The sequence below is a fragment of the Homarus americanus genome, unplaced genomic scaffold, assembly GCF_018991925.1.
Source record: "Homarus americanus isolate GMGI-L3 unplaced genomic scaffold, GMGI_Hamer_2.0 scaffold16712, whole genome shotgun sequence".
Taxonomy (NCBI): domain Eukaryota; kingdom Metazoa; phylum Arthropoda; class Malacostraca; order Decapoda; family Nephropidae; genus Homarus; species Homarus americanus.
The window spans coordinates 4,455,142-4,527,230 of record NW_024757794.1 but is presented as its reverse complement, the minus strand read 5'-3'; the positions used below and the strand labels follow the sequence as shown (position 1 = coordinate 4,527,230).

Genomic DNA, 72,089 nt, shown 5'->3' with positions numbered 1-72,089 from the left:
ACAAGTCATCGACCCACAACGGGCCCTGGGGTGCAAAACTTAGAGAAAAGAGGATTTTTATCTACACCGCGAAGATACCGGAAAACCAGCTTTTTGAAGTGAGACACTTTGTATTATGAAAGAAACACAGAGCATCTCACAGTTTGGCTGTGTGAGGAAAAAAACCCTACTGTAATGGGTTATTCTTGTGTGACTGACATTCACACAGGTGGGCACCGTGGGCAAGACTAGTGTACGAGCCCGGCGGTACACACGATGCCAGAACCAAGGAACATTGCCCGTTAAAGTACCTGTAAAAGAGTGAAGTAACGTACAACTCGTAACAAAAAGTGCGACAGCTTATTCCTGTTCATATCTAAACTTGAGAGATGACACACCCTCACTCTGATGATAACAGATGGCTGAGTTACCGGGGCGGAGCTGTAAACAAAAGCTTGACACTGAATCATCGCGGAAACGGAAATAGCGATAATGTCGGCACCTTAGAACTTAGATTAACACCTTTGTGAATTAACACTTTACCTCGTATTGAATTACATGTTAAAATAAGACTTTTCATGAATAGTTAAAATTCACATTACTGTAAACCCAATTTAACCAAACCTAAACTTAGCTATCTGAATTTGGTCACGTTGATTCGTCTCGGAAGTGTCCATATTTTTTATTACACCGTTTGTCAATAGTCTAATAAGAAATAAAATCCCAACCTACCATGATTAAGTTAGGTGAGGCAAGATAAGTTCGTGAAGCCTATACAGTAGCAGCATCATGACGGAGAAGATAACCGATCTCTTGTTGTCTTCCCGCTGGTATATCCATATTTGCTAGTAGCTCGGCTGCTTGGTGAAGAGGGCTTAAAATCAAAGGTATTTATTATTGGGCGGTTGATTATATTTTTTTCCATAAAGAATTATAATTATTGTTACAGATTTTAAATTTTATTACAAGGAGCCACGATGACAAATTTATAACAATACATATCCGTAATAAGCTTGAAGGATCTTTGTGGTGGGCATTACGCAGGAGAGTGTGTGTGTGTGTCCCCTGACGTTATTTTCAGCAACAAGTAATGCAATTTGTGCAGAATTATATCAATCATACTCATTATAATGTTCTTGGAAGTTAATTTAATTTTTCTGCAGGGCAGAACCATCGCATTTAACGTCCCCGTAAAACACGACAATTTTTTAATCCGGAACTGAAGATCAAGTTTCTTAAGGGCTAGAATGTTGGTTGGTGAGTGCTGCCGTAGGACTTGTTCACTTACTGCGTCGCTCACCGGAAGGACTTGACTTTCAGCATATACATTGATTTCTTCTTGTTGTAAGATTACCGGTTACCTGAGGGGTGTACCAGGAAGGGCAGCCACTTGGCGTGACCACCTTGTACCGCCCCAGGAGGAAGTGTGACACGTGCAATAGCTCATAAATTTCTCCAGCGCCACAGGTCAGGAGTGTGACTGGTAGTAAATTGCTTAATATCCACTGACGCCTAAGGTAATCTTCACTTGTCTATAATCACTGAGTAACTGGATTTTACTACGCGTCTTTTAGGGGATTAATTATAGCAGCGTGTATTAAGAGGGTAACTAGGTCATGTTAGATGATGTATGTTGCAGGAAATATCTGTGTCGCCTGCGAGTTGTTGGTTGGCTGAAACTTTTCTAACTGTACAGTCATGAGCTTCACCAGACGACGCTGTAAATCGTCCAAGTTGTGAATGTCAGAGTTTAAATTCATCCCAAACCGTGTAAACTATTTTTGTTTACCTAATATAACTACTTATAGAAAACTAAACACCTTTCAAGGTGTATTTTCATGTCAGTTTATTTTCACCTAACTGTTTTATTATGATGCCAATGATTATACAAAGTTGATATTAAGGTTAGTAAAAAAATATATATTCAAATTCAAACAATTGTTAAGCAACAACACGACAATGACAGGCAGTAGGTAGAAGGCGGCTATCAAACAGGGAGGTACTACCGCCTGGGAAGATATTGGAAGCATAATGTGTTGTCTAATGGTAGACCCTGCTGCCATATGGTATCACGAAAATTGTGACCAAGTCCCAGGTTGCTGAACTGACTTTCTGCCTCATTTACACACAATTGCAGGGTCTTAATTGTTTCTCTTACCATTGACAACACAACATACATATATTGTTTCTCACTCTTGATCTTTTTTTCATTTTTGTATTTTTTATAATTATTATTATTATTATTATTATTATTATTATTATTATTATTATTATTATTATTATTATTATTATTATTATTATTATTACATTTTCGCCTTCCAGGCCCCGATGTAGGTCAGTGACCTGTGTCCGGGTGGGCTAATCCCTGTAAAAAAAAATAGTTACAATGAAAAGGTAACAGTATCATGGTATGGTGCATCAACCTGTGTTTTATAAGGTTAAAATACAGAACTAACCACAGTTACATAGAGAGAAATTCATGCCACTTTAAGAAGAATTTGACGGTTGCCTTTCTGGGTCTCGCTCGGTTCTTTCCCGCCAGGCACCAGTAACTCTTACGGTCACTGTGGTTTTAGGAAATTGAGATTTGGAAACTGTAACTAGTACTTTTAACTTGACATTTTCAGTGATTTTCTTCAAGCGATGATACATTCTAAATCGGGAGAATATCAAGGCACACAACACTAACAGGTACTGTAATACTTAAGTGGAAGTATGTTATATATTTTTAAAGGTGATAAACTTTAAGTTGAAGGAATGTCAAGATACACCAGAAATAAAGGGGGGAGGGGTAACCTTAATATTCGTGAGACGTGAGCCGACACCAGGAAGGTTGACAGGTAATGGAGAAGGTGGTGGAGGAAGGAGGGAGTGCGCCTAGCCAGTTTGTGCGGTCGGAAGCCTGACATTTGACACCGGGCAATCTGTTACCGGAATTTTCATCCTGAGAATATTAATTTACCTCCTAGGGCCAGACTATTTTGTTTTTATCGTCAAGTGTGCAGGCGAGCGTTATTGGTCCACAGGTCACGCCAGGCCAGTCCAATATGATCCTTACACGACGCCCAGCTACGCAGTCCACAGTAACACGCTTTCTAGATTACAAATTCAATCGTTGTTTCATCCCTTAGGTAATTTGCGATAGAACTGTATGTGTCCGTTTCTTAATAGTACTTGTAAAAACCAATTATTTAAAAAAATCGAATCAATCTTTCGTTAGTTTCAGGTTATTTGGGTGTGTTGAAACGAACTCAGTTTATGTTCCTCTAAAATTGAAATGTTACCTTTTGTTGGTGAACGCTATCAAGAATTCAGGAGTAAGTAATAATATTTTTTCACAGTATGATGGCTAACAACATATAATAAAAGGACTGGGAGCTATTACATCGACCTGCAGCCAGATGATTTAAGATTTACGTTGGCCATTGAAAGTCAACAGTGAGACGCTTCCATACAGATCGTTTTATAAGTATCGTCATTCCTTTAGTGTTCTCAGTACTGTATCTTTAAAATTAATAATAATACAAGCAAGAATAATTTTGTGACAAGTAACCGCTGAAAAATGTGATAATAAAATTTTTGTAGAATAAAATATTATCAACAAAATGATGCTAGCACCCAAGAAGCGCTGAATAAGACGCCTAGCCGAGTTGGACTGCCCGTCGCTGCAGTGTCAGTCTGGCTCCAGGGTGTCTCACGTGACTCCTCCTGTTACCGTCTCGTGTAGTAAGGTAGTATTATTGAAGCACGAGACAATTCCAGGTATTTAATGTCTCGACGTGTAGCAGCAACTTATCTCCCACCAGCCAGAAGTCGTGATTAACTTGGTACATGCAACGATATCGAGGTGGCGCCAATATTGTCACCAGCGACAATTTACTGAGAGTACTTAGACACCACAAAAAATATTATATCATGACGTGCTGAGCCTTGTGACCCCCCCCCCCCTCAACCCTCTCATTATGTGCTTTGACTGACTCATCCTTTGATAGTCAGGGGTCGACTTCGCAAGTAAATACATGATTAAACAGGAGTAAACGCAATTTGTATCCTCTTAATGGGTGGTCGTGTCAGTGCGTCGTGGAGTAGAGGTTTGCATGACGGGAGAGTCGGCCTGGCTGGCTGGCTGGCTGGCTGGCGGGGTAATCTTGTGCTTCCTGGAACACACAGTCGTTCACCGGTGCAGCCAGCCAGAGTGACGTCACCGGCCCGTGTTATGAGGCCGGGGAATACAGTTGTGTGGCCACTGTTTTGGCTACACAGACACACAAACCTGGCTATTATGTGGTGAGCACCGCGGCCACCACCACCACCAGCCTCCAGGCCCTGGTGTGCCCTCCATTACGTCATCACACGTACATCCACCTCTGGCTCACCTCCACCCGGACCAGAGTCCAGATTCCTTACCTCCACCACTACCTCCTCTACCTCACCTACAGGAGCGACCAAAAGGCTCCTCAGTCTGTTCTTTCCACCTCCACGACACACACACACACACACACACACACACACACACACACACTAAAGCATTCGACCTAGTCGACCACAATATAATCATCAACAAAGCCATTGACCTCGGACTTCGGAGAAGTCTTATACCATGGCTTACAGACTTCCTCAGTGACCGACGCCAAGCTGTACGCTTCCGAGGGGCTGTCTCCACCTTTCAGTCACTCACCTGTGGCGTCCCCCAAGGCACCAAGATGGGACCACTCTGCTTCCTTATGCTCATCAATGATGCCCTAAGAGAAACCACTGCTCGCTGGAAATATGTCGACGACTCCACCATTGGGATCAGCGTCAACAATTCTGCTCCCGACTATACCGCCCTTCAGGATTTATTGAACAGTCTCCAAAACTGGGCCACCAACAACCATGTCACCATCAACCATACCAAGAGCATGGTTATGCACATCAACCTCTTCTCCGACATTGTCCCACCTCCTTCCATTACTTTAGGTCCGAACTCACTCCAGGTTGTAGATTCCACGAAGCTCCTCGGCGTCACCATAGACAACAAACTAAATTGGAAACCACACGTCAGTGAAGTTGTCAAATCCTACAGTTTCCGTCTCCACCTCCTCCGCCGACTCAAGTCTCTCGGAGTTCCGGCACCCGAGCTCCTCAGTGTTTACTCAACATTCATACTTCCCAAGCTCACCTATGCCTCCCCCACCTGGTCTTCCTCCCTAAATGCCACACAACGTAAACACCTAGAAAAAGTGCAAAAGAGGGCATGCAAGATCATTCTCTCCCCTTCCTACTCCACATATCAAGAAGCCCCCAACACACTAACCCTTTCGACTCTCACTGACCATCACCACGACCTCATCTGCAAATTTGGTAAGAAGCTTCTACACCATCCTCGACACCGGCTCCTACTACCACCTGAGATCCCTAGCCCGATAATTGCTGTTCGACACCACAACCGCATCCAGCCCATACGTGCACGAACTGATCGCTATAAGAACAGCCCAGTCCCAACCATTGTAAAAATTATCAATAACTTGTAATAGACCAGTGTATTCACTCCCAGTAAATACTACTTCTTGCACTGTCACTATGTTGAAATGCCCTGTAGTTTGAGCTTTTCCCCATCTGGTTATTATATATCTTATTTATATCACTTATGTTATTTGTATATTATTTGTAATTCGAAACCCATTCCCCAGATATGTAACTGTATATTTTCAGCCTTCTGGCTGCCAAGGTCTTTCAATAAACCGTTAATCATTATTATTATTATTATTATTACACACACACTACATTTACCTCACCTCTAAGTTACCCAATCCGTTCCTCTCTCTAGCTGTCATACACATAAACCATCTTCACCAAAGGCCCATTTATAAAGCCACGGTTCTAATCATCATCACAAAAGGACACAGTTCCGGGATGGGGTCGTCGCCGTCAGAGAGAGAGAGAGAGACATAGAGAGAGAGAGAGAGAGTAGGTATTAGGCATTTACCAAACAGGGAGGTACTACCGCCTGGGAAGATATTGGAAGCATAATGTGTTGTCTATGGTAGACCCTGCTGCTATATGGCATCACGAAAATTGTGACCAAGTCTTAGGTTGCTGATCTGACTTTCTGCCTCATTTACACACAATTGCAGAGTCTGAATTGTTTCTCTTACTTTGACAACACAACATACATACAGTATATTGTTTCTCACTTTTTATTTTTATTTTTTTGGATTATTATTATTATTATTATTATTATTATTATTATTATTATTATTATTATTATTATTATTATTATTATTATTATTACATTTTTGCCCCCAGGCCCTGATGTAAAAAAAACAATGATTAAGGAGGTGCTAATTAATGTCTCAGGTGTTGTTGATATCCCCGTGTGCTTTAATAGCTCTCTTGGGTCTCCTGATCATTGAGGAGTCACTAAACCCCTTCAGCACGATGACAACTGTTAGACTCAAGGGATGAAGTCGTGCTCAAGGGATTTAGTCATACTCAGGGGATTAAGCCATCGTGCTCAAGGGATTAAGCCATCGCACTCAAGGGATTTAGTCATACTCAAGGGATTTAGTCATACTCAGGGGATTAAGCCATCGTGCTCAAGGGATTAAGCCATCGTGCTCAAGGGATTTAGTCATCATACTCGAGGGATTAAGCCATCGTGCTCAAGGGATTTAGTCATCATACTCGAGGGATTAAGCCATCGTGCTCAAGGGATTTAGTCATCATACTCGAGGGATTAAGCCATCGTGCTCAAGGGATTTAGTCATCATACTCAAGGGATTAAGCCATTGTGCGCAAGGGATTTAGTCATCATACTCGAGGGATTAAGCTATCGTGCTCAAGGGATTTAGTCATCATACTCAAGGGATTAAGTCACCATACTCAAGGGATTAAGCCATCGTACTCAAGGGGTGACGATGACTATTAGAGGTTAACAGGTACTACAATAAGGTCAGGGACATGGATTCTAAATTCATCCGTTACAGTTTTTATTTTACACTTTGATCACCTTTAGATTAGACGCTTAAGCTTATTTTACCAAAAGATTAAACACTCTAACGCTAATTTAACATAACCTTACCTTATCTAACATAACATAACCTTACCTTATCTAACATAACATAACCTTACCTTATCTAACATAACATAACCTTACCTTATCTAATATAACATAACCTTACTTTATCTAACATAACATAACCTTACTTTATCTAACATAACATAACCTTACCTTATCTAACATAACATAACCTTACCTTATCTAACATAACATAACCTTACCTTATCTAACATAACATAACCTTACCTTATCTAACATAACATAACCTTACCTTATCTAACATAACATAACCTTACCTTATCTAACATAACATAACCTTACCTTATCTAACATAACATAACCTTACCTTATCTAACATAACATAACCTTACCTTATCTAACATAACATAACCTTACCTTATCTAACATAACATAACCTTACCTTATCTAACATAACATAACCTTACCTTATCTAACATAACATAACCTTACCTTATCTAACATAACATAACCTTACCTTATCTAACATAACATAACCTTCCCCACATATCTAACATAACATAACCTTACCTTATCTAACATAACATAACCTTACCTTATCAACATAACAACCTTTACCTTATCTAGCATAACGCAACCTTACCTTATCTAACATATATAACCTTACCTTTATCTAACATAACATAACCTTACATATCTAACATAACATAACCTTATCTAACATAACATAACGTACATATCTAACATAACATAACCTTGCATATCTAACATAACAACCTTATATATCTAACATAATATATATACATATCTAACTATATATATAACCTTACATATCTAACATAAACATAACATATATTTAACTCTAACATAACATAACCTTACCTTATCTAACATAACATAACCTTACCTTATCTAACATAACATAACCTTACCTTATCTAACATAACATAACCTTACCTTATCTAACATAACATAACCTTACCTTATCTAACATAACATAACCTTACCTTATCTAACATAACATAACCCTACCTTATCTAACATAACATAACCTTACCTTATCTAACATAACATAACCTTACCCAATTTGACCTAACCTTATGTAACCTAATCTAACGAATAGTAACCTAACTTAACATATCCTTACTTAATTTGACTTAACCTAACCTAACCTAACCTAACCTAACCTAACCTAATTTGACTTAACCTAACCTAACCTAACCTAACCTAACCTAACCCTTCCCCAGGTTAATCGTCCGTCAGATGAAATAAGCTGGGGTGTCTAATCTTCAACCCAGCCATTTTTGTTAAGCATTTGGCGATGTTTGGATTAATCTAACCAAAATGGCGTCAGAATTACACCGAGACTGTACTGTTATAAGGGAAGAATTAACTTACGAGTGTTTTAAGAATCGAGACCAAGACTGGTGTATCTGGGGGCCCTTGTTGACTGAGAGGTTGAATAGGACCAAGTATTTAATGTGTTTTAGGTCATGATTTAAATAATATAAGAAAAAATAATCACCACTTTCCTAATATTTTAAACTTTACAAGTATTTTAAATCGATAAATTAGACATTACATTTTCTTAACTGACTTTACTGGATACATTTTGTCCTCCACACGTTATAATATTTCCTGTTTATTTTGACGTAACGTTATAGGACCAGCGGGCTGCGACGTTGGACAATCTTGCTGGCGTCTCAGGTCAATACAATAAAATCCACTTCTTATCACTTACTCAAATAGGTTATATGATGGTTATGAGTCTTAAGTAACAGATAGATAAACAGACATTAAGGGAAACCACCATACAAGTTCAGGTCTGTGGTGTATAATTTGACCCTGTGAAGATTTGATAGAGTCTTATTTTAATGATTCGATTGTCAGTGTTGTTGAGAGTTGTTAGGTGGAGTATTTTGTCTGTTATTCTTCTTCTGGTGAGATTTTGTCCAACTGGTAAGATTTGTAAGATTTTTCTTTGAGGGGATTTTTTTTTCCTGCTCCGTCCACATCTTGAGGTTGCTAGAGCTTCACGGCGCACCACCGACACTTATCACCGTCACACCGCACTCATTATGTTGTCCTCGGTCATGTATATACGCCGCCCTCCTCCTCCTCCCCCTGCTGCTGCGGGGAAGGACATCGACCCGACTCATGTAGGTAATATAGAAAGAAAGTCAAAGGTATCAAGAAAATATAAAGCGTTTGGGTGTGGTAATTTGAGCAAATTCCACTTGTACGCGGGTTTGTGTGTAAATTAGGTGCGTGATTGGTCTTTTCCTATTATGACGTCATAGAAATAAATATTGAGGCTCAGTTATGGTTGTGATGCTACGCGGCATAAAACAAACCTTTCTAGACGAAACGGGACCCAAGCTAGTGTAGTGTAGTGTAGGGCACGGAGGGGAAATGATCCCAGGTCTGAATCTTGATTGAGGAGGTACAGTATTGTGTGATTGATATCCGGCGTGAGTTTTATCCCACGTTCTCGAAGTCTTGTAAAACCCCAAGTGTGTCACAGATAGCCAGACAAATAGAGGGAGATTACACATATCCCCTCTGAGACTGTCTGTGATACTTGACGCTTGGCCAGGCAGCTGACGCCGTGGGCTGACTCGTAAATGTTCCCTGAAGGGGACCTCACCGTGGCTGTAGGCCATTCATTCTCTGCTTGTAAAAAAAGAAAGAAAGAAAGAATAGTGAAATGTATGACTTCTGTTAGGTATTTTTGGTTCACTCTTCAGGGAAGTGTTCGTGCCATGTCCTCCTGGCCAAAGTTTGCTAAATTTCTTGAATTTCGTCATATTTTGATTTCATACAACTTGTGTCTAGTCCGCTATTATACATAATGTGTCACGAGGACAGGCAACCACCCATTTGCTCGTCTTGTGATCCTCCTGCTTTTTCAGTACCAGGCTAATGGACTACTGCACGGAAGTGTTCGGAACAGGTGTTTTACCTCGAATCTTCCCCCACCAGGTAAACTAAGATGAGCCAAACATAGAACAGGTTTGATCACAAATAGAGCCAATTTATAATGTCTGAGGAAGAGATGCCGGAGATCACTGGACCAACTGCACTTAATAAACAACAGTGGGATAATAGTGAGAAATAGTTAGATTACTGTAATTCTCTTTTACAGTTCAGTAGAAAAAAAAATATGTCATTCAGATCAACAGTAGAATTAAATGTGTAATACTTTGTCAGGTCAACCGACTGCCAAGGACGATTATGAGGCTCCCAGACGGTCCGCTCCGTCTGGGAGTCTATTAATCGTCGTCCTCCCCAGAAGACCGGGCACAGGAAGATAACATATATTGAACATTTTTCCCACTAATACTCGATTCCTTCACTTATCTGTTTTTAGACACAGTTCCAGTATAGTAACATGCGAAGTTAACATACACGACATTTCTTATATATTTGTAAGCTCTGTCTTGCTCGTCTATTTATATACAAGTCCTCTGGAATTTTTAGAAACTGATGGGGGGGGGGGGATGTAAACACAGGGACAGGTCGGAGCTGTGATTGCTTGTGTCTCTCCTCTCTTTCCCAGAAGCGTGCGGGAAATTAGGGCGAAAGGGAGACCTTGACAGATGATGACGTCATGGCAGGTAAGGGTGGTTCAGAATACAGTGTTTCAATCATACTGCATACGAGTAGATTCTGTCAAATTGGTGGCGCCACACGACCTAACAATAGCAAGAAAAGCACCTCACTGTCTTCTTCCCACATAAGTCGTATACAGGGAGAGAGAGAGAGAGATAGATAGAGAGAGAGAGAGAGAGAGAACAAATAAAATTCTTAAGAAAAAGGAAAAGTAATTAATAATCATTTGAGATAAAATTTATTCGTGTAATTAAATTAGGAATCCGGGTGGTAGTAAATTACATTGAAACACATCTATAACACGCCTAGTTTATTAATTACGGATGGAATAACAGTAAGAGGAATGTAAGCACTACACTTGTAACATATAAAGTTAGATCTTTACACAGTGTTCAAGTGATCATTTCGTCACCTGCAGCTCGTGTCAGTGTGCAAATACAAAACTACTGGCTGGAGAGTAAACGAGTCTGATATTAAAAATAATATATATAATAAATACAGATGATAAAAATAATCACCCAGGGTACGAAAAGGTAAATGATAAACTGCAGTAAAAAAAGAACAAAGAACAAATGAAGAGAGTAGCACGGAAGCATAATGAGCATCACAAAAAAAGACACAGGTGTTGTTTAGAATTTGGCGGGAAGTGCACCGCGTGTTGGGTTATTGGCGGGAAAAGTGCAAAGCCCGCAGGAAGGTTGGTGGCGCACACCTGCACCCTTGTAATTTATTACCTGCTATACAGATCCACCCTTTACTCTCCCCCACATACCTCTCCCTCCAGCATCCTCCCTGCAGGCCTGCTAAACTACTACCATAGATAGATGGAGGTAAAATGAGTAACAATCGTAAAATGTATGAATAATGATAATAACATAATTATTTTAATGATCTCAGTAAAACAAACAGTAATTCGAAGATCATGGAGATCTTTATAATCTGAATAATTAGGGGGTCTTAGGACACGATTACAAGAGGCGATTTACTAGAACTAGCTCAGGAGGCGACCGTGAGCAGCCTTTGCAGGCCAGTACTAGCATACGACACGTGACGCTCTCGCACCCACAGTGGCGCCGCGCCGTTCAGATTTGTCTAAAATTGTTACAGGTCTATTCCTAGGGGCGGATCCAGGAATATCAATGGGTGGGGGAACATGGCAAGCACAGCGAGCCCACCCAGCTGTTTTTTTGTGGGGGGGGGAGGGGGGGGCTGTAGCCCCCCAAGAAATTTTGTTAAATCTGACCCATATGAGCATTTTGAAGCTATTTTGAAGCCATGTGCACATGATATTAGGAGATATTCCGAGGTCAATAGTATTTTTTTACTATTAAAAACTCCTGAGTACAATAATACATAAAAAAAAATTATAGGAATTTCTGATGAAAAGGGGGGGGGGGTGTCTAGACCACCAGGACCCCTCCTGAATCTGGCCCTGATTCCTCCAAATAAAAATTCAGTCTCAAGTAAGTTTTCGACCTTATAACCATTATATTTAGCCCTACTCAAACTACATGAGAATCGGCATGTGTTAATGACCCACACTTTTTGTTTGTGTTGATTTTTTGCATCCCCAGCCTAACCTGTATGTGTTCCTTGTGTTTTTAATTTTGGTTCGAAACACTTCACCTCTACATTTAACATTTAAGTTCCTTTAAAATGTCTCGCTCAGCAGCGACTCTTACACCTGGGTTTTTGTGTTCACAGGAGGTATGTTTCATTCATTCCTCTTTAACCCTTGTATTTGTATCGGTAGACCATTTATCTGTACTAGTCATAATGATTATTAAACATTAATATGAACCTGTCAACATAAAATATGTTGAAAGATACATTAACCAGCACTCCAGTGACTTGAAATTTGAGTGACTACCAACTTCCAAGCGAGTGAAAATCCACTAGTGTCTCTTAGCCCTAAGGTCACTGGCGCAGAGTAACGCGCCTCCTGTAGACTCGCTCAGTGCCCACAAGAGGAAGGACCTGATGACTAAGGGTTACTGTATAATGATAAGAAGGATTACTGTAAAATATTAGCAATAATAAAACAGAATAAATATTTTTCTTCAGTTTAGCCTATCATTATTATTATTATTATTATTATTATTATTAGTAGTAGTAGTAGTAGTAGTAGTATGATTATTATTATTATCATTATCATTATCATTGTTATTATTTGTAATAAGATACAAAGACGCATTGGGTATTCTTGTCGTAGGTATAATAATTACAGTATATACCCCACACCCCGGATTGTACATTTTGGAGAAATATATTTCCCTCGCTTTACCAGACTTTTAAAACTACCGTAATAGGAGACAGACATATCCCCAGCTATGTAAGGTAGAAGAAATATTTTTTGAGGAAATTTTGGGAAAAATTCACATCCAATTTCACGGTTGAACAGCACACGTAGAAAGTTATAATGAGTGAGTCTTTCACTTAATTCTGTGTCTTGCTATAGAGGCGTAACACATCCCTTACATATGATCATTATAATTCTAAGAATTTTGTGATATCAATTCAAACTATAAGGCTAACTATATACTATTGTCGCAGTGAAGGACATTTTTCTATAAAAGGAGTATAGGATATGTGAATTTAATTGTAAATATATGAATAAATACAATGACAGTATGAAATTCGTTGTCAGCATATATCATTTTTATTTATTTTTTATGTTAACAGGGGGGGGGAGGTAGTTGTGAAGCCCGGGGATGTGGGTGTCAGATCCAGTCACCACCACGGCGCGCTCGGCTCTTAGGGGTCGTTTTCATCCCCGCGTCTTCTATTCACCGTACATCAAGAGGAGTTTAGCCCCGAGCGTATAATCATTAAATAAATGGATAAACGACGCGAGTGAATTCGGTGAATGAGATTGAAATATATCTGCTGGGTTTCAATTAGAAAAATTCATTTGGTAAACTGCTGTGTGCAGCATTAAAGGCGTAGATAAACAGTTTTTATACATTTACTAGGCGATTTTAAAATGCTCACTGACATAAAGCTGGCACTAATGCACATTTACATGTTAAAATATTGAACATATGCATAGCTTCTAAATTCCCCTTCCCCCCCAAAAAAAAACCAACTTAATTTTGAAAGATAAAACATTTATTCTGAATTTGTGTGTTAATGAAGAACGGTGCCATTCATAGATCCGACCTTCAGATGACAATATGCAGCTGGAGCACGTGGCACGATAATAAAGAGAACGATAACAATGGTCAATGACAGTATAGAGTCTTTTAAAATGGGCTTAGTAGCGGTGGGTGGTGGCCTGGTGGGGGTGGCCTGTGGGTGGTGGGACGGCCGGTGGGTGGTTGGCGGGGAAGTGGACCAGCCCCTCACCTGCCCGACTTCCACTTCCTGTCTCCGCTGCCTCACCCACGATGCTCTCTCTTCACTTCGCCCTTCACATACATATAAAAACTCTCTCTGAATATTGAAAGTATGACCCTGAAGAGTAAATAATTGAAAAATATATCAGAATTTATGCTCAAGACATGTTGGTGATATTTGAAACCACGGGCTTTATAGAGTAACGGTACTCATCGCGCATCCGCCAACTCCTCTCCGCTTCCCACCTGCTTCCGAAGTGATGTTGTTTTCTTTTGCATCTCTGTCAGCCGAAACACGAATACTAAACTATGACCTTTCACCTGCTTGTATATAAAGGCGAACTTAGCGTACTGTGTTGAGGAACCAGGCCGATAATCCTCTCCCTCTCCCCCCATAACCGGAGGGATACTAATGAAAGCAACATGAATGGGTATTTAGGAGCGGGTGACCAGAGAAGGAGGAAATAAACATTGTCGCCATGATAGTGAGGTTTCCTGGCCATGGTATTGCTGTTGTCTCCTAGTTATGCTTCCCTCCCACACTCCCTCACTCCCACACATTACTACAACGTCTGAACCATGTCAACATTTCATTTATAAAAAAAAGTCTTAATTTACTACGTTTCCATACACAAATATACAAAAATCAACCAATGACGGAAGTAAATAAAGTAGCAGTACGTATATATAGAGGTAATTGGATCACATACCTGTGTAAGTGCGACAACACCTGGGCCGCCCTCCAGCTGTGTGTCAGACGGGGGAGGGGGTGGGGGTTATTGGAGGTCAAGCTCACCCAAACGCCCACATTCATGAATTTTCACACGATCTCAGTACTGCTTGTTGTTGTTGTCATCTTTATATAATTTTGTAGATTATGGTAGATTTATTATTATTATTATTATTATTATTATTATTAGTAGTAGTAGTAGTAGTAGTAGTAGTAGTAGTAGTAGTAGTAGTAGTAGCAGTGCCATAAAATATTCTATTGGACAAAACCCAAGAACCTAGATGATAAAATAAGCAGAATGTGACGATCAGGAAGTGGACAAAATGCCAGCACCCCAAGAGTCTCGTATGGACAATTATCACACCATCCCAAATTATTTCAGGTAGAATACCATGTTAAATTTGGGTGCTGGGCAACTGTACAGCCTCTTGCTCCAGATACCCTCACACCATCGCCAAACTAATGCATCCAGTACTACCTATAGTCAGTTAACACGAACTTGAAGTAGAGATTTCTGGAGAGTAACCTTAACCGGAATTTATCTGTGCTGTGTTAGAATAGTCTCTGTCTGTGACGTGTACAGTATGTGTGTGTGTGTCTGTCTGTCCACTTATATATGCATCTCAGTGCGTTGTGTCCACTGATATATGTACGTGTCTCCGTGTGTGTGTGTGTGTGTGTGTGTGTCCAGGTGTCCCCTTGGGTCGTCCGTGGACTGGAGTCGTCACCTGCTGTGTCCAGGAAATCGATTCAATATAAGCCTATCAGACCTCTAAACTGCTGTTGTGCTGTGTGGGCTGGGTGAGAGGACTGGAAGGACTGTGGGCTGGGTGAGAGGACTGGAAGGACTGTGGGCTGGGTGAGAGGACTGGAAGGACTGTGGGCTGGGTGAGAGGACTGGAAGGACTGTGGGCTGGGGATGAGGGGACTGGAAGGACTGTGTGTGTGAGGGTGAGAGGACTGGAAGGACTGTGGGCTGGGTGAGGACTGGAAGGACTGGGGCTGGGATGAGGGGACTGGAAGCTGGGATGGGGGGATTGTGGGCTGGGTGGGGGAGGGCTGGAGGACTGAGGGCTGGGATGGGGGACTGGGGGCAGGGATGGGGGATTGTGGGGTGGGATGGGGGGACTGGAAGCTGGGATGGGGGATTGGGAGCTGGGACTGGGATGGGGGGGGGGGACTGGGAGCTGGGAAAGGGGACTGGGGGCTGGGATGAGGGACTGGGGGCTGGGATGAGGGGACTGGAAGGGGGCAGGGGCTGGGTGGAGGACTGGAAGGACTGTGGGCTGGGATGGGGACTGGAAGGACTGTGGGCTGGGATGAGGGGACTGGAAGGGACTGTGGGCTGGGATGGGGGGACTGGGCTGGGATGAAGGGATTGTGCTGGGATGGGATGGGATGGGAGGCTGGGATGGGACTGGGGGCTGGACTGAGGGCAGGGACTGGGGGCTGGGACTGAAGCTGGGCTGGGGGATTGGGGTGGGATGAGAGGACTGGGAGCTGGGAAGGGGACTGAGGGCTGGGATGAGGGGACTGGAAGCTGGGCTGGGGGATTGGGGGTGGGATGGGAGGTCTGGGAGCTGGGATTGGGGGACTGGGAGCTGGGAAGAGGACTGGGAGCTGGGATAAGGGGACTGAGCTGGGATGGGGGACTGGGGGTTGGGATGGGGGACTTTGGGGTGGGATGAGAGGACTGGGGCTGGGATGGGACTGGGAGCTGGATAAGAGGACTGGGATAAGGGGACTGGGAGTGGGGTCAGGGGACTGGGGGATAAAGGGACTGGGGGCTGGGATGGGGACTGTGGGGTGGGATGGAGGACTGGGAGCTGGGATTGGGGAATGGGGGCTGGGATGAGGGACTTTAGCTGAGATTAGGGAACTGGGAGCGGAGATTAGGGGACTGGGAGCTGGGATGAAAGGACTGGGAGCTGGGATGAGGGAACTGGGGCTGAGATGAGGGGACTGAGACTGAGATGAGGAGACTGGAGGCTAAGATGAGGGGACTGGGGGCTGGGATGAGGGGACTGAAAGCTGGAATCAGAGGAGTGGGGGCTGGGATGAGGGGACTGAAAACTGGAGCGAGGGGACTGGGGGGGGATGGGGACTGAGGTCTGGGATGAGGGGACTGAGGTCTGGAATGAGGGGACTGGTGAGATTAGTGAGGATGAGGTGAAGCTGGTTGAAGGACTTAAGGTTGAGGGGTGGTAATCAGGTGTGCTGCACACACACACACACACACACACACACACACACACACACACACACACACCTTGAAGACATGAGAACACGTCCACACTGTCTCTAACGGCACTAATCACCATCGAGAAGAGAGACCCATGGCCTTAACTAGATGCTCTCTGTCACCTTTAGCTACAGTGTGAAGAAAATGAGATAGGTAGATATAGTATAAATATTTTTGCTGGCATTTAATTCGGCATGTACTGTAATTAAAAAAATGCAGGTATAGAGAGTGCAGGTATACAGTGTACCTACTTAGAGAGTGCAGGTATACAGTGTACCTACTTAGAGAGTGCAGGTATACAGTGTACCTACTTAGAGAGTGCAGGTATACAGTGTACCTACTTAGAGAGTGCAGGTATAAGGATCTACTTAGAGAGTGCAGGTATACAGTGTACCTACTTAGAGAGTGCAGGTATACAGTGTACCTACTTAGAGAGTGCAGGTATACAGTGTACCTACTTAGAGAGTGCAGGTATACAGGTACCTACTTAGAGAGTGCAGGTATACAGTGTACCTACTTAGAGAGTGCAGGTATACAGTGTACCCATTAGAGAGTGCAGGTATACAGTGTACCTACTTAGAGAGTGCAGGTATACAGTGTACCTACATAGAGAGTGCAGGTATACAGTGTACCTACATAGAGAGTGCAGGTATACAGTGTACCTACTTAGAGAGTGCAGGTATACAGTGTACCTATTTAGAGAGTGCAGGTATACAGTGTACCTACTTAGAGAGTGCAGGTATACAGTGTACCTACATAGAGAGTGCAGGTATACAGTGTACCTACATAGAGAGTGCAGGTATACAGTGTACCTACTTAGAGAGTGCAGGTATACAGTGTACCTACTTAGAGAGTGCAGGTATACAGTGTACCTACTTAGAGAGTGCAGGTATACAGTGTACCTACATAGAGAGTGCAGGTATACAGTGTACCTACTTAGAGAGTGCAGGTATACAGTGTACCTACTTAGAGAGTGCAGGTATACAGTGTACCTTACATAGAGAGTGCAGGTATACAGTGTACCTACATAGAGAGTGCAGGTATACAGTGCACCTACTCTAGAGAGCGCAAGCATACAGTGTACCTCAGCAGAGAGTGCAGTATACAGTACCTACTTAGAGAGTGCAGGTATACAGTGTACTATTTCTTAGAGAGTGCGCAGGCATAACAGTACCTACTTAGAGAGTGCAGGTATACAGTGTACTCATTTCTTAGGAGAGTGCAGGTATACAGTGTACCTACTAGAGAGTGCAGGTATACAGTGTACCTATTTAGAGAGTGCAGGTATACAGTGTACCTACTTACAGAGAGTGCAGGCATACAGTGTAACTACTGAGAGAGTGCAGGCATACAGTGTACCTACTAGAGAGTACAGGTATACAGTGTACTCATTTCTAGAGTGCAGGCATACAGTGTACCTACTTAGAGAGTGCAGGTATACAGTGTACTTATTTAGAGAGTGCAGGCATACAGTGTACCTACTAGAGAGTGCAGGTATACAGTGTACCTATTTCTTAGAGAGTGCAGGTATACAGCACCTACTTAGAGAAGCAGTACAGCATTAGGAGAGTGCAGGTATACAGTGTACCTACTTAGAGAGTGCAGGTATACAGTGTACCTATTTCTAGAGTGCAGGTATACAGTGTACCTACTTAGAGAGTGCAGGTATATGGCAAAATCTACTTAGAGAGTGCAGGCATACAGTGTACCTACTTAGAGAGTGCAGGTATACAGTGTACCTATTTAGAGAGTGCAGGTACAGTGTACCTACTTAGAGAGTGCAGGCATACAAAAATTTATTTAGGGAGAGTGCAGGTATACAGTGTACCTAATTTAGAGAGTGCAGGTATACAGTGTACCTACTTAGAGAGTGCAGGTATACAGTGTACCTACTTAGAGAGTACAGGTATGCCAGTGTACCTACTTAGAGAGTGCAGGTATACAGTGTACCTACTTAGAGAGTGCAGGTATACAGTGTACCTACTTAGAGAGTGCAGGTATACAGTGTACCTACTTAGAGAGTGCAGGTATACAGTGTACCTACTTAGAGAGTGCAGGTATACAGACAATATACCTCACCAATAGACAGTGCAAGCATCAAAATGGTAAACAGTAAAACAGTTCCACCGAGGATAGGCAATAAAGTCACCAAACGTTTAATTAATTAACTGAGTTTAGGGAAAACCTGACCACAAACATCTATCAGTGAAGTCAGTGAAGACATGATCATAAGCTGCCTTGATCGTAAGAGTGTTTGGGAATCTGGTCCATACTGGCCTAACTAACTTACAAGTGTACCTATTAACGTCTTATCTCTCTCTTATCACCTTAATGAGCATGTCCTCTTCATACTCTGGAATTTATTTTGGATGTCAGGTGTTAACCCTATACTTACTGATCCACTGTGGGGTCTGTGTAGGTGTGTGTGTGTGTGTGTGTGTGTGTGTGTGTGTGTCAGTGTATATATGTATGTACAGTATGTATGTATGTATGTAGGGACGTGGTGGGTTTAGGAGGTTCAGCCATCATATATTACCAGACCCTCAGCTGATCACAAACAACAGATGATCGCTAGTGTGTGTGTGTGTGTTTAGATTTCCCCCGCCTTAGGTGTAGATGTGAGAATGTGTTTTAATTGGTTTCCTTACGTCATGTGGATACTGAGATGGAGGCAAACATGGCGGCTAATATACACTGAAACTTGACCCGTTAATCGATGGTCTTATTTAACCCTCCATCCCAACACGTGCTACAATAACCCTACACGTGCTGACCCATACACTATAACACTCTACACGTGCTGACCCATACACTATAACACTCTACACGTGCTGACCCATACACTACAACACCCTACACGTGCTGACCCATACACTATACACCCTACACGTGCTGACCCATACACTATAGTACCCTACACGTGCTGACCCATACACTACAACACCCTACACGTGCTGACCCATACACTATAGTACCCTACACGTGCTGACCCATACACTACAACACCCTACACGTGCTGACCCATACACTATAGTACCCTACACGTGCTGACCCATACACTACAACACCCTACACGTGCTGACCCATACACTATAGTACCCTACACGTGCTGACCCATACACTACAACACCCTACACGTGCTGACCCATACACTACAACACCCTACACGTGCTGACCCATACACTACAACACCCTACACGTGCTGACCCATACACTACAACACCCTACACGTGCTGACCCATACACTACAACACCCTACACGTGCTGATCCATACACTACAACACCTCCATTTATCAAAAGCAAAGGTTCAAATGTTCATGAAATCCGTGATATTGAATTAAAATGCAGCACACACACACACACACACACACACACACACACACACACACACATACTTACATGAAACTAACAATATCAATAACACGTTTAAGTGCTCTCTATATTTTTTCAGAATGGTTCAGTAAAATAAAAGCACACATTATCCTGAAGCATTGGCCAATACGTTTTAGTCCCCCGGCCATTTAAACACAATTTTATGAAACACTTTTTAAAATGGTGAACTTCCGGGGTAATTCTCATGCACTTAGTAAATACGAATTATCTACAGTATATTGCATTAAATAACGTTGTTGGTTTTGTTAAATTCACTTTCTATTGAGCGAACTTTGTGTGTGTGTGTGTGTGTGTGTGTGTGAGGGGGTTGTGTACTTAACAGGGATTTAGATTGTGTGGTGGTTTACATAAATGGATGAGGCGGGTCACCTGAAGACTCAATCCTCTTAGCTTATTTCACCTGATGATTAACCTTACCCAGTGAACCTAACCTAACCTAGCCTAACCTACTGAATCATACCTTACCCAAACCTAACCAAACCTATTTTACCCTAACCTAACCTAACTCACCACAGGTAATGTTAGAGTGGTTAATCTTAAGGTGAAATAAACTAGTGGGGGGGGGGATCTTGGGTAAGTCTGAAGTAAGAATCACAGGACGTAATCAGTGTGTGGAGACGGTATACACTCTAACGCCACCTTAACACCAGGGAACAATGTCCTAAACCTGGCTGAGGAAAGTTGTTAAGTGAGTGACGGCAAGGTAGAAGAGAATAGGTTTTTAGGCAGAACAAGGGAGGGAGGACGGGCTGGGAGGGAGGCAGGGCAGAGAGGGAGGTAGGGCTGAGCAGGTAGGATGGGCAGGGAGGTAGGGCAAGGCAGAGAGGGGGAACGGGGAGGGAGGTAAGGCAAGGCAAGGTAGGGAGGGAGGTAGGTTGGGCAGGACAGAGAGGAGGGGAGGGGCATGGAGGGAGAGAGGGAGAGGCCGTCGACTGGAACCAAACCGGAGTCGTGTGGCCGTGGAATGTGGAGATGACGTAGCTTGTACCTCGGAACGTCTTGTTGATGCATGGTGGGAAAGAGAGAGAGGAGGAGGAGGAGGAGGTTGACGACATTGGAAAATAGACGGAGGGAGAGTGGAGGGTGAAGGATGGTGGAAAAAGAGATGGAGGACATGAAAAACAGAGTGAGAGAGAGAAGGGGGGTGGAGAGAGAGACGGGGGACATTGAAGAACAGAGAGAGATAGAGAGAGAGGGAATCTAGATGCCAGCCAGACAGTGGGGGAACCTGTTTATGACATCATAATAAGGTATCCGCCATGCACACAGCTCCTAACGCCCACCAGTCTAGGCAGTACAGACTACAGAGAGCGCGTGTGACTGCCTGTTTGAGTCACAAGATCTTTAAAGTCTCTGTTGGGAAGTACTTTTTGCTGTCCCTTTGTATAAGATGTAGGACAATAATAGGTTGTGGCGGCCGAGTGGATACAGCACTCGCTTCCTGTTCTAAGGGGTCTACCTGGTGTAAATGGGTTACCTAATTTTGCAGTTCTGAGAAGTAAAGTGTACCGACTGTAGTGCCAGTCATACTTGCCTCCTTGTTTACCGAAAGCTCAGTACGTAGTGTGCTCTATCCACACTGACTTAAGCATAGTTCGTCACTCCTATGGGTCACATTTCCACGAAAGCAAAATACCTGAGTGCGCCCTGCTCTCTAAACTTAAGGGGTTTATACGTATGGAGATCATCACGTTTGTAAAGCGTTGACTTTCGGGATACGACTGGAAAAAAAAAAACACTGGGCAGGCCGAGATGCCATATAATAATAGTAGAGTGATTGTATTGGCTATGTATTTACAGTATACGAAGGAAAAATTAAGAGAATGTTGAACTGGAAAAAGAAGGCGATAGTGACCCAAATTTGTTAACGTAGTAATATGTATGTGTTTTTTGGTGTGTTGTCCACTTGTCCTTCGTATTAGGTGCAGTAACCTCTGGTATAAGGTCGGCACATACCACCTCCGGAAAGTAGTCTCCAATGTTTACTTTTCCCAGGAGTGAGCCAGAGTGGAACTGCCGACGTAAACAGCGACAAGTGGTCCAGTGGTGAATTATTAACCTTGTGTACCAGAGTAGACAGCTACTCAGTAGCAGGATACACCCATCACTCATGCATCACCTAAGCTCCGTGAAAATTGTTCCTGCTTTACCAGTTTATTTCATGTTTGTGAACTTTGCGATTCAGGAAAACATTGAAAGGTAGAGAAGGGGATGGTACCAGCTGCTGTAGAAACGACAGTTCCCAGCAGTTACAGAATCAACTCGTATGCGGTGATTAAGTCTTTCCAAATCATGGCGTATGATAATGGTCTTCCCATTACGTTATTCGTGCACCTGGTGCATCAAACTAACCTAGTATTGAAGTGGAAGACGTGCAAGTGCACATCACCATAGCCAAGAACTATACCCTGTGCACTCCAAGCTTATTACTGGGCCAAATCAAAGGAAGCTCGTAATTGCCGAGTCACGCCAGGTGTTATTTTATTATTTTATTAACACATTACACTGCAGGGGGCGACAAGCCTAGTCACAGGACCATGCGGTCAAACACTAATACATTGGTACTGTACTGTGTCTCGCTGGACACGCTATGACTTGTGATATAGACACTGATATGAGTTGAGGACAATAAGAGTTATCACCCACCAAAGCGTGGGTAGCATACGAAAATTAAATAATAGGTAATGACATGCAGTATAGTGGGTAGTGACTCGTCTTGTGGCAGGAGGTCCCTGACAGTGGGACAGTCAAGGCGATAGTGGTGAAGTTGGGACAGTAAAGAGTTTACAGGAAGAGTAGTGTGGGTCATCCCTCGCATACAGTACTTGCCAGATAGGTCTGATCCTAACCTAATGCGAGCAGTCACGCTGGGTGAATATATGCGGGGTGGCGGGATAACAGCAAATGTCGCTGATTTTTATTTTATTTTTTTCACTTTAATATATCTATGATATCAATATATTTCACATGCTAAGTTTTAATTCCCAGGATTCAGATATTATCTAGATCGACACTTAATTGTTTACATTAATTACAGTTGAGAATATAAGAAAATAAATTAAATAATAAAGAGCTCTTCATTAACCCAACCAACACACTTCATTTCGTCAGCCATCAGCTGCATTGATAAACTCTGCTCTAGGCTCTGGTTGCAAAGTTTATGTAAACGCAGTGTGAAGGTCTGAATGTATTAATAAAAACCCAACTTAATGACCTTTTATATCACCCAAAATGTCATAAACAAGTTGAATGAACAAAACCCTTAATGTTTACGTTTAGCATAACCTTATCTTTGACAGATTTCCATAAAGATACTTTCAGAACAGACCCAGAAATCTTATCAACAAAAGGCAGTGAACTTAAAGTTCTCCACAATTAGATTGCGAATTAAAACAGATCTATAAACAGGAATAATCGAGAACATGAAAGCCTTGATACATTTTCGTCTGGTAACGAATAAACATGAACGGTTTATATAGTACTATTATTATATTCAACGAAACTATAATTCTAAGAGAAGAGATCTTCAGATTAAAGCTAAAATCTAATCAGAAAGTCACAGGTAAGAACTTAAAGCAGAAATCCCGTCGAGGATTCCTTAAGCCCACTGCTGGTGTGTTATGTTTATTATGATGGGTTCAAATGGTAGGCGACTCATGCATGATAAATCCTAGTACTGTAATCCCCTCCTAATGAGGTTGTTACCTCTTCCTGCTTCCGCCCCTTAAACCAAGTATCCGTTTTAATCTACTTCAGCCACGTGTGCTTAAATGAAATTTATGAGATTATAATAACAGGAGCAATGTTAATAACAAGAGAGTTTTCCATGTATTCATTAAGAGTGCTTCTCTGGATATGTTTATCCAGATGTACTGTACAATCAACGACAAAGTCGTGTCGCGGTTTTGTCCGAAGATTAAATATAACTCGTGAAACATTATGAGAGCCCTACCACAAGGCAGAACGCACCAAAAGTTTAGCCCTTCGGCATATGTTTTCACCAAATTTCACGACACGACTTTTGTCTTTCATTGTACAGGCCTGACACCCTCGTCTGTAGACACACAGGATACACGCTTACCTTTTTTTTTAATATTTTATAACTTAGAGATGACCTCGCATAATTCCTACTTCAACTTATCTTATTAAGAATTCATATCTGTTAGAAAAAACTCACAAGTGACAAATTAGATGATATTACTATATGAGTATACTTGTATAGGTTGCACTGGACGAGTTGACGGTCGAATTTTTTTCGTATAATGGCAGGTCAATGGATAAAGAAAACGCTTGAATTCACTATGGTAATGATATTTTTTAATAAATTGGGCCAAAAGTGTAAAAATTAAGGGTTAAAGTTGTTAAAAACTCACGTGACTGGGGAAAGCTCTGTGATTGGTTGTGACGTCACTGGTTGGGTCTAGCTGCCGAGAGGGAGCGTGGAGGCAACCAGCTGTGGTGTACTGTATGTGTTGTTACCAATAGAAATACAGGACTTAGCCATATACAATGTTGATATAAAGAGGCATACATTATTTTTAGGTTAAAATAAATTACTGCTCAAGTATCATCGTGTGTATTTACTTGCTGGGTGCCAAAATGATGCAAAAGACCGCTAACTCCAACATGGAAGTTTTCATCACTGTTCTCTATTTCTTGTCTGGAAAATGTAAGTTTTCGTCACTGATGTCTATATTTAATGTTGTGGAATAACTAAGGACGACAATGGCCAGGAAATGGGCTTCAGATGATCTGATGACAGATGTAATTTAACGTGCTTCATAGCTGGACGGCGGAGTTCTTGATAATACTCTACAATCATAAGGACATCTACTTTTGATAAATTTCTCTCATCTGCTTTGATGAACCTTGGAGGTAGTTATCCAACCTTCTCGGCTGATCGACTTTGTAAATAAATATGATTAGATAATTAATTGTGCTTTACTGTGCAACACAGTAATATAACCGAACCCACACGGGGTAATAATATACTCGATTTAGTTCTGTCGAACAGAGAAAACCTCATTAGCAATGTCGAGGTAGGGAATGAACTTGCAAACAGCGATCACAAAGAAATTCGATTCCAGTTAGATTTTCAGGGCAGACGTAAGGAAAATTTCACTAAAGTACCAGATATCAGAAGGGCAAACTTTGACAGTTTAAAGAGACAGCTGAGAGAGGGGGTGTCGCGCTTGGCCGTGAACCTGACATGACTCCGACCTGATAACGACATCTGAGACTGCCGAGTTCCACGTCAATTTAAATAATGAGTTACTTAATGCACAGAGGCAGAACATACCATACAAAAAACTCAGATCAGACAACAATGACCCTAAATGGATAAATAATTATTTAAAGAACATCATTGGCCAAAGGAAGGCTATAGGTAGAAGGATAAAGCGTGGCGAAATTTACCTCCAGGATTATTATAAGATATTGGCGAGTAGGGTTAAAACCGAGATAAGGAAAGCCAAGAGGAATAATGAAATGGAATGTAAGGGAGGCGAAAGTGCGCAACCCTTGATTCTGATGCTCAAAACTAAACGAGAAAAGATTGAGATTAACCGATCAGATACCGGCAGAGAGCTCACTGATAACGGCGAATGATAATTTGGAATCAATAATGCCAACAGTTTTTTACAAAATTTAGAAAGCCTGATACGAGTCACCACGACTCTATTTAGAATGTCATTGAAAAACAAAATTAGCGAGATAGCAGTGAGTAAAAACGATAAAATGGCAAATGAACCAGCTAAAGCCTAATAAAGTCCGATGAGATATTTGCCCGATAGCCAAAAGGAATGCGCAAGGAAGAGCTTGGTATGCCCTTGGCTAAGTTGTTTTATGTAACCAGGTGGCAATGCCAGAATCCTGGAAGGATAGCGAATGTATGCAAATTTTCAAGAAAGGATGATCACTATCACTCTAACTATCCTTAATCATTCTATATCAATGATGAGGCGATTTCTTGACAATCATTTCCAAAACTCTATTCAAAATCCACCTACGGAGAAAGCCACCGATTGATCAATGGATTCCCAAGCAATAAGCTTCCCACCGGCGAGGACATTGTATCTAAACCTAATCTAACATTCTTTCGTCAAGTTTTGCTGAATCAGTGGACGAGGGCACAAGTACAGTGTGGTATATCTCGACTTTGTGAAGCAACTAATGAAGTCCCCGAAAGACTGATAGAAAGAGTGGCTCATGTGCGCTCAAGAAGCAACATCCTTAAAATGGATTGAAAGTGATTTTGGACAAGAAATGGCAGTGAGCATTAATAGCACCTAAGTCCCATTGGATCTTAACGTCACAATGGAGTTCACAAGGCTCAGTACTTGGACCAACCTTATTTATTATGTACAGCATGAACATATAAATTATGGCGGACTCCATAAAACTGGGAAAATCTAATAAATTTACTTTCGAATGGTCTGAAAAATGGCAGATGAAATTCAACGTGGACAAATGTTAAATGCCAGTATAGGAGATGCAAACAGGAAACCAGATACCAGATAATTTCTACCCAACGATACATAGAGAAATCCGACTTCACCGAGAGGGTTGGGAAGATATTCATGATAAGTGGAACCTTAAGCCAAAATGCGACCTATGTTTTACTTTCCTTCTTCAGCTATAAGTCACCAGGTTCATACAAAGGAGTGTTAGTTACAAGACTAGCGAGGTCATCCTAAAACTGTATCTTGCTCTTGTGAGACCACACCTGGATTACGCAGTTCAGTTCTGGTCACCGTATTACAGAATGGATATAGAATCATTGGAAAGAATTCAGAGGAGAATGACAAGACTAATCCCGGGCATTAGGAACCTTGAGTATAGAGACAGGTTAAAGCACCTTAATTTGCACTCCCTCGAGAGACGTAGAGCGAGGGGCGACCTGATAGAGGTGTATAAGTGGAAGTCAGGGCTAAACAAAGGGGACATTACAAAGGTACTCAAACTATCCAACCAGGAGCGAACTCGTAACAATGGTTTTAAATTAGACAAATTTAGATTTAGGCGTGAAATAGGTAAACACTGGTTTGGAAACAGAGTTGTGGATGAATGGAACAAGTTGCCAAACATCATCATTAACTCGAATACGCTGAATAGCTTCAAACATAGGTTGGATGCTTATATGAGCAATAGGGGTTGGGTGTAAACGGGACTGCCCAGTATGGGCCAATAGGCCCGCTGCAGTTTCCTCCATTCTTATGTTCTTATATTGAATATATAAATATTACTAAGCACATTAACTAATTCAATGGATATCAGCTGCCCCTACTACAAATTTAACAGAATAAACATTCCAAACAGTATTGGTATTATTTTGGTTTTGGTCATTTAGGGAACCTTAAGATTCTAACTATGGGATTAAGTACTTTCAACAATAAGACAAATTATCTCTACGGGATTTCTGTCGCAAATTTTTGTTCTATTGTTACAACCTTCACACCCTCTTCTAGGATCACTAGAGGATGTATAGTCAGCCCATAGGCCCAATATATCAGAGGAGACTGAAATAACAGCTTCTGTTAACAGAGAGGTTTAATGTTAAACACAGATCCTAACCTTATTTCTGGCTAACAACCTCCCCTTGACAGCTGACAGGTGTTTATTTCAGTACCACTGTTCCCATTAAAACTGGTTTAATCAAAACACAGCTTTAAAATTACAACAAAATATATTTAACAACAAAATATAAGAAATATGTGCTCTCCATCCATGTGCATACAAAAGGCCACAAATCAATTCACTCAGAATGTTTTCTCCACCAAATGCAGTACTCTCTCACTACTACAAAACTCTTTAGACTATATGAACATATTACACTGTAGTTAACACAATAATTATCCATGATTGCCCAGATAATAATAGATAAATGTGCACCACACAAGCTTGACCCTCCCATCCTCCTCAATCTAGCTACCAAGGGTGCCGCCAATTCCAAAACAATGTTCCAATACTTTCTTGTTTCATCAACATATAATTTATAATTCTTTTTGTACTTCACACCTGCTTCTTACAGTCTTTCATAAATGTATAAAAAATAAAAATATATTCTACAAAGTTTACATAATGAAACAAATACTAGTATACATACTTATATAAAATAATCAAGACATTTTTTAAAGCTTTACCATAAACTTGGAATTTCGATTCTAAAAAAATTGGGAAACAACAGAAACTAAATATAATGGGTAACTGAAACAAATATTGAGGGTAAGGGGGAGATGACCGTAACACTATCGCATAAGAAAGTACAGGTCATATGTTAGGTTAGGTTAGGTTAGGTATGATAAGTTATATTATAAGTTATAAGGTTAGCTTAACATACACACGTAAGTGGGGTAGTAACTAGTAACTCGAAACTAGTGATTTCCGATAGAAATGAAGGACAAAATTGTCCATAACACATCGCAAACCATCAGAAGAAACAGTCTGCATGTCTAACTACAAGGATGACCAAAACTTAAAAAATTACCCAATGTAGGCTATCTAATCTAACCATCCAAATACTTATGGTAGTTAAAGTAAAATTTTACCCATTAATTAATATAAATGATGATATATCCCAGTGCCGGATTTCGACCTGTAGAGGCCCATGGGCAGCCTCTTTGTGGAGGCCCCCCTCATTATAACTACCCAAGAGGGTGAGGTGGCGATTGAAGCGAGCCTAAACATCTGGGAGTTCCTTTGGGGCGCTGTGAGCCCCCCTGGAAAATTTTGAAATTTGAACACTTCTTTGGAGAATTTTGAAGCCATATGCAGTTATATTGAGGAAATTAGATCATTGAGAAATTTTTAATTAACTTTATATTTATTGATAGTGTACAAATTCCCAACACACACACACACACAAAAGTGAGACATGACTGGAGTCATTCATGTGGTTTCAAGTCGACCAGCCCTGATATAGCTACTACCGCACATGTCAAAAATTTTCAAGAGACTTCACAGAAAAGAATATATTATTAGTTATTACAGAGAGATGATTCTTTGCATTATTAATCAGATAAACCTCTACTCAAATAATGGTTCTGTCCAAGAATGCATGTGTAGGCTTCTTTAAGTCCAAGGTCAGATAGATTCAGAATAAGTATTAACTCAACTATAAATAAAATTGAAGTTTTGCATCCAATAGTAAAACAATTGCAAGACATGTTCTTGGAAATGACAACTGACAAGATCATTCATCACTGAGCGGCGACGACTTCACTCAACAAGCACACATGACAATTCTCTCTCTCATTTTAAATCTGCAAGACATGTTTATGTCTACTAGTGGGAAGTTCACGAATCATGGGTGACGCAAGTCTCATCTTTAATCGACAGACACATGACAACCGATGTGCAGATACTACACGACCCAACCCCCTCCGACCGACTGTCAACAAACACAGCGCCCTGATGGCATTCGTAATGGAAGTGATAATGAAAAAATATTTTATTATTTTTTTTTTTTTTAATCTCAATTTCGTTATTCCATGTAGTTCATTTTTAATCAATATATGTTTGTGGAATTCTAAATATATTATTAACAACACAAACAACAGCATTCATTAAAAATATACTGTTCATAGGAAAACCAGGTAATCATGAATTTCAAGGAGTAGCTAGCCTAATTTCTATCACGCTTCTTGCTGAACATAGTTTTACGTGATGGAATAGATAAACATGAATTTTAAAGAATGAAAAAAAAATAATCCAAATGAATAAACAAATAAATAAAATATTGTAATATGTGGAGGCCCCCAGATTGTGGAGGCCCCTGGGCAGCTGCCTACTTTGCCCACTCCTGAATCCGGCCCTGATATATCCTAGTGGTTCATTAGTAAATCATCACAACAATAACATCACTATCCTGTCATCTAATATAATATAGGACTAGGCGTGTGTCTGTTTGTGTGTGTGTCTGTTCTGGGCAGCCGTAACGGCACAATCGTTTTTCATCAAACTTGGTGGAAAAATCGCAAAAAATTCGTAGAGTGGAACAAACCTGGTCCCCATGTCGATGGTTTCTTTAGGAAGGCATTAATTAACAATTTTATTTACGATGGAAAACGATGCAAGTCTACGGACTTGGCGCACCCTCATTCGCTGTACGTTGTCACGAGCGTTCAAACTCTCACCGCGATCACTTGTGTTTGCCTAGAATCGGGCATTCTCAAAAGAAAGTCCAGACAATGCCATTACTTTTCAATTGACTCGTATCTCCCTCCGTGAGTCGTTTGCAGGGTAAGTGCAAAGACTATATACTTAAGACATGAGTGAGTGTAAAATAGTCGGTAATAATACTAGGTGGAGCCTCAAGGTACAGTGACGTCATTTTGTGTAGTCCAGAATTAGGCTGGCGATACAGTCGTACTTATGTGACGTCACGTTGTCGTCTGCATGTTTTCAAAATCTTGGACTACAGCCATGCATTAGCCCCCGTCTCATGGCAATAACAATTATATAAATTTGGGTTAATACATTTAGTTTATATAATTCAATCACCCCACGGCAATTTTTCATAAGCTGTGAGTTGCCATGTGCTGTTCACGTGAGGGGAAATTCCTCTATCAGTAGGTCGACCTTGAGATTGTAGGGTTAGCCCGACCTCTCCTTCAGAGACACCTCCCCTCACCCAGTCCTTACAAGGACCAGTCTTCACTTGAGTCTCACGAGAATCGGACGGATGACTAAACTCAGTCAAGCTGAGCCCTGTCCTTAACTAACTCTCACAGCTTACAGTGTTAATTACGGTGCTTTTACTCATAGCCTGTGACATTTTTAGTTTATCAATAAATGGAGAAAAGACCATTTTGGGTTTGTAACTTAACTCCTTAACTTATTTATATATAGCCAAGAATAGCCATTATATAATCAGTAAAATTATTGATGACACCATTCTATTTCAGTTTAACTTTGATATATATATATATATATATATATATATATATATATATATATATATATATATATATATATATAGAGAGAGAGAGAGAGAGAGAGAGAGAGAGAGAGAGAGAGAGAGAGAGATTGGAGCCTCCAACATCTTCCAGCAATAACACACGTATCTCTCACCAAATTGAATTAGTCAAGGGTTCGAGTCCTGCTTGGCCCAGACATAATTGTTATCCAATCTGACCCTACGAAGGTACAGTCACACTAGATAACAAGTGTCTGGGCCAAGCAGGACTCCAGAAGCGGATCCAGGAATATCAAAAGGAGTGTCCATGAAATTGTGGGTGGGGGAGCATGGCGAGTATAGCGAGCCTGTAGTGGATCCCCTCCCCTACAACCGCCGTTTGTCGCTGACTAGCCGATCCTCTTCGAATTCCCCAGCCTGCGCCTCGTGGTCTAGGTTGGTGACCAGCGCCGCCTAACAAAGCGGAGGTCAACTATAAAGCCACGCCTACCCCTGCTATATAACACCTCACGTGGCCGTGACCTACCTCTTTCTTCTAGCTCAGGCCCAGCAAGCAACACCTCCTCCGCTCCCGCCTGATGGCCCTCGCTCCCGCCGGCGACTATGGCGCCTCTCAAGCTGTGTGTCCTCCTCTGAGCACCCTCACTAACCAGCTCTCTCTACTCCACGCTTGGACCCACGCTGCCACTCCCCAGCACCAAGCTGCATTGTACATCTATTACACTATGTATACAGAGAGCACATTGTGAGTTTCCTTTCTCCAACCCATTCTGAGTGTGAACCAATATCTCATAACCCCACAAATGGTGAACCCGGAGTGACGCACTCACACAGAATGGAGGAGAAACTGATCACTGGAAGACTGGCTTATCCACACGGAGGCAGCTCTCATCGGCTCTACAGCTACAGCCCCTACACCACAGGTACCCCCTGCTACTGTCGTGGACCCTGCTGCTGTCTTGCACCCTGCCGCTGTCATGCACCCTGCTGCTGTCATGGACCCTGCTCCTGACACGGCCCCTGCTCCTGACGCGACCCCTGCTCCTGACGCGGACCCACACACCCCACCAGGTGCTACTGAGGACTGTGTACCTGCCGCGAGAGAAGCACCACATTCCTCGCCTCCACAACCCTCCTTCTCCCTCTGCTTCTCCCACAGATCTCGTGTATCTAGACAAAGTGTCTCCCATAGCGGCCGGCTCATCCACGCCCTCGCCGTTATGTCTCACATGTGGGATACAACCCTGCAGACAACAAGTCTCCTGTACCTCCCGTTATGTCTCACATGTGGGATGCAACCCTGCAGACAACAAGTCTCCTACACCGCCTGGAGGGAAGGGGGAGTATTGTAGTGGATCCCCTCCCCACAACCGCTTGTCGCTGACTAGCCGATCTTCTTCGAATTCCCCAGCCTGCGCCTCGTGGTCTAGGTCGGTAACCAGCGCCGCCTAACAAAGCGGAGGTCAACTATCAAGCCACGCCTACCCCTGCTATATAAGACCTCACGTGGCCGTGACCTACCTCTTCCTTCTAGCTCAGCCGCAGCAAGCAACACCTCCTCCGCTCCCGCCTGATGGCCCTCGCTCCCGCCGGCGACTATGGCGCCTCTCAAGCTGCGTGTCCTCCTCTGAGCACCCTCATCAACCAGCTCTCTCTACTCCACGCTTGGACCCACGCTGCCACTCCCCAGCACCAAGCTGCATTGTACATCCATTACAATATGTATACAGAGAGCACATTCTGAGTTTCCTTTCTCCAACCCATCCTGAGTGTGAACCAATATCTCATAACCCCACAAGCCCACCCAGCTGGGGGAGAGGGTGGAGTCTTACAGCCCTCCCACCCCCTATATAATACATTTTTTTAAATTTGGGCAATATCATGGGCATTTTGTGGCCGTTTTGAAGCCATATGCCATCTCAGGGGGCACTACTCAGTTGAGTGTCCTTACTTGGAGCTGGCGGACGCTCGCCCCACAAGGGGTCACAGCTCAAGATTGAAGAAGCCCCAAGTCCAGAAAACCGTGAGGGTTGTAAACTCTTGGAACAATCTACCAGAGAGTGTTGTGACGGCACCGAGTGTGAGCTCTTTCAAGACAAGACTTGACCAACACTGGAGCGGGTTCAGGTACATTCAGGAGCCGGTGCATGCCCAGTATTTGCCAACAGTGCGTGACAGAGACGTGACCGATCGCCCGGGCGGCTAACGAGCCGATCAGTGGCGAAGAGGATAAAAGTAAAGTAAAAAGATATTAGGAGATATTCTGAGGTCAATAGTAATTACTTTTTACTTTACAAAAAAGCGCCTGTTTACAATACTACTTTAAAGGAAAAGCATTGTAATTTTCTGATGAAAAGGGGGGCCCAGACCCTCAGGACCCCCCCCTGGATCTGCCCCTGGGCTCGAACCCTTTACATATTACCTAACATTACAGGTTTCCCCTTGTACTACAATGGATAGATCAACCGCCCGCACGTCTAGTAAGCTGTTGATAAGTGGTAGAATGAAAATAAACATTTGAAGATCATGAGAGATAGAACTTTGAGTATAATTATGTACTGTAGGACTTATTTTTGTTTTGCTCTTAATTTTCACTATACTGTATTCAACTTTTAGCAGATTCTCTTTTGAGTCAAGATTTAAGGTCATAGTTGAAAATTAAAAGTCAATTGTAGCATTAAGAATATTTATGTACCCCGTGTAGTTACGATAAACTTAAAATGAAAACCATAGAAAATACAGCACGCATCAACTACATTAGCAATAAATAAAAAATATTGTATCATGGTGGAATAGTAAAATCAATTTATATAATCTTATTTGTCAACATCAATATCAACTGTAAGTGAGAAAGAAGAAGAATAATCAAGAGAAAATAAGAGACAACATGGAAACTTGACATGAGAGGTGGCACCAGCTGAGAGGCTTAGTGAGGGTCAACCCGTGTGTACTTTATCTTGGTATGTATCACTTATTAGATGGGTTATACAATTTATTCATAACCTATAATGGTTTATCAGTATGAATATTAGGTTATGTGTCAGGTAAAAGTGAATTGGAATGGAACAACGTGAAATCAAACCTTAGACGAACCTGTCTCATGATCACTAATGGTTGGTGATTAATACTGTATTACTGTACTATCTTCTCAGTGTATATTATTACGTGCTGGTTGATAGTGATATTGTTTAGTTTAGTACTGGCACTATATATAGAAATTTCTCTTTTCAAGCTCAAAGAATCGGGTACCTCATGGGGTAAGATTGATTTCCTGTGCCAGTTTCCTGTGCTGACTGTGCTGTGATTGTTGTCAGGACAGAGCAAGGCAAGTGTTGAGAATAAATAAGAATGTATATTAGTGTTTGATAATAAATAAGAGTGTATATTAGTGTTTGAGAATAAATAAGAGTGTATATTAGTGTTTGAGGATAAAGAAGAATGTATATTGCTTAGTGTTTGAGAATTAAGAATATAAAAGGCAGTGGATATTTTTCAGTGACCAGGTAAGTTCCTATTAACACTATTTTACAGTGAGTGTGCTCTGATTGGCTAATCGCCCATAACCGGCGAACAACACAAGAACGATATGTGACCGTGACTCGCAGCATTTAGCATTTATTTCACTGTGAGTCGATCGTTGTTTAGCTAAAAACATACCTAACCAGAAGGAGTTGTTTGATTTTGGTCATTTTTTCCACAGATGTTCTTATTATAAAAGAGGTGACATTTACTAGACCCTAATAGAACCTGACCTAACCAACCAAAGAAACCTACCTAACCTTACCTAGCTTCCTAGCCAGGAGGCGGACCTCCCATCATATTAAACAAAAAGTACTTAGCCGATCAGAGCACTCACGGTAAAATACCGTATTAAGAACTTAGCTGGTCATGGCAAAATGTCCACTATGAATATAAAATCAAGATTTACAGTGGGTAAAAGTGTATTCTAGGCTCACAAACATTGAAATGTATTGTTTTTTTATATGATTTTGACTTAAAATGTTTGTTTGATTGTATATCTGGCTTTGGTCCTGTGGAACAAGGAAATAATGGAATGTTTTGTGATGGTTGTGTCCCTTAACGAATAACTCTAGGAAATTTTTCTGTAGAGGATAAATGCTTCCTTTCCTCATAAAAACCCCTCAAAATTGAAAGGAATTTGTTTGTATCTAAGGTGTTTCTAAAGACTTACCAGCTACTGCTGTGTTATATGATTTAGGCAGTGGATATTTTGCTGTGATTGGCTAAGTTCCTACTAATGCTATTTTACGTGAGTGTGCTCTGATTGACTAATCAATTCAAAGTGACAATTCACAGAATCAATTAGAACCTTACCTCACCTAATCTCACTTCATCTACTTAACCTCACCTAACTTCCTAACCAGTGCATTGTCATTTCTATTTACCTACTACAGTATCATCCAAACATCTCTAGGAAAAATGAACTCAGTGGATATTTTGCCATTTGTTCACTGGTAATGGACAATTAGCCAATCAGAGTGCACTCATGGTAAAATAGCGTTAGTAGGAACTTAGCCTGTTACAGCAAAATATCCATTGCATATGAATTATTGGTAATAAAATGAACCAACCTAACCTACCTAACTTCTGAAACTATCTCCCCTAACCTAGTTTAGGTTAGGTGTATCCATTTTATGTCCAATAAATCATATATTGTAGAAATAGCTGGCATGTTTTTGGAAGTGTCTAGGATGGCTTAAAATAGTGTTTTGGACATGTCATGAGGTAAGGAAGCATTTACCTTTTATTAAATAATATCTGAAGATGCTAGCTCAGGTGCACAACCAACTTAAAGTATTACTGAAAAAAATATAAAAATATGTAGGTACAGTACTACAGTATGTTCACTAATGGTATAGAAGGTTTTATGCTTTGTGCCTTTAGTGCTTTGGTGAATTGATTAAAACAGTCACAGTCTGTGTGATTTTAGCCATTATGGACTCAGGTAATTGTGGTCCATTTCTGATAAAATCATACTTAGGTCTGTAATGTTTGTTTTGGTAATGATTTACTGTACAGTACAGTGCAGTACAGTCATTTCTGCTACAACGCGATAGTTGCGTTCTTGTGAAATAGTTGCGTTCTTGTGAAACCTCGCGCTCTAGAAATTTGCGCAATAAAAATAGCGGCTTATGGAGAAAATAGGGTTAGGTGCATATTACGTTGTCCGTGATCTCACAGATTTGCTACTCAAGCTTGTTCCAGCAATAGTGTTATATCCTTTCTTTTACGTTCACCACCGGCAATTCGATCACCAGAACGCTTGTTGGAAACATTCTTCTTACCTTGCTTTTCCATATTCAATGGCGAACACAAAAAAATTGGAGAAAACAGCAAAAATCATGGACACTTCATAGAGCAATCGACAGAAACCGAGCGATTCAACTGATCACGTGATGTAAACAGAGAGTGCTGGTGTAAACCGTTATCAGTCATCACTGGGAAACATTCCTTTTACTTATTCTTTTCATACAGTATTTATAGGTAACAGCTAAATTTGAAAAAAAAAGAACAAAATTTACAGAGTACCACTCTAAAAACACTTCACAAACAAAACACACGAATCAATTGAACATATGGTGTCGAACGTGAACTGCAAACATTGCATAACCCCTCGCCACGCTACACTTAAAACATTGTGGATGGAATCGTGTTATAGCCAACATTTGTGTGTAAAAGTTTGCGTTTTACAAAAGGCGTTCCCCTATTCATCAATTGTGTTACAACCAATTCGCGTTGACAAAACACGCATTGTAGCAGAAATGATTGTACTTACATTTTCACCATAACTGCTGTACTGTACAGGGTATTTGGATATTTATGTGATAGAATAAAAGTTGCTTTTTTTCATTCTCAGTGTTATGAATCATGTGTCAGAAACTGAGAATTGAATATGTTTCATAAAACAGGTTGAACCACTCTCACCCAGTACCTTCGGGACCTGACTGGTGCCGAACCATAGAACTTTCTGAACTACCAAAGGTCTGCTAAAATCTTGTTAAAAAATTCCTCATCTCTTTGAGTGCAGGTTAATAAATAGTAAAACAGATAGAATGCAATGAACAATAACTGTAAATTGAAGATGCATTCCTGGCAGTGGAAACTATTCCCATTTTCTCCCAAAAAAATAACATTTATGTGCAAAATAGTAAGCTGCCAGTCATGAAAGAAAACCTGCCGTCAAATGAAATTTGGTGAGTTTGTATTGAAAATGGTAGATTATGAAATATATAGTACAGTACAGTATTAATAGCTTCTCTAATTCAGTATACTGTACTTTATATGTATTGGAGAGTTCTGGCTAACGGAGATACAGTATTACTGTATACAGGCAGTTTCCCTTCTGAACTGAAGAAAATTGTGCGGCATTAGCCAATTAAAATACTAAAAATTACATCCCCATACTGAAGGGATTAAGAATAAGCACCTTAATGCTAAGCTAACTTAACTTACCTGGATAGCAGTAATTAGGGTGTTTAATCGTCAGGTAAAATCTTCAAGAACCAGATGTAAGCTATATGTCACCTAATAATCGTAAGGTAGTGTTGCTCAGGTCGAATTTGGTTGGATCCCCTGGTCTGCTTCACTATTTTAATTCAAAGTTTTAACTTGATTCCCCAACAGATTTACATATGAAATTGGTGAAAATCCTTTTGAAAATTAAAAAAAAATAATGCTGTACTGTACAGTATACTGTAGTACTATGAAACTAAATTGAATTTTACTGGAATAAAGATTTTGAACTTAGAAGCACAAGCCAAGTGTCATGGGTTGCGTTAGGCTTACCCACGCAACCAACTCCAAAGTTTGTTTTACTAGAAATAAGGCACCCGGCGAGCCATGACCGCCATTTTTTTCCATTTGTGGTATGTTAGCCAGTCTATAGGGGGAGGCCATTGAGACAGTGTTGTACTGTTCGTCGCCTCACGCCCCAAAACCACATTTTGAGTAGTATCCCCTAGGCCATGGGTTAGTTAAGATGTCGTCCCCACCCTCTCCCTTCTGAAGGGAACGGGACACCACACAGAGTCCTCCACCGTCATCCCGTCCTGTGAACCGTCAATGACACGAGACTTAAGTGTGCTAACCTAGGTTGTAATCCCCGTGTAAATATCACGTGTGGATGCCTGGTTGCGACAAGAGCAATCCAGGCTGGCCTATCAAACCTACAGTAAATGGTTAATCAAGTCACGCCTACTGAGTTCTCCTGCGCGACACCCGTCTACAGTGACCGTGATCGACACAAGATTAAGTGTGTTAATCTAGGTTTGTATTCCCCGTGGAAAAATCACGTGTGGAAGCCTGGTTGTGACAAAAGCAATCCAGGCTGGCTTACTGAACCTAAGTGGTTAATCAAGTCACACTTACCAGTTCTCCCTGCCGCGGCAACCGTCTACAGTGACTGTTAGTGACACGAGACTATGTGTGGTAACCCAAGAGTACTTTTTTGTTGTTATTCGCCGTGGAAAGAAGTTCTTGTGCGGAAGCCTGGTTGCAACAAGAGCAATCCAGGCTGGCAGTAAATGTATCACTTGAAGAGTTGAAGGCTCTGTTAAGTCATACCCATAGTAGAGTAATCACATGTGTCCCAAGTTGAAAATTCCCCCTTTTTAGAAGATTAATTTTATTACAGAGTGAATGTGAGTGACTCCTATATCCATGCAAATTGTAAATTATTGTATGGAAGCTTGTCAAATAATTGTAAGTGCAATTATCTGCCCGTATCTGTGATTCTATCTTATTATTACTAAAGGTAATGACTGATTGGTTATGACAAAGTATAACCAATAACTTAGATGGATGTTGGAAATTAATGGAAGTCATTAAATCATCATTTATCAAGTATAAATCATGGAGTCGGGTGGTGGAGTGAATTTCTATGTTGATACACCATAATCTCCTGTAAGTAACCAGTGTGAAGGTATCGAACTCTACGGTAAGAAATATAAGAAACACAATAATAATCTTTAATATAATCCACACTTAGACCATTACGATAAAAACTATGACATCAAGTTTCTTTAGGAACAGCAATGCTGAATTCGTATTTGGTTTAATGGGTTTTGTATACAGGGGGTACAGGACATTTGGTACGGTACTGTACTTAACCCGATAACTGTGACATACATTCTTGATTGATAAGCGGAAGAGTGTGACATACAGTACATTCTGGAATTCTGGGTGTTTTGAATGCAACGCGCAAAAATTTTTATATCGCTGGGTCAAATGTAAGAAGTTTACATTCGCCATTTTCTTGAGTCCCACCACTGAGACGTACGTTTTCTCTTTCCTCTTTTTCAGAAATCTCACGAAATCCCATGTTGATGTTGTATATCAGGGGTGGCCAACCAGTCGATCGAGATCCCTTCTCTAGTCGATCGCATGGCATAGTTAAACTTAATGACCAGCTGCCATACTGTACAAATATCATATTAAAATTTTGTTCATAATCATTGCGATATTATTTTTGTTCAGATTTTTTCTTGGAATAGATTATCATTATGGACACATCAGAACGATACATACAGAAAAACTTCAACTGTGCCATGCTGTATGTGGCAGAACCTGATAGGAATTGTTCGCGTTCATACGGACGGGTGCTGACTGGTTCCTGGCGAGGAAATTGATCAGCAAGTTGCCATCAGTTGTAGGCTAAAACTAAGCCAGTATTTGCTTTTATGAGTTTACAAATACACGTTAAACCTTGTATTAATGAATTTGGGAATGAAAAAGTCGACTCAATATTGAGGAGTCTTGTCAGAAGTAAAGAGAGAGAATCATAATTGACAACCCTGTCCCTACGAGCCTACACACTTGTCACCAACAATGCAGTGATTTTCAGCCATCTGTAATACTAGTTATTCTTGTTTTGGAAAAGTCTTGGGTGATTATGAGAATTACTGACTTTTTAGCTTGGCAACAGTTCTCGCCGCAACCCTAGAGTAGACAGAAGTGTCCACACTAGCCGGAGACAATTGCTTATGGAAAAACAATAAAAAATAAAATAAAAACGTTCTGCACCTACAGTTAGTAACTCCCATATTCACATAGGAAAAGTCATGGAAAAAAGCAATTCTCGTATTCACGTACGACTTTTTCTTTTCCAAATACAGGTTATTGGCCATCAACTGAACCAAAAATGAGTTCTGGACCAAAATTTACCATTTTCACAATGAATGGGAGAAAGTATTTTTTTACCATGAATAATTTGAAGTGTGTGTGTCTGATCTGCCATGCATCTCCAGCTTTGCCAAGAAAGGAAATCTTGAAATGCATATAAAAGTTTTTACAAGAAGTGTGATAATGATTTCCCACCCAAAAGTGAGCTACGAAAGAGGAAAGTTAATGAACTGAAATCACAACTTACTGCACAACAAACTCTTTTTACCGGCGCAAGCTCAAAATCAAGGGTAGCAAACCACTGCATCATTCAGGGTGAGTCGAGTACTTACAAAGCATAAAAAAACATTTCAAGATAGAGAAATATTCAAAGAGGCTTTTTAGAAGCAGCAGATTTGTTGTTTGAAAATTTCAAAAATAAGTCTGAAATACTGTTTTCTTTTAAGGATGTTCAGTTATCAAGAAACACTGTCATGAGGCGCTGTGAATTTATGGCTGGGAATTTGGGTGAATAACTGATTAAAGACATACATGGGTGTGTGTTCTTTTCATTACAATTTGATAGAGTCTACTGATGTGGTCGATACATCTCAATTATGCATTTTCATTAGAATGGTGTTTAAAGACATGAGTACCAAAGAGGAACTGTTGAAAATTCTGTTATTAAAAGGAAAAACTCGGGTTGAAGACATATTTCAGACTTTCAGTGATTTTGTTAATATTACACAGGTGCCAACTTGTATCTATGACAACTGATGGAGCACCTGCAATGGCTGGCCGAATCAGTGGGTTCATTGCCCTGTGCAGGAGTGATGATAGGTTTCCTAACTTCTGATCACAACGAAGTATGGCTGTTAGATTTAGCTTATTTAGTTGATATGACTGCTATGCTGAATATACTAAACTTAGATCTGCAAGGGAAAGATAAAGCTATAGTTGACATGATGAGTGCTGTGACTGCTTTCAAGCAGAAACTAAAACGAGTGTCTTCGCAGCTGCAGCAACATCAACTACGAAACTTCAGAAATATGATGTCTGAACTAGAAAACCAAGGAAAAGACTGTGACCAGTTTGACAGTGCTCACTATACTAAACAGATACAAAACCTTGCCTCATAGTTTGACAGGCGGTTTTAAGATATAGCAGAAATACAACCTGTTGCAACATATACTGTACGTGTTTTCCATTTGGTAAAGACTCAATTGGTGAAGATATTGCATCTAGAATGGCATCAGTATTTAACATGGACATATCTGAAGTCGAAAATGAACTTCTGAAACTTTAAAATAATATTCAGATCAAATCCATGGCAACAGGAGGAAGTTTCTGGAACCTTTTCAGTGAATAAAATATCCCAATGTCAGAAAATGTGCCATGGGAGGGGGAGTGTTTTGGGTGAATATTAGGCTGGTAGATCGTGTCAGGGTAACTGTGGAAAAAGTAGATCACATCACACAAAAGGTTAGCCACCCCTGTTGTATATATTATACTTAAAATTACGAATGAATACATACGTGTTACCATAAGATATATATACCCGGCACCTGCTTATAGCAGGAACATTCAAGATCCATTGAGAGTTATGTTGAAAGCTTCAACTGTATTTACTTTTAGTGAAATTGTCAAATAAGTCAAGTGTTGGGGTGAACAATAGAGGTAAGAATGCTTTTTCTTCCCTATGAGAGACTCTTGGCCAAACTAAGGTAAGTACATGTAATGGACTCATATTTGGTTTCCACATTACATGTACATTCTTCTACATATTGTACTATCTTTTAATCCACAAGTTAAAATGATGTTGGGGGAAAATCGATATACCTGTACGTACCGTACATGTTTTTATGTGCAATGGGGGGTTGATCGGCGAATCACTCTACCACAGTTATCAGGTTAAGTGTACAGTACTGTACTGTACAGTACTTGAAGTTTATCATTTCAGTGCTGGAATTACAATAAATGACTTTGAATTAACTTAGGAATTGGCAAGTACGCCATGGTCCTTTCTAGCTTTGGTACTTCACAAACTGACAAGAACTTTCACTGAACTTTATCTTTTAGTGATTTATTCTGGCTAAATGAGACTTAGTTCATTGAGGGTTTGTCAATTTGCTGAAGCATTGTACAATATTAAAATGGATGAATAAATTGATTCTGTAAAATGCATAAAAACAGCATCTGAATCTGTAAACGATAAACAAATGTATAAAGCAGGTGAATTATTTCAAGGGTCATAAATTGGCATGAATTATTAAAACTTCAAGTTTTTGAATTGTTGCACTCTACTTCAGTAGTATGATTATGAACAGCAATTAAATTTTGTATATAAATTATTAAGAGACTTCATTATTAGGCTAAAGTTGGAAATCAAAATGATTAAATATTTTATCAGTTTGATACTGTTTGTCTGGTAAATAAATAGAAATGACACATAAACCTCTCAGGTGATTATTGGTTGAATACAGGCAAAATTATTTTAAAGATTATGAATTAAAACTAATAATTTGAATAAAGTACTGTACTGTACTCTGCTACGTGTTCATTACCAGCAGCATCAGGTAATGAACATGTTGCAGAGTACTGTACTGGCATCCCTCACTATTTGAATGGGTGAGGTTCCTATAAAACCATTCATATATTGAATATTCAGATAGTGAATACAGTAACATTATAAATAGGAAATATAGGATTCCTTCCCCAATGACAAGAATCCCCAATACAGGTATTACTGTACAGTGGTCCCTCGGTTAACGAACACAATTCGTTCCAGAAGGTCGTTCGTGAACCGAAAATTTTGTTAACCGAAACCATTGTTTCAATGGGATTTTGGGTAATTGGTTCCAGCTCACCAAAAATTACAACAAACTAAAAATAAAAGCAGTAAAGTACACTTACTTTGAGGTGTGCATGTAGAAGGCTCCTGGTTGATGATGATGATGGGAATTAGAATGGGGGTGGAGGAGAAGGGAGAAGAGAAGGCATTGGGGTGGAAGAGAAGTCACCCCATGCCGCCATTTCACCCATAAAATTTTAGTTCTCTTGGTGTAATTCAAGATTATTTTCTTTAAATCAACACTGCGCTGCATTTTATATTGTCAATATGTAAAATAAACTTCAGAATGACCAATAATTGTACTGTAAAAATGTAAAAATAGTTTATGTTCAAGAGAGTCTCAAGCAAGAAGCTTCCTCCACTGAGCAGGGACACACACTGACACCATTTTGGGTGAGTCAAGTGGCTGTTTGGCACGATAAAAACTAGTTCCCTGTACTTCAATTATGTTAAATAATTGTTAAAATGACTAAAAACTTTAATATAAGACTTGGAAAATTATTGAATAGTACAACCTTCTTGATATTTACTCAATTGGTAACGAATTTAAGCCCTAAAACCGATTAATGTATTGCCGGACTAATACTACAGCTGGTGAGCAGGCGAAAACATGTTGGGAAAAATTCGTAAGGAATTCGTTAACTGAAATTTTTTCGTTAACCGAAGTGTAGAATCTTATGGAAGGGAATTCGTTAACCGAAATTTCGTTAACCGAGGCATTCGTTAACCGAGGAATCACTGTACTGTACTCTGCTGTACCTTACAAAATTTAAATAAATTCACTAATAATAATTTATACAAAATTTTTTCACGAAAAAAACAAAACATTGTTCAATACTATAGTACAGTATGTACAGTACTTAACAAATTGTTAAACCCAATAAAACTGTACAGTCTCTCCTCGATTTATGATGGGTTTCCGGACTGACGACCAGGTCGTAAATCAAATTGGTTGTAAGTCGAAAAGGCGAAAATAATACATAGAAAATCTAAAATGGGTGTCTCTTTTTTTTCTCAGCACCACGAGAACTCTCACTTTTACGCTTGCCAGCCTTTTTAAAGGGAATTACAAACGAAAATTTTGTCAGTACACAGCACGATCACTAACGTCTGGACTCGAAAATACGTACAGTAATTTGAAAAATATTTTATATGACTGCGGCGGTCGTATGTCCGGGTGGTCGTAAGTCGAGGAGTACCTGTACAGTTGCTACATTACCTTATGTGAGGGTGGTGAGGGCTCACCACTGGGTGAGCAAATATCTCTTGGATAGTGAGAAAGAGGTGTATGAATATAATTTGTGTATAGTGAACATTTGTATAGCAAGGGATACCTGTATTTATATTGAGATGAAGAATAAAATCAAATATACAGTATACTATACAGTATCTTAAATTTGGAAATTAATGTAGTAACATAGTAGCAACAGTGATATGGGTCTCACAGGTCACTTGTTTCTTCTGCTTGGATATACAGTATAGTACTGTATAGTAATATATAATAGCTCTCTCTCTCTCTCTCTCTCTGAGTAGTGAATAATTTTCAATGTACATATACAGCACAGTAAATGCAAGAGCTTCACATTCAATTAATTTTGTGTTTTTTCCAGGGAGAGGTGTAGTGACTTGTGAAGTATGTTGCGGCATAGACGAAAAGCACTCCAGACAGTGAAGAGTCTTGATGCATTCCCTAAAACTTCTGAAGAGTGCATCGAGGTATCAACCACTGGGGGAACGTGTAAGTTAAAAATACTCTTGTTTAATCTTTCTGGAGTAAGAAAAACAATACATAAAGCAAATAAGTGACCCTGACTACCTTAATGAGAACTCTTATTCAGTTATCATTATCATACTTATGGTTTATTCTTCATGGTATTGTTTAATCTTTTAATTAAATTGATTTGAAGTTTGAGAATGTGTGACTACAGTATTGTGAATGTTGCCATCAACAGAATTAAGGACAGCTTCTTCTTCTGTCAGAGGGGATCTCATGAATATGGTATTAGGAATCCCCCGCTTGTTTTATCAGACAACTAAACACCCCATTGGGGGGTTAGGTTAGCATTAGGGTGTTTAGTCATCTGGTGAAATAAGCAGCAGTTCTCAATGTTAATGAGATCTGTCAAAGGTGTCTTCATCATTACTATTTTAATGTACAATTTTCATTGAGGTTCAGTTGGTGGTAAGATAATTAAATATAATTGTTGCATTGCAGTTTCAGTATTAAGCTTGTTATTGATGATGTGGCTGGTGGTGATGGAGGTGATGTACTACATGGAGACCACTTTCACTTACACCTTCAAGCCAGATGCAGATTTTACTGAAAAACTCAAGATAAATGTTGACATCACAATCGCCATGCCCTGTAGATGTAAGTAGTACTGTACTGTACTATACAGTTCTGGGTATCTGATATGAATTACTTACTAGAAATCCCACCCAGTCTGTAATCGAAATGTTGACCAAAATAAGCTTCCCCCCAACATTCTTTTACCTTCCACTATGCAAAATCATAATACTGCATATAATGTACTGTACACTGGATAATATCCAAAATATTAACAATGTTTGTTAACACCATTTTTGCTGATATTTTTTAACTAATTCGATAATTGTACAATGCTGTGAGCAGTATTCAACCCCTGTGTTCCTTACTACTGAACCTTAATAGATGTTTATACTGTCTGTATGAGTGAAAATACATGCATGCTTACAATCAAAGTTATTATCATTTGGATTTTTTTCTTGTTGTTTGGAATGTGATAAAAATCATAAGTTTATATCCTGCAGTTGTTGGTGCTGATGTGTTGGACATGACAGGTCAACAAGTTATGACATTTGGTTCTTTAGAAATGGAGGATACTTGGTGGGTCTTGGATCCTGATCAACGAATTCATTTTGAAGGTGTACAGCGGGTGAGGATTTATTACTTACTGTACTGTGCTGTAGAATGATTTAGAAGTATTTATGGGGTATTCTTTACAGCTGCTCTAGTGAAGAGTTTTTGAACTTCTCCCTGTTTTATTGAATTAGACGCATGATGTTGAACATTTAGAGTATGTACACTGGTATGTGTGGTTACATGTGTGTGGTTTACTTATGTTTTAAAGCATTAATTTTCCATGCCTTAAGCTGAATGAATTTTTATATTTGTTCTACACATTTTGCATGACAGATTAATTTTAATGATTCAAGTACTGTACTGTACTAGTATTTAACCTTAAGCTTCCTTTAATTTTTTTACTCTAATTAATACAAGTACAGTACTGTACAACTATACCGGTGTAATTCAAAACTATTTCTCATAAGGAATCATCATGATTGTATTGTACTGCATTTCTTGAGGGAATTCTTCTTAACCTGCCTGCCTTCACTTGGTTCTCCTAACCCTCTCATTTACACAATAAAGTTTCAAGTACCCGTGATCACAACAAAAGTTGTATGGGACCACTCACGAGAGGTCTAATCGTTGCTCTGCAGCAATTTTTCCCACAAGAACTTTTTTTGTGTGATAACTGCGGTAAAGTTTTTGCCGATCAACCCCCCCAGTTCACAAACCAGTCTATAAATTTTCCCCAAACATCATTTTAAATTTTGTGGATTAAAGTACAGTATGTAGAAGAATGTGGAAACCTAATATGAGTCCATTACTTACCTTAGTTTGGCCACGGTGAATTTGTGAAGTCAGTGGGTTTGGGGCTGGCAGGAGGTCACACCAGGCCACGCCATGAGTGGGGGGATGACTTGTGAGGGTGAGGGAGGGAGAAACGGCAACTACTGACATGGAATCATGATTCAGCAATTAGGAACAAGTCCTTATTTCCTTATTTTCTGGATGAACACAACTTATTATGGAAAATTGCCTTATTCTATTCACTTATGGGATTAGTTCCAAGTGCAGATTGAGCAAAATTACTTATTCACACACACATGTTGTTTTTCCACTGTTTATATTATTTACACTATTTACTTCATACCACAGAATACTCAGTAGTTCTTCAGGGTGTAGTATTCCCTATAAGGGGGCTAGGACACATGACTTGACTCCATCGTGACCGTGCACGTCTTGACTCTTCCCTGACCGAGGTATGACTTGACCCTGCGAGATATGAAATTTTTTGCGTGCTGCATTCAAAATACTCTGAATTCCAGGATGTATGTTGCACTCCTCTGCTTATCTTTCAGGTATGTATGTCGCCATTATCAGGTTAACATTACCAGAAAAAAATAAGACGAGAATAAGACTATATTTTTCACTTCGAATATAGAAGAAAAAAAATATTTGTGTTCCAATTTCATAGATGTCCAAGGTACAATATTATATAGTTATAGAGGCAGAATTTATGAACTTTCCAGAGGGAGAAACTGATGGACATTGGAATACCACCCATGCTTTGGTACTTTCTGGAAGCTTCCCTCACACGATCTTGTATTCATCTATGATGCACGGAAATTTGATGCAATTACCTTGAGAACTTTTGGGGGGCAAATTTTTTAAAGTTTAATGATGCCATTCGAGTCACCGATGCAAAAAGTGCTACCCAATGATTTGACACAATTTGCGTTATAATGCTCAAGAGGGTTAAAATATAACTTCCTTCCTTCCTTTTCATGCTGGTTTAGAATCTCACAGGTCACTTGTCAAAAGACCTTCTGACCATAAAGCAAAGGGAAGAGACAAGTGACATATGATTTCTTTTTCTTCTCTTGGTATATTTCTTAGGGGCAGGAAAATGTGGAAACAAAAATTTGAAACCCAAGTTTCAACGGAGGAGTAAAGAGGAAATTAAACTATCTTTGTGGTTTGTCCCAGTAACTGTTTTATTCAATGGGCTTGAAGCAACTGGTAAAATGGAACTGGGTCTTACTTCATAAATCTCTGATTTCCTGGGGCTGGGCGAGTAGCTGCTTATGCAATGAATATACTGATCTGACAGGATGGTGCCCCATGTTTCCAGAATGTAGATAAAGTAGAGTGTTGTACTGCAGTCCCCTGGACAAGGGAGGTTCTTCAATTGGGAACTCTAATGGTGAATTTTTGCAGAGCTCTTGTCTCTCTTTTGGAATTTCACACATTCATTCCTTTCTTTATTACTACTATTTTAGGTTATTGATTAATTCAGTGACTTACCATACTATGCACTAATCTGCCTAATACTGTATTTTATTTCAATTACTGTACAGGTGAACAGCTATCTACGGGACCAGTTCCACTCCATACATGAGCTATTGTGGAGGAGTGGTTACACAAATATTTTTGGTGATATGCCTCGAAGGTAAGCAAGCAAAATTTGTTTTTATATCTGCATATTTTTTTTTTCTTTTATAAACACTTGTTCTTACCACAGATATTAGTTATGATATGCCATACAATATTTTTATCTACTTTTTTTTTTTTACATTTCTCTGTAAGTGATGGGACGTTATGTGTAATACAGTACAGTACTGTAATTTATGTGTGTTCATCCTGGTGAGGTAGTGGTTCTACTTCCTGGAGTGTCTCTCTTGAGTGGTGTGTAGGAGTATAACCGAATATGGTACACAAGATTTCTATTTACTGTACACTGGATGAAGCTTATTGATTTTTAGCATCACGAGAGTAAAGTCATTATGTGACCTTATTGGAAGATGGATTTGGCAGCGTAATGATCACAGGTGTCTCACTATTGCTTTTACTGACACTTGGTATTTCATGAGTGTCAATGATGCCAATTGATTCACAAGAGCTCATAATGACCCCAAGCAAATCATAGGTGTTCATAATAACACCAGGTAACTTAAGTACTGTACTCATAATGACTCCAGGTGTTTATTATGATTAATAGGTGTTCAAAATGATCTCAGTTAAATTACAGATAATTTAATCAATAAACAGAAACATAAAATTATTCTGATATAGTGGTTACACTGATGCCACAATATACAAAATACTGTATGCAGTATAGGTATACTTCTGGCAACAAAGTAGATATGTTCACAAAATTCACTTCATTCTAGAAAACTTTTTTGTTAGAATTAAATTTAACATGGAGTAAATTGGAATAGGTTTCAATCCTTTGTTATTCTGTATATTGCATTCACCAAATATGAATGATACAAAGTGCATTACAGGATAAAATACAATAGTGTAGTAAATATGTTATGTACAAAAATAGCTCCTTCTACACTCAAACCATTCTCTGGGTGATGCAATGCCAAGAGTGGGTGACACAATTCAACCAGGCATCCATCCAGCTGCCTCAGATGTGCATGGCTGCTGCACTGTGTGTATGCTGTGATGTCACATTGAGGGAAAGCAGCGTGACTAGGCTTAAATTTACTTTCACAATAAGTGGCGAAGAGGATAAAGTAAACTTACAGCAGAGGTGCACTAGAGGTGCTAGGTGTACTTTTTTAAACTGAAATACTGTAGGTCTAACCAGCTGAATAACAAAGATGTGTTATTTACAAACTGCCCCCTGCCTCCACACTTATGTTTACTTCCCACACAGAATACACATCCATGCTCTTCATTTTTCTTATTTTATAGTTTTATATTATCTTATTTATTTTTTTCTAAGTCACATTAGAGAATTGAAATGATTTTTCCACAACTTTTATATAGTTTCATTATATGTTTGAATGGCAACATGCATAGCTATCTCATAGGCCTCAGACAACTGGCGAATGTGTTATGTTTTGAGTTGTGTACTTCGTTCTGATTGGCTGAAGTAATAACAAACAACTATGGCGATGTATTCTTAATGAATTCCACTTTTTTATTAATTTTCTTAATTTTAAAGCAAAACAGAGAAAATCAAATTTCATAATAAAGAAGCTTCATATTGCCAAAGGTGTATAGTACCTATAAAAAGACTTATCTTTTTTATAAGTCTTTTTCTCTAAATTGAAATGAATAGGGTGAAGTTGAACTATTGGTCACCTCACTTGTACATAAATGTGCATATACTGTAGGTGTTGACCATTTTACGATGGATCTATATACGATCGATCAGTTTTACGATGATTAAAAATTAACGCCATTTACCTCTATGCGATGGCTAAGATTAATTTTCCAATTGTCGGTGCTTGAATGCTTTTCCTACATTGTCACTGCTGGGGTGTTGGTGGTACAGCAGTAATGTGCATAACTCTCACCAGTATGTCAAGAGTTCGAGCCTCGGCCCAGATTCATGTGAGAAGAGTGTTGTCCTGCTTGACCCTACCAAACATCACAGGTTTCCAGGTCCCCAGTTTCCTCCTGTACTAATGCTGAATAAACCGCCCAAATAGCTAGTAAGCTGATAAGTGAAAAAAATATATATTAAAAAGTGATGTGTAATAACTTGCAATATTCCGGGATATGATGATACGATCTCGGAATGACGTAACATGTGCGGCCCACGCCCGTCCCCAGTGACTGCCAGCCTTTACTGTGTCACATCGCCCAGAGGATGGTTTGGATGTGGAAGAAGCTATTCTTTGTACCTAAAATAATGTATGCTGTACCAGTAAATGTGAGGAATAAATAGAAATAATAATGAATAAAAGAAAAAAATATATTGGCAAGCTTGTCACTATGCTCGGGACTTAACACAGCAAGCTGAGATCCCGTGCCACTGCCCCGTCCCCCTCCCTCGCTCTTTGTGCTATCTCCCACACACATAAGAAATGTATACCTTTCCTTTATGTTTTTGACCTTATGATAATTATTATTATATTTGTTTGCATATTCTGCATGAAACATTGTGATTGCATGTAATAAATAAAAAAAATAGAGAAAGAAAATTATGAATGTCTACCCAAAATTATGAGTTGAAAGATATCTGCTGTGGGTGCTAACTCTGAGTGCTCCTTAGGGTCTCAGGAACAGAACCTTTTTTCCCCCATAAGTTATTAATATCAATATACGATCGATCACCTTATGGTGGCTTTTCGAAGTTCCGAATCCCATTGTATAACTGTCAACACCCGTGCAAGCATGTGTATCATGGTTTCAAAATTTTTTTAAAATCTTTGTTACTTTTACTTTTCACTTTCACTGTATCTTTGTGCTCTTACCTCTCATTTTAGACGGATCATCCCCGAGAGGGAGAAGGATGCCTGTCGGTTATATGGGACCTTAGAAATCAACAAAGTGGCTGGTAACTTCCACATCACAGCAGGTATAGTATGTTTCATAAGTTATGTAAAGCACTTCACTAAGTATCCATGCACCTAAGCCCCTTGTATTGCTTTTATCATTCACTATCTATCCACTTAAGCTCCCTGTATTGTTTTTATCACTTAAGGTCTTCATTATGAAGTCTAGACAATAGGAAGACAATCTTTCTCTCCATTACAGTAAGTCTTAAGGGTCCCATACATGCTCATTAACTGAATTTACTTGCATTTGGAACTGTTGCATCTTCTTTTATGTCAAGAATAAAAAATAGGAAGAGAAATCACACAAAATGTGCAAAGAGTTGTTACAGAAAAGGGACGAGTTATCCCATATGACATAACTTGAGGAATTGAGATTTAAGAAAGGAAATTGAATTACCTGAGGTTGAAAGAAGAAACATACCTAAAGTTATTGTCTTTATTTTCTCATAATACTTTTTTTGGATCACCTGAAGATTAGTGCCCCAGCTTATTTAACCTGATTAAACACCCTATGTTACATTAAATCGAAATGCCACTTAAACATGTATGATCCTGAGAGTGTTAAGGTGAAATAAGCTGGAGTTAAACTTCAGATGATTCATGGTATATCTAGTATTCTTGTTATAATATTTAGCAACGTGGTTGGAATCGAGAGCAAATATACAGAAGTACCCGGACTCTCCCTTTCATTCATCCATTGTTACGCTGTAATAAATATGTTTTCTGGTGTTACTGATTCCATCCACTGCATTATAGTGAAAACAGTCTTCAAAGTTAGAAAAATATCAGTTAATATCAGTATTCAGTGCATAAGGTAAACAGATATGACTGGAGGATAGAAAATGTCACCAGTATCAACTGTATGGTTTCTTGTTTTATAAACAGCTTTTTATTGTCATTGGTATATATTTCTTGGGTTGAGTAAATGCTTTACTTGGTCCCATTCTCAGAACCACTTCAGTATGTTTTAAGACAGTATGACCAATATCAGTAAACAATTTCCTTTCCTTCTTGATCTAAATTTCATGTTCTGTTAAAGTTTTTAATTCTTTAAATATCATATATTGTTAGGCTACTTCTAAATACATGTTTATGGTTTCACTTGATTTAGGTAAAACCATACCACTTCCTAGGGGTCATGCCCATTTGGCTGTGTTCATGGACGACAGAGACTACAATTTCACCCACCGGATCAATAAGCTGTCCTTTGGTGACCCAGCACCTGGGATTGTGCATCCACTGGAGGGTGATGAACAGTTGGCTGAAAAGAGTGAGTGTCACTTATTTCTTACTAGTGTAATGTTTCTTATGGTGTATCCCAGTACTGTATGAAGGTATGTTGGTAAATCAGGCAAATAAATTAGTAAGTCTTATAAGGTCGTTCAGATATCTAGACGGTCCGTCCCTCGTAACGATCTTCAAGAGTGAAGCGCTTCCCCATCTGGAGTACTGTCACCCTGTTTGGTTCCAAAGCTATACAGTCATTTCTGCTACAACGCAATAATTGCATTCTTGTGAAACCTCACGTTGTAGAAATTCACACAATAAAAACAACAGGACTTATAGAGAAAATAGGGTTAGGTGCCTATTACTTTGTCCGTGATCTCACAGATTTGCTAGCACTCAAGCTTGTTCCAGCATGTTCCAGCAATAGTGTTATAGCCTTTCTTTTACGTTCACCACCGGCAATTCGATCACCAGAACGCTTCTTGGAAACATTCTTCTTACCTTATCTTTCCATATTCATGGCTTACACAACAAAATTGGAGAAAACAGCAAAAATCACAGACACTTCACAGAGCAATCGACAGAAACCGCGTGATTCAACTGATCATGTGATGTAAACGCAGAGCGCTGGTATAAACCGTTATTAGTCCGCACTGCGAAACATTTTTTTTACTTATTCTTTTCATACAGTATTTATGGGTAACAGCTAAATTTGCAAAAAAAAGAATGAAATTTATAGAGTACCTCTCAAAAAGCACTTCACAAACAAAACACATGAATCAATTGAACATGTAATGTCGAACATGAACTGTAAACATTGCATAACCCTGCGCCACGCTTAAAACGTTGAGGATGGAATCGTGTTATAGCCAGCATTCATATGCAAAATTTTGCGTTTTACAAACAGCGTTCCCCTATTGATCAATCGCATTACAACCAATTCGTGTTGACAAAACACACGTAGCAGAAATGACTGTACATGTACTGTACTTGGGATTGTCATTTGATTGAAAATTTCCAAAGGAGGGCCACCAGACTGGTGCCTGCACTACGGCACCTCAGCTACCCCAAGAGATTGGAGCGCCTGAACTTGCCTAGCTTATCCAGTAAGTCCTTGCTTAACATCGGGGTTACGTTGCTATAAATGCGACGTTACATGAAACAACGTTAAGCTGATCAATTTTCCCCATAAGAAATAGATAAAATACTGGAGTAACATTCCTTTGCCTCCCTTTGCCCCATGAAATACATTACATATACAGAAAATCATTGCCATTTCTATAGAAAATAGTGCATACATATACAACTACTAAGTTTGTATTGGTATTCACCGATGGGCGGAGGTGGGAGAGCGAGTGTGTGGTGGGTAGTGAAATAGTGGAGGCAGATGGCGGGAGGGGAGGAGGAGGAGGGTGGGAGCAAAGGAGGTTTGTGAGTCACTGAGACTCTGCACCGAGCTGAGATAGCATAGCGTGGCCTGACGAGAGCAGGTGATGCAACGTAGAAAGTAGTCCGTGACGATGCAAAACGAAGTAGTATCGGATCACCGGGATGTTAAACGAATTTTTGGTCTCTAAAGTTTTGCGACGTAGTACCAAAACAATGTTAAGTGGGACATTGTTAAGTGCAGACTTACTGTACTACAGACGGGCAAGGGGGGATCTAATTGTGGTGTATAAGCATCTCAAGGTGCACTACTCAATTGAGTGTCCTTACCTGGAGCTGGCAGACGCTCGCCCCACAAGGGGTCACAGCTCAAGGTTGAAAAAGCCACAAACCCAGAAAACTGTGAGGGGTAACCTTTTCTGAGTGAGAGTTGTGAACTCTTGGAATAATCTGCCAGAGAGTGTTGTGACGGCACCGAGTGTGAGCGGTTTCAAGACCAGACTTGACAAGCACTGGTGCAGGTTCAGATATATTCAGGAGCCGGTGCATGCCCAGTACTTTCCAACAGTGTGTAACAGAGACTTGACCGATTGCCCAAGCGGCCAACGAGCCGATCAGTGGTGAAGAGGATAAAAGTAAAGTAAGTAAAGTGTCACTGGGAAATCAACTTGGTGCCGAGTCAACAGTAATAAAGTATTCCCACAGCAGTTCATGAAACCTTGATTCATCCTTTTTCATTCATTATAAATTTGAAATGTGGATTTATAGTACAGTAGTGTCTTTAAGACTGCTTTGTGATGATTACTGTACTTATTCTCACTCTAGTACATGGGAATGGGGGTACAGTTTGTGTTACAGATATTTGATGTTTTATTTTTGCTCTGTGCATTTCAGAAACTACAGGCCTTGTTTTCTTTTGGCAGATCACATGACATACCAGTACTTTGTTACAGTAGTACCAACTTATGTCAACACATACAGTCACCGTGGCTCTTCATTCCAGTACTCTGTAGCAGAACAGTCTAGAGAAATATCACATGAAAAGGTTTGTTTTACAGCAATCTTTCATTGTAGTGTACATGTGCCGTGGTATTGACCCCTGTTCACACGTAGAGGTCCAGGGTTTAATTCCCGACTAGTGAGGTATTGTTGCATTATTTCATGCCTCAAAGATGGAAAAAATCACCCATTCCCAGAATTTTCCGGGTACTGGGAAAATTTTCTCTGAATTTTCCAGAAAATGTGCCCCTCGCAAAATAATTCCCAAAGCTCCTTGATGATGATACTATTTAACTTGAGGTGTCCAAGTGGTGAGAAAACCTGTTGTAGAGGGTTGGTTAACTACAATATGACTTAGGTCTTAGGGTGTAGGGAGCAGCTACACCTACATTATGGCAGATCATACTCAAGGAAAAGACTCAGTGGGCACTTTTTGAACAAGGCCTTTCTCTATGCTTAGTGCACTAGTGAGCAGTATTTAATTATAAGAGCATCATGTATTAAACTCCAGTTAAACCAGAATTTACCAGCACTTATTAATTAATTCACTGAATTTAAGAAAAACTGGTGCAGACGAAGCATCACATCTAGCTACTGTATCAGGAGCAAAATAAAAAAACAAGTACAATTTAACCCTCCCAAAAACATTGTAACTATGCCAGAGGTAGACTTTTGAAGAGCTAAAAATGTATCCCATATTACTATTATTTCGTTCTGTGAAATATCAACAGAATTCCCATGGAACTCCTGGGATTTACTTCAAGTATGATGTGTCTGCCCTGAAGGTGGAGGTCGTGGAGCATCATGAGCCTTTGATAACATTCCTCACACGGTTATGTGGGATTGTTGGAGGAATCTTCACATGTTCAGGTGTGTTATCAAGATGTTACAGTACAGTATTACTATTTTTAGGTGTAATATATCCAGAGTACTTTGATCATGTGTGGATTTTTTCATGATTATTAGAGATTTTATATGATACCATAGACAGGTATCATAGTTCACATTTATGCTACCATGTCATGTGATTGTTTTTATGATAATTTACCATTACGTTTATGAGATTCTGGTATTAATACAGAGAAATATTGTGTGTAATAGTTTCTCCAATCATGTAATTTTACACTTAGGCTGTGAAGTGGCCTAAAGAGACTATCATTTACAGTCCAATCCACTTATAAGCCACACAGACTGGTAGCCTCGAAATTTCTAACTGGCAACTTTGTTAGGTCTATCCCTTCCCCACCTCCTGAAACATACAAACCAGGCAATTAATCGGTGGTCAGCCAAGGTGTAAAGTCAACTCTTGCTCCCAATAACTGAGGGAAAATTGATTTTTAAAGTTATTTGTCCCTGCTAACATGTTCCATGGTAAGATTTAACTTTGCACTGATGGTTGAAATTTTGAAAATAAATTTTTGGGGTCCGAAAAATTAATTTTGTCCCAAATCCTAGTTTACACTCTACAGTGTCTGCAAAAGCCTTGAACCCCCCTTGAGAGGGAGAAAAACGTATCCGGGTTTTCTGCGTTCACAACCGTACATCGAGTGAATATGAAGTTGTTGTAACATCTGGCAACTTCTGGGAGTCTGGTTGAGCCACTGTGAGCATAGAATCAGGTTTGCCAGATTGGGCAAAAAGTAGCGGATTGGGCTACCTTTTTTGGGTGTCCGCTCCTAAAATTAGAGATCCGCTATTTGCTACTTTTGGGGCTACTTCAAATTATATTTGAGCTTATTTTCAGATGATTAGGCTACTTCCATTTTGTATTCTCTTGAAACATTAAAGAAAGTAAAGAACTTCTCACCAAATATTTGTCTTAGTCACACACGTCCTCCATTCTCAGACCTCCCACTTGAACTTGCTGATCAGTCTAAGATAACTGAAATTGAGAGTCAGTGGCATCAAGCGTAACTATTGATTGTCAATAAGTAATGCCCTAGTTGAATGGGTATTTTCGAGAGTTACATCAGTTAAAACTAAATTGAGGAACAGAATGGGGCTAGAGCTCTTAACATCAATATTAGGAATAAAAACAAGCATTGAACTAAATGGAACTTGCTGTTCGTCATTTGATCCTCCAATGTCCAAGCTGAATTATGACTCGTCAATCTATAGAGATGAGGAAGTAGAAACAGAAGAGGAAGACCTACTGAACAGTGTAGATCTATAAATTAGAAATTTCAATTTGGCTAAAAGTGATGTGTGTGTTTACAAAAGATTTATAGTTGTGTTAATTTACTGTAAGTAAGATTAATAAGAAGAAAAGTTATGTTAATTTAATATACAGTGATCCCTCGGTTAACGAGTGCCTCGGTTAATGAAATTTCGGTTCACGAATTACCTTCCACAAGATTCTTCACTTCGGTTAACGAAAAAATTTTGGTTAACGAATTCCTTAGGAATTTATCCCAACATATTTTCGCCTGCATTTGCCTGCTCACCAGCTGTAGTATTAGTCCGCCAATACAGTAATCGGCTTTAGGACTTAAATTCCTTACAATTTTAGTAAATATCAAGAAGGTTGTACTATTCAATAATTTTAAAAGTTTTATATTAAATTTTGTATTCATTTTAACAATTATTGAACATAATTGAAGTACAGGAAACAATTTTTTTGCACGCCAAACAGCCACTCAACACACCAAGCTTGGCGTCAGTTTGTTTACCGGTTCAGAGGAAGGAACATCTTGTTTGAGACTTCAACAAAAACACTTTTTTCTGTGTTTCCAGTCAAATTATTGGTCATTTTGAAATATATTTTACATATTGATAATATATAGCGCAGTACAGTGTTGATTTAAAGAAAATAATCTTGAATAACACCAAGTGAACTAAAATTTTATGTGTGAAATGGCAGCATGGGGTGACTTCTCTTCCACCCCAATGCCTTCTCTTCTCCCTTCTCCTCCACCCCCATTCTAATTCCCATCATCATCATCATCAACCAGGAGCCTTCTACATGCACACCTCAAAGTATGTGTACTTTACTGCATTTATTTTTAGTTTGTTTGTAATTTTCGGTGAGCTGGAACCAATTACCCAAAAACCCATTGAAACAATGGTTTCGCTTAACGAATTTTTCAGTTAACGAGCAACCTTCTGGAACGAATTGTGCTCGTTAACCGAAGGACCACTGTGTGTGTTGCGTATATATATATATATATATATATATATATATATATATATATATATATATATATATATATATATATATATATATATATATATATATATATATATATATATATATATATATATATATATATATATATATATATATATATATATATATATATATATATATATATATATATATATATATATATATATATATACATACACAGTTAAACCCCACTTAATCGTCAATTGAACCCAGAGGGTCCCGCGTTAATGAAATCGCTAAGTGAACAACAGAACATATGGGATTAATTCCAATAGAAAACCGCCCCGACCCCCAAACTCCACTTTTTGAAGGGCACATACCTATGTTGTAGTAAAAATAACATCTTAATTTTATGATGGTACATGCACACAATTAATACTTAGAGAAATAGAGAAATACAGTCGCCAAGTTAATGTCCATTCAAATAATGGACTCAACTCCCTCCCCCTCTCACACACTACACAGCCGGCTAACAGATGGTCGGTCGGTCCCTCCCTCCCCCCCCCCCCACCCCCCACCAACCGTCCCAAGGAGATGTGTGGGATAACCTCAAACTAAAGTTAGGAAAATATAATTGACATTGCTGGATTCCTTGTAAGACCAGGAATATTTTGAATATAAATGTCATATATTTTGCACAAAAGATAACATAGTTACCTAGAGAAAAATTTGTATCTAAAAATTGTAAGTTTAAAGCAAAATATATGATGTTTATATTCAAAATGATCACCAAATTATAAGAATTCCAGCAATGTAAATTATATTCTGACCGGGTAATTTGTATGAATTTTATGAGCTAAAACAAATATCTTCAGTTAATAAAAAAAATAATAATCTTCAGGACACTATCTGTCAATCAAAGTACCCCACCTTGCCTCCCCCCCTCTTCCAACCGCGCGGTCAGTCCCAACCCTCCCCCCCACCCCCCACCAATCCTCCCTTCCAGAGTTTTTAACATTTAGTATTAAATAATACCTCAGATTAAAGTTAGGATAATATAATTGACATTGCTGGATTCCTTGTAAGACCAGGAATATTTTGAATATAAATGTCATATATTTTGCACAAAAGATACCATAGTTACCTAGAGAAAAATTTTTATCTAAAAATTGTAAGTTTAAAGCAAAATCTATGATGTTTATATTCAAAATGATCACCAAATTATAAGAATTCCAGCAATGTAAATTATATTCTGACCGGGTAATTTGTATGAATTTTATGAGCTAAAACAAATATCTTCAGTTAATAAAAAAAAATAATAATTCTTCACAGGGTAACAGATGGTCGGTCGGTCCCTCCCTCACCCCCCACCAACCGTCCCAAGGAGATGTGTGGGATAACCACTAAATTTTAATAAATAATACCTCAAACTAAAGTTAGGATAATATAATTGACATTGCTGGATTCCTTGTAAGACCAGGAATATTTTGAATATAAATGTCATATATTTTGCACAAAAGATACCATAGTTACCTAGAGAAAATTTTTTATCTAAAAATTGTAAGTTTAAAGCAAAATATATGATGTTTATATTCAAAATGATCACCAAATTATAAGAATTCCAGCAATGTAAATTATATTCTGACCAACAATTTGTATGAATTTTATGAGCTAAAACAGGCAGTCAGGCAGGGTGGCGGGTGGGTGGGGCAAATCTAAAAATGGCGTCTCGAGCGGACACTCACCGTATATGTGGAAAAAATCCGTGTTAAGTGAAAGTTCAGCTCTGGCGAGGCACCGCGTATATGATAAAAGCGCGTTAAGTGAAACTTAGCGTTAGGCGAGGTAATACTGTATATATATATATATATATATATATATATATATATATATATATATATATATATATATATGTATGTATGTATGTATGTATATGTATGTATGTATGTATGTATGTATGTATGTATGTATGTATGTATGTACATGTATGTGTATGTATGTATGTATGTATGTATGTATGTATATATATATATATATATATATATATATATATATATATATATATATATATATATATATATATATATATATATATATATATATATATATATATATATATATATATATATATTCCTCGACTTAACGATCACCCGGACATACGGCCGCCGCAATCGTATAAAATATTATTCAAATTGCGTATTTTCGAGTCCCAACGTAAGTGATTGCTCTGTGTACTAACAAAATTTTCTCTTTGTAATTCCCTTTAAAATGGCTGGCAAGCGTAAAAGTGAAAGTTTTCGTGTTGCTAAGAAGAAAAGAGACCCATTTTAGATTTTCTATGTACAGTATTATTTTCTCATTTTCGACTTACGACCTGGTCGTCGGTCCCTAACCCCGTCGTAAGTCGAGGACTGACTGTATATAGGGCTACTTGTCATTTAGATCCGCTACTTTTAAGGTCTATTTCTGCTACTTTTGGTCACAAGTATCTGGCTGAGCTGTGGCCAAGAGAGGGGGGTGTTCTTGGCACTTCACCTGGATAATTGTGTTCTCCCTCCCATCATGTTTGTGGTGCTTATTTTGGCCTGACATTAACCAAAATGGCTGGGAAGTACTTGAGTGATGTGGAGAAGTCCAAAATATTAACTTTGATTGGTGAAAAGTGAGTTTTGTAGTTACCAGACACCACTTTCTGATTGAAAGTTTCTGGAAATCATGATACAGGTATCATTCACTATATTTCCTTCACATTATTGATGTACAGTATATCTCAATAAAGTATCTGTCCACGCTCTGTGTGAAACATTATGAGGCCACGGTTGATATATAGTTTAACATAAGTAATGCAATGTGCATTATTTTGGCATAATTAATATGATGTTCAGTTACCAAATGTAGTAGGATCAGTATGCCATAGAGCCAATCACACCTACCCTCCCGGGACATCACAGATATTTTTTTGAGGTACAGTACTGTACTTAGTGAAGAGATCCATCATGAAACTGTACAGTATTTTTGGTCACTGGGGATCAAATAAATATTAGGCACCCCAGCATATTTCATGTAATCATCTTAATGGTACCTGGGGGAAGGGGGTTAATCTTAGAATGTTTAATCATCAGGTGAAATAAGCAAGGGTGCCTAACCTTCACATTATGTCAGTGGTAATTTATTGATAGAAGTACAGTGCACTGTATTGCATATGCACAACCACAAGTGATAAAAACAAGTTAATTAGTGGTGAAGAAAAGGATAGGTGCCACTGAATGAAGCTGTTATTGAAAACTCAGTACTTTACTGTACAGTAATAGTGAGTGTTTTCATGATAACCATTTTGATCTTGGCTAGTGGTGCTGTGAATTGTATGCTTGCCTTGTAAGTGTTTAATTCTGGGTTCATATTAAGATAATTTGTTCATGTGGCATTATGAAATGTTCACCAATAATCCAGGTTATTTTTTCTTTCTTTTATTTCCGAACTGCTTATTATGTTTACAATTCCTGTCCCTTATTAAACTTTTGTTACGTTATACTTATGTCAACAGGTTTGATTAGCCGTTTTGTTGGTCTGTTGGTGAACTGCTTGACGTGTCGTTTCTTAAAATCTGATGATAATGGAAAAGTGGAGGAGGAGGCATCCAAGCCTTTACTTAAGCCTCCTGCCACCCTCCTTCTTGCATCAAATCTCCAGCCATCAGTTGCTGGGCCACAACTCACCTCGACCATCACTACTACCCCTCCAACTTTAGTGTCAGGACCATCACAAGAACCAAGCCCTACTACCTGACACCTTTTATCCCTCTTCATTAAATGAGGAACATCTAGTTTTCACCACATGTAGTTTATCATGTAGAAGGTACTCATCATTTTCTCACAATTAACAGTTTAGTTTATTTCTAATACTTCTATTTATATCACTTTGCTTAAAGACTTTATACAACAGTTTTATCAAGATGTTAGATTTTTATGGTTTGATTTTTGTGACTTAGTTGGAATTATTGGAGTAAGTCTGTCAGTTTAAACATCAGAGTCTGAATTAAGCTTGGTATTAAAAATTATGTTTTCCTTAATACTATGAGATTGATATGTATTAATATTTTAGTGAATCCAGTGATCTTGTATCTTCTTCTCTATGTAGATATTATGATTAGCTTAAATTATTATTGTAATGTGTAAGGTTTGCTTTATTTGTTTTTATATATTACATCCTTAAGTTTTAGCCACCATTATTCATATTGTTTATGTAATGATGAGACTTTTGTTTTAAAAATTCATCACATGTTAAATCCTATCTTTTAATGTTGTTAAATTTGTCTTCTGAAAATTCTAAAGTTTGTTGGTAAATACAGCACAGTACAGTATGTACAGTACTCACATTCTGTTATGTTCATAAATATTTATAGAGGAGCATGTTACATAGCTGATTTTTTTTTAACTTAGGTAATTCATAATAGAGGTTGAAAAATAAAAGAGCAATCTGTGTAATTACTGTATTTCATTAGTGTTACTATTTATTATATTTGGTAATTCTGTTTTTTAAGTTTTGGAGCTGATATCAGATTAATTAATAAAAGAATTTGAATCATATTGTCTACATAACAAATTATCTTTATAACAGAAGAGGATTTGCTCTTTCTTTATTCATTTTAATTTTCATGGTTATTTTGAATCTGAAATTTCACAAAAACTTCAGCTTGATGTCAACCTCAAAAGATTGTTGTTCATTTTCATTCTCTTATCATTTTATATGTACAGTAAAGTACTCTTTCAATTTTTATCATGTTATTTAATTTTACTATTCCTTTGCTTATACTTCCTACTTAACTCTTCAACCAGGAAGCACATAAATTTATGGGTAGTATCTGCCATGGCCGCAGCAGGAAGCCCATAGATTTACGCGCTTGTTAGCACCATTAAAACAAAGTTTACATGTGATATCTTCTTGTGACAAAATTCCTACAGCTTCTAGCCACTCCAGTAACACAAGGAAAGTATTTGCCCACCCACACACTTTATTACCCACTAGCCACCATGCCGAAAAGATTAACATCGGTCACGTCTCCTTCCTTCTCCCTGGGAAGACATCCCGCTACTGTATACTGGGAGTCCCCGGGTTACTAACGGGTTCCGTTCCTGAGGATGTTTGTATGTCGGATTTATACGTAAGTCAGAACACATGCTATATGCATACTGTACTTACAAAACAATGTTTAAAATCACACTACTGTATATCATAGCCTAAGTCATTATATATATATATATATATATATATATATATATATATATATATATTCACTTAATTTAAGACAAAAGAAGAAATAGAATGACAAAATACAGTAAATGAAAGTAAATAATAACTCATCAGGTAAATAAAATAATGTACTACTGTAAATTTCATGTTTAATCCCATTCGTATACTTTTTCCATGCAAACCTGGCCCGTTGGCCATGCCCCACTTTTATTCTAATAGCTGATTGGTTTCTAGAAAATTCAAACTAAATGTGTTCACAATTGATAAGCAGACTTGTTATTACCTAAAATAATGTTAAATATCTGGATTATCAAAATGCAATTCATTTCAAGGCATTAGCACTTCAGAGATGCTGTTAGAAAATTTTAAATATTTATTACAAAAGGTCAATAAATATGTGCTTATATACGCACAGTATGGGAGGGGGGGGACCAATCGGCTATTTGTAGCTAAAGACGAGGGGCGTGGCTTACGAGCCACCTTAGTGTGGAATACTATAGTGATATGAATGCGATACTAGTGAAGATAATGATGATATAGAAGAAATGAAGATTGATGATGAAGGTGTAGAAGCTGTGAGTGGTCCATCTCTCAGGCTATTGTTTGTGTCAACAAGAGAAATTTTTTTAGCCTTTTGTAATAAAATTAGTTAGAACTAAAATTTGTATGTAATGCGAACTGTAGCATGTTTGTATTCAAACTAATCACTATCTTATAAGAATTCCTGCAATGTTAATTGTATTCTCCCAGGTCAGTTTAGTAACATTTTATAAGAGAAAACTTAGTCACTCAACCCGTACAGCGTCAACGGCGTAACAGTTACGCCGCAATGTTTCTGTACTCCCAGCATCAACGGCATAACAGTTATGCCGATATACTTTCTAGATAAAAAATAAGTACCTACTGTAAAATCTATACTTATAATGCAAAAGTGAAACCAAATAAAAAAAATAATAAAATCATACCAAAAAAAAAATACTTATTGGTGAAAATTATTGTGAAAATGAGTGTAAATAATACGAAAAAGGATAAATATATTGATGTTCCTAAATCGAGATAGACGATAAATAAAGAAAAAACAGCTACAGACAGTGAAAACTTACGGTAATTAGCATAATTCCACTCTCACTCAATGAAAAACGTCAACACCCGTAAAACTCTGCGGGTTCTACGTGTAAACTTTCAACGCTGCGACACGTTCACCCATGGGCGTAACTACACCTTCCATGGTCCGGTGAGTTGCTAAGTAATGTTTTTCCTTCATTATATGATAGTATAAGTCCATTTCAGCCAAAATCCAAAGTAAAAAAATTGCCGACGCCAGCCGAACATAATTATATTAACTTAGCTGACGCCATATGGGTTAAGGACAGATAAATAAATAAGCATTAGACCTTGGCATCAAATGTCAAACATATCACCTCACCTTCCCCCCCCCCTCCAATCTTCCCATCAGCTGATTGCTAGTAAACAGACCATTTCACATCCCATAATTTTAGACCATTTCATGTCCCATAATTTTAGCTGTGTTGATTTATGAGTGTTTGTTTTAACATAATACTACAAAAAACAATGTTAAGTTTATTCTAGGATATGGGCTGAGGTGCATCTGGGTAGAATCTCAGTCTTTTTAGTATTTTGTGTTTCTCTCAAGTACCAAACTAAATTATTCCATTGAAACAACACTTTCATTTAGTGCGAATTCGGTTTAAAGCGACCTCTCTTGGAACGTATCTCGTGTTATATCGACATTCTACTGTACAGTACAGTGCAGGTAAACCTTGATAAATGATGTCCTGTTCAGCGATATTCCGCTTTAACAATGGTCATAAATTAAGACCATTTCGCTATACAGTGACCCCTCGTTTAACGAACACCTCGGTTAACGTAATTTCGATTAACGAACTGCCTTCCATAAGGATCTTCAATTCGGTTAACGAAAAAAAATTCGCTTAACGAACTTCTTACGAACCGACCTCAACATGTTTTCGCTTGCACTGACAGGGCAACCAGCTTTAGTATCAGTCCGCCAATACATTAATCGGTTCTAGGGCTTAAATTCCTTACTATTTTTGTAAATATCAAGAAGTTTATACTATTCAATAATTTTAAAAGTTTAATATTCAATTTTTTAGTCATTTTAACAATTATTGAACAAAATTGAAGGTAAAGTGACTAGTTTAATGCGCGGCATCCAGCCTCTTTACACAGCAAACAGGCGTCAGTCTCTCTCTGTTTTCACTGGAGGTAACATCTTGCTTGAGACTCTCTTCAACTAAACGCTTTTTTTCTGTGTTTCCAAGCAAATTATTGGTCATTTTGAAATATATTTTATATATTGACAATATATAATGCAGTGCAGCGTTGATTTAAAGAAAATAATCTTGAATTAAACCAGAGAGCTAAAATTTTATGGGTGAAATGGCACCATGGGGTGACTTCTCTTCCACCCCAATGCCTTCTCTTCTTCCTTCTCCTCCACCCCCATTCTAAATCCCATCATCATCATCATCATCCAGGAGCCTTCTACATACACACCTCAAAGTAAGTGAACTTTTCTACCATTTTTGTTGAATTTAGGAAATTTTCGGTGAGCTGGAACCAATTACCCAAAAACCCATTGAAACAATGGTTTCGGTTAACGAACGTTTCGGTTAACGAACGACCTTCTGGAACGGATTGAGTTCGTTAACCGAGGGGCCACTGTACTGTATAAGATAAAAAAAGAAAATCGCTTTAACAATATCCATCAATACCTATTGGTTGAAATATTTTTTTTATATCTACCAGGTATGCAAACTTTGGGTTGTATAATTATACTCAAATTAATCGCTGTCTTACAAGGATTCCATCAATGCAAATTATATTTTTCTACGTCAAGTCTGTGACTTTTTATAAGGAAACAATATTTAACCCAAGGTACCACGCGTCTCTCGCTGCACTCGTCAGTCTCAGTAATATCTCCCCGTGCGCCGCCACACAACCTACCTGCACACTAAGTCCTGCGTTTGGTCCTTTGTCAATCCCATCCCCCAATCACATAGCTCCATGATTACAGCATCATTGGTTGTATGTACAGTGTACAGGTAGTTCTGCTATAACGCGATAATTGTGTTCTTGTAAAATATCGTGTTATAGAAAATCGCGTAATAGAAATAACAGGGCTTATGGAGAAAATAGGGTTAGATGCAGATTACTCGAAATCGAAAAAATTTAGTAGTTAGCCTAACACAAAGGATAGCACAGTCTAAATAAATGTTACATTCATATCTAATAATGAAATCATACAGTAAATGTAACACTTTACTTGATGGGGGAGAAGGGTGATTTTGAGGTTGATAAAATCGAGCTTCTCTTCAAGTGTTATATCCTTTCTTTTACGATCATCACTGGGAATTCTATCACCAGAACGCTTCTTGTTGACATTCTTCTTTACTATATTCACAGTTAATATACCACAAAATTGGAGAAATAGTAAGCAAAAATCGCGTTATAGCAAACAAGCGTTCGCGTTATACAAATATCGTTCCTAATTCATAAATCGCGTTAGAGCAAATTCTCGTTATCAAAACACGCGTTATAGCAGAACTCACTGTACAGCTAGACCCCGAATTACGACGGGGTTAGGGACCCAAATCCAGGTCGTAAGTCCGACATAGATAAAAAAATAAATAAATAAAAAATTCAAATTTTTTTTCAAAAAAAAATAAAAAAAATCTACAATGAAATACAGTACTACACTAAACGTAATAAATAATGAGGAATGGATACAGTGTGACTGAGCACTTACCTTAAATGTAGTCAGCTGAATGCACACAGGGCCCCCATAATTTTCTATTTACAGGATACATGGAGACTATATTAATTGGAAGAAGCAGAAGAGGAGACAGGGCTGGGTGGGTCATCAATGTCGCTTTCTTCAGACAGGTTTATGTGCTGTGAAAACTTGCTGGTTGAAGGTATTGGTTCATCTTGAGGGAGTGAAGAGGCAGCACTGGTGGGGCGTGAGGAGACAGCACTAGGGGACTTCTTGAAATAGATGTCCAATTTAGACTACACAGTTTGCTTTTTCTTTTCATTATAAATTTCTCTGTAGCAAGCAAGTGCATCTTGGATCGTTCTGTCAACTTTGGCATAACGCTCATAATTTTGATCCATGCCATCAAACATCTGCATTGCTTTATTAATTGTAGCAAATGCCTCTGCCATTTGTTTCACTGAAAACTTTTTGGGGGACGCAGGTTATTCTTCTACATTTTGTCTCTCTTCTTCCTTTGCAATTTTCTGTACATCTATTCAATAAGATCCTCGTTACTGAGCTCTTCTGCTACACTTTCAACCAACTGTCCAACATCTTCAGTATCAATTTCTAACTCCAGCTGTTTACCTAACTCCACTATCTTGTTACTAATATCCGAAATAACTTCATTTTCATTAAATCCTTTGAAACTGTGCACATATCTTTTCAGGATTTTCTTCCATATTCCATTCATGCAATGTTTTGTAACCTGATCCCATGCTGCACTAATGTTCTTTATACATGACAAAATGTTGTACTCCTTCCAAAACTCTCTGAGCATTTTCTCACCTTCAGTAGCAGCAACAGCCTGAGCAAAGGTCGTGCGTAAATAATACGCTTTAAAGGCAGCAATAGCACCTTGATCCATGGGTTGGATGATAGAGGTAGTGTTAGGTGGAATGTAGACTACCTTAACATCAGGGTGCATGTCGTCCAGGTGTGGTGGGTGTCCCAGAGCATTATCCAAAATCAGTAAAATCTTGAATGGAATCTGTTGTTGCAGACAATACTCCTTGGCTCGTGGAATGAAACAAGTCATGAACCAATCCTCAAACAGTAGTAGGGTCATCCAGGCTCTCTTATTACTGCTATAAAACACTGGCAGTGTGTGCTTGCTGACATGTTTAAAAGCCCTGGGGTTCTCTGAATGATAGATCATGAAGGGCTTTAGCTTGAAACCAGCAACATTCCCCCCCAACAGAAGTGTAATTCTGTCCTTGAATGCCTTGAATCCGGGCATTGTTTTTGCCTCTTTGTGGATGTATGTCCGCACAGGCATGCGCTTCCACAATAATCCAGTCTCATCCACATTGAATATTTGCTCAGGCAATAATTCCCTTCCACAATCACATCATCTAACTCCTTAAAAGCTTCGGCAGCACCAACATCGGCACTAGCTGCCTCTCCACTCACCTTAACATTGTGTAGACTGTAGCGTTTTTTAAATCTATCAAACCACCCATGACTTCCTGCAAAGGTTTAATCACATTCATCTCCTGCCTGCTCCTTCAGGCTTTGGAACAGGCTTCTTGCTTTAGCCTGTATGGTTAGAACGCTTAAGGGTACACGCTTCTGTATCTGGTCTTCTATCCATATCACCAATAATTTTTCCATATTGTGAATAGGACCTTGTCTTCTCTTTGATATTATAGTTCCCTTTATAGGTGTTGTTCCTTTCACTACTTCACGAATACGTTCCTTGTCCTTCAGAATATTGGATATAGTCGAGTGTGAGAAACCTAGGTTGCGTGAGATTGTTGCTACAGTCTTTCCATTCTCATGCTGTGTTATTATCTTCATTTTCACCTCAAAAGTAATTGCCTGTCTCCTTTTCTTTGGAACACCACCAGCACTCTCACTTTTACGCTTTCCAGTCATTATAAAGTCAATTAAATACGATAATAACGAAAGTTCACAGCGCGATCAGTATAGGATATGATAGCCAAACACAAACAAAGCGCTCCACTGAGTGAGTGTACCCACAAGGCGACCCGAGACGCGCCACCCACCCGTCTCGGACGGAAATGTTTCGGTATAGAAAATGCGTTCGTCATTTGAAAATATTTTTGGTCACGACTGCCGCGGTCATATGTCCCGACGGACGTATGGTCAAAGCAGGTCGTAAGTACCAATGGACGTAAGTCCATGTAGTCGTAAGTCGGGGTCTAGCTGTACTTATTCATCAGTGTTTTTTGTTTGTTTTTTCTTATAGTGAGGGGACAGTACTAATGCACTAATATTTAGAATGAACTGTGTTATGGTGATCGTGAAGTGATATTTTCTCTGTTTTTGTGACTAAGGTGCTTCGCCTCTGTTGTAGTGAAAGTGATGGGAGGCAGTGCCTGCTGCTATCATTGTTTTTACATTATCATCTTTCACTCTGTATTTGTAACAGGTGCTTTTGCTGTTTTTGTTACTATGAAATGAGTAGTGTAACTTTGAAAATGTCTGGGAAGGCCAAGGCATCCAAGACAACCGTGTCTCTGAGGTGAAGCTTGAGGTTGTGAAGCGGCATGAGACTCCCTACAGGCTGTGTCGGAGCCTGAGTGACATCTCCACTCCACCTACAAGAGTCCCCTTAGCCTCAAAGGGAACATGTGATGATGACCAGGCTTATTGTTCATGATGTCGTGAGTGTTGTTTAATTGTTTTCTATTGATTTTATAAATGTAGGAATTTTTTGGGCAGTGATACATGTGTGTTCGGGGACTGGCTGAACCCCATGTTATAATGCTCCCTATCTACAATATTTATCTTAGTGATGGGTTTTTCAGGACCCTAACCCTATCATTTATTGAGGTTTACCTGTACTGTAACCTTTGTGTCAATCTTGGCAAATTTGGGTGTTTCAGGCACCCAAGAATATAACATTGGTGTCATTACAGGGAAATTTGGATGTTTCAGGTTCCCAAGACTATAGATATGCTTCGTGTCATTTTTCTGGGATATTTGGGTGTTTCAGGCGCCCATCAAATTTGGGTGTTTCACGCACCCTAGACTGTAATCTTAGTGTCATTTTCTTGGCAAATTTGGGTGTTTCAAGCACCCACAACTATAGCCTTGAAGTAATTTTCTCTGCAAATTTGCATGTTTCAGGCACCCAAGACTATATATAATTATAACCTTATAATTTTTCCGGTAAATTTGGGTATTTCAGGCACCCACGACTATAGCCTTGAGGTCATTTTCTCAGCAAATGTGCGTGTTTCAGGTACCCAAGGCTATATATAGCCTTGGTGTCACTTAATGGGCAAATGTGAGTGTTTCAGACACCCAAGACTATAGATTTGGTGTAATTTTATGGGCAATTTGTGTGTTTTTGAGGATAGACTTGGAGTCATTTTACAGCAAATTTAGGTGTTTCAGGCCCTTAGGACTATACAGTCTAAAGCCATGGTTTCAATTTCTACATAAATTTGGATGTTTCAAGCCCCCACGACTATAGCTTTGGTGTCATTTTACGGGCAAATTTGTGTGTTTCAGGCACCCAAGACTATTCAGCCTTATTGTCATATTTCCATCATATTTGGGTGTTTCAGGCAACCTTGGTGTCATTTTTCTGACATATTTGGGTGTTTTAGACTCCCATGACTATAATCTTGGTGTCATTTTCTCCACAAACTTATGTGTTTCAGGTACCCATGACTATACTGTATAGCCTTGGTGTCATTTTCTTGGCATATTTTGGTGTCTCAGGCACCCAAGACTATAGCACCAAAGATTATATCCTTAGTGTCATTTTCTCAGCAAATTTGGGTGTTTCAGGCACCCAAATATTGACAGTACACACTCACACACATACAAATATGCTTGGTGTCATTTTACAGGAAAATTTGCATGTCAGGCACCCAAGATTATAGCTTTGGTGTCATTTTACACCAATGGTGTAGGCATTCCCTGTGGTAGTGATTGCCTATAAGGATATCCTACACTTCACGATTTTGAATACGCCAGATAATGCTAACAACACAGTGATATCTCCGTTAGCCGGAACAATTGGTGTAGAGCACTTCCGGGAACAAGAGATTTCCAGGTAACGAGATGACTCTCAAAGCCGTAAAAAAAAGAAATCCCTCATCCCCGGAATTTTCCGGGTAACGTAAACATTTTCTCGGAAGTTCCGGAAATTATCCATTACCGTATATCACGGCATATAAGACGGAATTTGAACCTTAAACAAATCAGTCCAAAATTAGGGGTCGTCTTAAATACCAGGTATAAAATTCTTACCTCTTACATATTGTGGTTTAGCGTGTCAAGAGTGGTGATGGAGAACATCGTAAAACACTCACAAGGTCCTACCACTAATTATTTTATACTGAAACTTACATTTGGGAAGCTGGATTAAAAATAAGATTACCAGTATATTAAAATAATAAAAATGTATTACAAACCTGTCTAAAATACTGTAAAATAACAACATACCCCGGTAATAAACGCAGCTATCATCAGGCACCGCCCGCCATTTGCCAGTGACGAGACAAAAAAGGGAAAGTTTTTTTTTTATATCCAGCGCTTGCTGTCACAACACACTTTTAGGGGTCATTTTCCCACTTGCCTTTGTGTCCGAGTTGGCCAATAATGCATTTCTTTACTGATCATAACACGTATTTCCCATAAATAGTTCATTTAGACTTTATTTTATTTGCATTACTCTTCATAAGAAGTTCTCAGCGACACACCCACACAGACTGTCGTCAGGCTTTACCTTGGGAGACCACATAGGTTTTACAAATAATTATCGGAATAATAATTCCACAAAGAAATATATTCATAACACAATCATTGCATTATTATTTTTTTTTTTACGGGGATTAGCCCATCAAGGCACAGGTCACTGACCCACATCGGGGTCTGGGGGGCAAAAATGTAATACAGTAATAATAATAATAATAATAATAATAATAATAATAATGATACTGTACTGTAATAATAATAATAATAATAATAATAATAATAATAATAATAATAATGATACTGTACTGTAATAATAATAATA

The 72,089-nt window shown here is 39.2% G+C and overlaps 1 protein-coding gene across 3 annotated transcripts; it reads left to right on the top strand.

Moving 5' to 3' along the window:
• The first annotated feature begins 34,032 nt into the window (after positions 1-34,032).
• Positions 34,033-62,817, top strand: LOC121857719 (endoplasmic reticulum-Golgi intermediate compartment protein 2-like). 3 transcript variants are annotated; one of them, XM_042353820.1, is made up of 10 exons: positions 34,033-34,188; positions 44,810-44,937; positions 45,415-45,570; positions 45,990-46,114; positions 48,384-48,475; positions 51,252-51,343; positions 52,435-52,593; positions 54,860-54,981; positions 55,667-55,805; positions 61,586-62,817. In XM_042353820.1, the coding sequence occupies exons 2-10, from the start codon at positions 44,835-44,837 to the stop codon at positions 61,825-61,827; spliced, it is 1,230 nt and encodes a 409-aa protein (XP_042209754.1). In that variant the 5' UTR covers positions 34,033-34,188; positions 44,810-44,834; the 3' UTR covers positions 61,828-62,817. The 3 variants fall into 3 exon arrangements, with proteins under 3 accessions (XP_042209754.1, XP_042209756.1, XP_042209755.1); XM_042353822.1 differs by lacking the exon at positions 34,033-34,188 and adding an exon at positions 34,323-34,341; XM_042353821.1 differs by lacking the exon at positions 34,033-34,188 and adding an exon at positions 34,461-34,553.
• The last annotated feature ends 9,272 nt before the right edge of the window (positions 62,818-72,089 follow it).

Coding starts and splice junctions, on each gene's coding strand:
- LOC121857719 (XM_042353820.1), top strand. CDS start 44,835: ATGTTGCGGCATAGACGAAAAGCACTCCAGACAGTGAAGAGTCTTGAT. Junction 45,571..45,989: donor AATCGCCATGCCCTGTAGAT/GTAAGTAGTACT, acceptor TATATCCTGCAG/TTGTTGGTGCTGATGTGTTG. Junction 52,594..54,859: donor TGAACAGTTGGCTGAAAAGA/GTGAGTGTCACT, acceptor TTCTTTTGGCAG/ATCACATGACATACCAGTAC.